Source organism: Ostrea edulis, chromosome 7 (genome assembly GCF_947568905.1).
Source record: "Ostrea edulis chromosome 7, xbOstEdul1.1, whole genome shotgun sequence".
Classification (NCBI taxonomy): Eukaryota; Metazoa; Mollusca; class Bivalvia; order Ostreida; family Ostreidae; genus Ostrea; species Ostrea edulis.
The window spans coordinates 21,413,295-21,485,383 of record NC_079170.1 but is presented as its reverse complement, the minus strand read 5'-3'; the positions used below and the strand labels follow the sequence as shown (position 1 = coordinate 21,485,383).

The 72,089-nt window shown below is 35.3% G+C and overlaps 1 protein-coding gene, 2 long non-coding RNA genes and 1 pseudogene across 3 annotated transcripts in view; 3 read left to right on the top strand and 1 right to left on the bottom strand.

Moving 5' to 3' along the window:
• The window catches only part of LOC125656918 (probable E3 ubiquitin-protein ligase makorin-1), a 5,390-nt gene extending 3,010 nt beyond the window's left edge, over positions 1–2,380 (top strand). The window contains exons 2-3 of the mRNA XM_056143672.1: positions 738–845; positions 1,642–2,380. Of these exons, the coding sequence (XP_055999647.1) occupies positions 738–845; positions 1,642–1,945 (412 nt within the window). The 3' untranslated portion in view covers positions 1,946–2,380. The remainder of the gene's footprint in view (positions 1–737; positions 846–1,641) is intronic.
• A 12,055-nt stretch (positions 2,381–14,435) lies between these two features.
• LOC125656910 (uncharacterized) lies at positions 14,436–53,543 on the bottom strand (annotated as a pseudogene).
• Positions 44,070–44,974, top strand: LOC130047919 (uncharacterized). Its single transcript, XR_008796737.1, has 2 exons — positions 44,070–44,269; positions 44,567–44,974. It is a non-coding gene; the product is annotated as an uncharacterized LOC130047919 (long non-coding RNA).
• An 18,454-nt stretch (positions 53,544–71,997) lies between the features above and the next one.
• LOC125656927 (uncharacterized) overlaps positions 71,998–72,089 on the top strand; it is a 1,997-nt gene continuing 1,905 nt past the window's right edge. The window contains exon 1 of the long non-coding RNA XR_007363128.2: positions 71,998–72,089. This exon is cut by the window's right edge and continues 403 nt beyond it. This is a non-coding gene — a long non-coding RNA (uncharacterized LOC125656927).

Below are 72,089 nucleotides of genomic sequence, written 5' to 3'. Positions count from 1 at the left end.
AATTCTTTATAAGTGTGTTGACTCTAACCAGGATTTACTGTAAGCGTGAATTCTTTATAAGTGTGTTGACTGTAACCGGGATTTACTGTAAGCATGAATTCTTTATAAGTGTGTTGACTGTAACCGGGATTTACTGTAAGCATGAATTCTTTATAAGTGTGTTGACTGTAACCAGGATTTACTGTAAGCGTGAATTCTTTATAAGTGTGTTGACTGTAACCGGGATTTACTGTAAGCATGAATTCTTTATAAGTGTGTTTACTGTAACCGTGATTTACTGTAAGCGTGAATTCTTTGTAAGTGTGTTTACTGTATTGATAAAATATTGATTTTCTCTAGTATATGTACAATGAAGTAATCAGAATATTTTAAATACCCTGAAATTTTTTTGAAAAAAACTCTTGTATCTTTATCGATTTTAATGTTTTTTTGCATGACATGTGACGATGCTGAAGAATTCCATATATTTCAATGTTCTTATGTTCATATAATTGCTTATAAAGTCAACTTCAACAGCACTTTTTTTTGCTTGTAAAATCCCTAATTTTGACAAGATTCCTGATATGTATTAAGTGAAATGATGAAGCCATTTAAATAATGCATACACTAGTATACCCAATTATATGTAATTGATTTAGTTAACTTATCAACCTTGAGTCTGGCAGAATTTTAATCAATTTAAGATTCATTTACATTGAAACATACACAATGCCTTTAATCATGATTTTTCTTTGTAGAGCATGTCCAGAGTGCCGAGTTAATTCCAACTTTGTAACGCCCAGCAAGTACTGGGTAGAATCAGATGAGAAGAACAAGCTAATCTCTGGCTATAAAGATGCATTACGGTACAGTCATTATATCCACCTATTAATGTTAACAGCATAGGTCCTCTAGTGAGGAGTGGATGCTGAACGCTTTTCACAGCAAGTTCAATACCAGCAAGACCGTTGCTGTGGTCTAAAGGTAGAGCATTCGCCTCACATGCGGAAGGTTGGGGTTCGAATCCCGGCCATGACAGGCCTAGCTAAGTCGTTAAAACAGGTAGTGACAATTCCACTACCAAATGCTCGGCATCAGTTTTGAAGGTCACGGGTCCTCAGAGATGACTTTAAAAACGGATGTCCCGTGTCACAGGTGTGGCACGTTAAAGAACCCTCACTGCTCAATGGCCGTAAGCATCGAGTATAGGCCTAAGTTTGCAGCCCTTCACCAGTCTTAGTGACATCTCCATGTGAGTGAAAAATTCTCGAGAGAGACGTTAAATAAGATACAATCAATTCCAGTATTTTTATCAAGGAATCATAAATCATTCAGAGTGTGTAATTTTGATATGATTTAAATTAAATGCAAGCCTTACCCCAGGTCTGATAATTTCTTTGGTATTCTTCTGATTATCCTGGAAATCAAGTTAATTTTGTGTGAACGAAAAATCTGCGAGATGTTGTAAATGCCATGTTCTTGTGAAGATTAGCCACTATGAATCTCTCATTTAGTCTGTGGCTCAGTCACAAAGGGTTTTTGTTGCAAACGTCTTTTAATAAAAGTAGCTTTACAGTAAGCCCACATAGATGGAGATGGACTTTATCAAATTTATTGAAATACATGTTGTTGAAAAATTAATTTTACCTTTTTTTCCCTTAGTAATAAAACTTGCAAATACTTCAAGAATGGTTCGGGAGACTGTCCCTTCAACGACAAGTGCTTCTATCTTCATGCTTTTCCTGACGGAACAATAGCAGAACCCAAGCCACGAGTCAGACGAAGACGGCAGAATGCGGATGGTGATATTGACGTGATGGGTCGGGTCAATCTCTGGGACTTCCTGGAGGAGTATGACAATCGCCTGGATCAGCTGTTCCTGTTAGAGCTGGAGGCGGAGCTGGATAATGTGTTGCTCGACATCTGGTTTACTGGGGAGGAGTCGACGGACGACGAGGAGTTTTGATAATCCTCCTTATGTATAGTTTGTCAGTTACAATGTGTTAAGATGATGTTCAGTTCTAGCTACATCAGTTTAGTTTGATTGTTGACTTCTTCATGTCACCAGAGTTATATGATAGAATTGAAATGTTTTGCCACGTGTCTTGTTTGTTTGTATCAGTTGATCAGATTATTGTAGAATCACAAAGCTTCATTCATGATTTATGAACTCAAGATACGCTTCTAACTCACATGATACGTTCCTAAGTCACATGATTAAATACATCATAGTCATATGACTTCTTCATTTCAAGGCATGCGACTAGGCGGTATCCAGTTCTTCGCTGAACAGATGCAAGTCACATGACTAGATGACATCAAGTTAAATCATGTGACTGCAATTTCAAATGATATGACATGTAGTTAAATGGCACATCTGTATTTGGGTTATGATATTTATTTCTATTATAGTATGTGTTGTGTTTTACATTTCTTAATCTGATTATTGATATACGTTTGATTAATTAAAAACATTTTCAGCTTTATTTATAATTTTATGTTCAAAATTGTCCTGTGTTGTGCCCAAATCAATTTACCAGTATTAATTGTGTGACTGGTCTACCGAGATGTTTATGTTGATTTTGTAAAATATTAGACCTGAGAGAGAGAGAGAGAGAGAGAGAGAGAGAGAGAGAGAGAAAGAGAGAGAGAGCAATAATTATGCATCTTCTTTATAGATACATGTACTATAGTAAAAAAAATGTTAATAATTTTAAAGTATTGTCTCCATTAAAGGGATTAGTTCACGCTTTTTAATAAAAATATCTTTAATCTTTGATGTTAAACATTAAAAATATAACTCATTTAATGTATGACAACCAAAGTTTGGACCTTCTGAATGCAAGGATAAGAGCAATATTATAGCATTAACTGTGTGTGTTTTGTAAACAAAGGCTCAAGTATTTTTATATTTACCGGTACAAACCAGCATATCGTTAATTTTGTAATTTAAAGCATCTTAGTTTTGCGCAGTCACAAATTTAACTTTTAAATGACACATTTTACCTAAAGAATACTTAAAATGTGATAGATATAGAACTTGGATCGATATCCATTTATTTTGAAAACTTCGTAAACAATCTTTGTTTACAAAACAAATAATAAACTCTCTACAATGAGCTTCTGTCCTAATGTATAACCTTAATTTTTTTGTGAAACCTTTTATAAAAACAAATTAGACAGTAGATTTTGATCATTAAAAGTGAAAAACAAAACTTAGGTAGAAATCATGAATCAGTCCCTTTAACATACAGAGATAAGTAAATAGTAACCAGATGTCTCAATGATTTCTAGACAAGTTTGACTAACATTTTAAAGTTTCTATGTTATTCTAATGCTTGACTAACATTTTAAAGTTTTTGCGTTATTCTAATGCTTGATGTGTCTATACATGTACATGAAGCAAAGGAAATTACTCAGAATAAAACAATTGTTCTTAGCTAGTTTCTCAAGCTTGTTAGTTTAAAATTACAGCATTGCAATAATGTAAAATCTGCAATGTTTGTAACTGTTTTTAGACAATTTAGCTTGGCCACACTCCAGCCATACAAAGAATTTCTTTCAAAAGTACTTGCATTATCTGATGTTCAGTTTGGTTTTATCACTGTTTGAATGTTGCCATGTGTTCAAAGTACATGTATAATAAACAAAAATATGACCAAAAGATGATTTTCATGATGCCATAGTCTTAACGTTATGAGGTTAGGGAGTTAAAATACCCCAGGAACACAGTTCACACCAAATTTAAACTACAAGCTTTCGTTTTTGGAGAATCATTTTATACTAGGTCATAAATCATCTGTAGACTTTGGGAGAAATGAACCAGGTTTTTGTATGTCTTCACCTAGTTTCTTGTTTGTGGCTCTGGGCTTGCGTGGTGGGAATTCAATAACTAGGGTATGAATTAGTGACCGTTCAATTTACGTGTAATTACATTTACAGTAGACATAAAAAATATAATTGCACACTTTTATTGTTCCATACAAGAATTACATTGCATGATTTCAATTGTATTAAGAATTACAATCACTTGTTCTGCCTATAAGATTAATAATGATTATTGTATGAAGACTTCTAAGAATTTCATTGTAAATTGTCAGTTGTACCACCTCAATTTGCACTGGCTCCTAATGGCAATACTGGTCCTCATTGTTTTGTAACCAGTACTTTTGTAAGTCTTATCCATTGATTTATTGTGAGTTTCAGTTCTATAGGTTTTGCTGACCTCTACATAGTGGAATGGTAAATGTACATTTACTTTGTATGAAACCTTGTTAGAACTACTGTGTTATCACCATTGTTATTAAATCGCCTTTACTTTTGAATGTGTATGTATGTAAGTAAGGAAAGATTTAGCATAGAGTCTGCAGAAATATATCACAATCGCCACATATTTATACATCACCCAAATCATAACAGCTATCAATATAGCTGAGGAAATTTAAGGACAGCCTTTATTATCCCTTTGTAGCAGAGATGTATTTGGATCAATAGAATTCTTCATAGACATAGAATTTTGTTCTTGAGGTGGAAGTTTGCTTTCCCACAGAAGCAAATGAAGGATTATTTGTAACATATTTTTTGCAGTTTCATGGACTGTTTTGGAAACTCAGAAAACATCAAAATTTACGAGAATCTTTGTTTTGAAATCAAATGTCAAGTAATAGTCAACCAGAGAGCATACTTGTTTGTAATCTAAATATCTTAATACTGTCCTTGAAAAAGCTTCAACAAATTAATTTTTGATGACAGCAATACAACATATTTGTTTCACTTTTTAACATACAGTCCAGAATAGTTTATGATATCATATAAAGAGTGATGTGACAGAAAAATCTGATATGGATGTCTATCTCTCATGGAGAAATAGTAACCTGCCGATATTGCATTTGTTTTTATGTTTGATGGTTTTATGTTCCTATAGGTTTTCAAATTCAAATGTACATGGTTCACTTGATAGGAAAGGAAATTTCAGATGTATATTACATGTTCCAACTCATTTGATTGGAAAGAAAATTTCAAATTCCAGATACCTTTCATGATGACATGGGTTCCAATTAGTTTTCAAATGCAAAAGGTTAAAGTCTGCTCACTAGATAAACATTTTTGAGAGGTTTTGAGTTGTATTTGGAATAACATTTCAATGACACATGAAGGAGTGATAATTATACTATCTTGACAAAGATCGGAGTTCTTATTGATCTAGAGAGAAAGTCATTGGAGAACATTTTTGGAGATAGACCATGTTAATGAGCGGATGTCCAGCGTTGCATGTTAATAAATATACAAACTGAACTTATTTATTTTGTTCTTGTAAATAACAAGCACCTGGGTCATGAAACATCTGAAGCTTTAGTTAAAATCTGAGGAGTCAATCATTCCAAAATAAAATTGTTTTTCAATATTGATTCATTAAATTTCTAGTGTCTGCAAATTAAAGTTTCAGTTCAAAAGTAATGAACATCTTACAGGTGATTGAGAGTTTTGCTACACGATTCCAGGACCTGGTCTGTTTGATTGAGAGTTTGATAGGTCTGAGTTTGTAACACGATCCCAGGACCTGATCTGTTTGATTGAGATTTCGATAAGTCTGAGTTTGTAACACGATTCCAGGACCTGGTCTGTTTGATTGAGATTTCGATAAGTCTGAATTTGTTACACGATCCCAGGGCCTGGTCTGTGTGATTGAGATTTTTATAAGTGTGAGTTTGTTACACGATCCCAGGACCTGATCTCTGTGATTGAGATTTCGATAAGTCTGAATTTGTTACACGATCCCAGGGCCTGGTCTGTGTGATTGAGATTTTTATAAGTGTGAGTTTGTTACACGATCCCAGGGCCTGGTCTGTGTGATTGAGACTTTGATAAGTGTGAGTTTGTTACATGATCCCAGGACCTGATCTGTGTGATTGAGATTTCGATAAGTCTGAATTTGTTACACGATCCCAGGGCCTGGTCTGTGTGATTGAGATTTTTATAAGTGTGAGTTTGTTACACGATCCCAGGGCCTGGTCTGTGTGATTGAGACTTTGATAAGTGTGAGTTTGTTACATGATCCCAGGGCCTGGTCTGTGTGATTGAGATTTCGATAAGTCTGAATTTGTTACACGATCCCAGGGCCTGGTCTGTGTGATTGAGATTTTTATAAGTGTGAGTTTGTTACACGATCCCAGGGCCTGGTCTGTGTGATTGAGATTTTGATAAGTCTGAGTTTGTTACACGATCCCAGGGCCTGGTCTGTGTGATTGAGAGTTTGATAAGTCTGAGTTTGTTACATGATCCCAGGACCTGGTCTGTGTGATTGAGATTTTGATAAGTCTGAGATTGTTACACGATCCCAGGGTCTGGTCTGTGTGATTACATCTCTCTCTTTCAGAAATATAGATCTACTGTAAAACAATATTTATTTTGTATGTGTGTTTGTCGGTGTGTGCTAAAAGCCAATGTCTTTCTTTGTTTTGTTCCCCCCAACATAATCAATGATGTCATGATGATAATAATGAATTGGATACTCCTTAGAAATGTAATATTATTAGAATCAACACCCATTTTAAATATGATTTGACTAAGTAAACACCTGTTGGAAACATAAGTCAAATATTTTTTGTGAATTCTTGTTTAGCACTGTTGTGAAAGTAGGAGATTGGGATATTGATTTGGGTCTGTCATTTTGTCTGTAACGTATTGGTGTCCAGATGATATATCAAAAGTACCTTTTGAGTTTTAGTAGTGAAAGTTCAAATGTAGAGATGGGCCTCCGTGGGCGAGTGGTTAGAGCATCATGCTCAAAATCACATGACCTCTCACCTCTGGTCGGCGCGGGTTTTAATCCCGCTCACGCCAGTAAGTGAGAAAGTTTCCCAGTTTACTTTCGGAAGGTCGGTGGTCTCTTCCCAGGTACATTGTATCTGGGTTCTCTCTTCCACCAATAAGAACTGGGCGCCACCAGATAACTGAAAAATTGTTGAGTGTGGCAGAAAACAGCAAAACAATCAATCAATCAAATGTAGAATTTTCATGACTTCAGAGTGATGCATAATATTGTTCTTGAGGTGAAGCATCTGTTAATATATAGCAAGAAATGGTTTCCAGATGTGTCCATTACAGATCAAAACAAAACAAATATAAGTATTGTGTTATTGTTGAACAAAATAATGGCAAATTTTGTACCTTTTAGCTCACTTCAGCTTTTCTGATCACTGTGTGTCCAATGTCCGTCCATCTGTATTTTCAACTTCCTCTCGAAAATCACAGCCAAAGTGAAACATTTTTCAGTTTTCGCTCACCTGAACTGAAAGCTATAAGGGTCACAAAAATAGGGTGGGGTCATTTAAAAATCTTCTCAAGAACCACTGTGCCAGAAGAACTGAAATTTACATGAAAGCTTCCTGATATAATGCAGATTCAAGTTTGTTCAAGTCATGGCCCTCAAGGGTAAGATGAGACCACAATTGGAGATCAAAATTTTACAAGCAAGTATATTTGGAAATCTTTAAAAATCTTCTCAAGAACCACTTGGCCAGAAAAGTCCAATTTTGCGCAAATTCTTCCTGACATTGTGCATATTTTTAAGATTGTTAAAATGGTGCCCCCCCAACCCAATATAGGGGGGGGGGGGGGTCAATGTTTTACATTCGTCAGGATGCAGGGAAAAATCTTCTCAAGAACCACTGGTCCAGAAAAGTTCAAATTTACATGAAAGCTTCATGACATAGAGTAGGTCCAAGTTTGTGCAATTCATGGTCCGCAGGGTAGGTTGGGGGCCACAGTAGGGAATCAGTGTTATATGGTGATATATAGGGGAAAAGTTTGAAAATATATCTTGAACTATTTAAGCTAGGGCTTCATATATTGTATATACATTCTTTATGGAAATACCTTTCATGTGATGCAATGTTGTGTGATCTTCTGACCTTGAGCTGGAAGTTTAACCTACTTTTATTAAAAACGTGACCAATACAATGTGGCCTGAACTAATTAAGGCAGATCTTTCAAATCTTGTATATATATTATGGCAAAACCTTTTATTTCATATCATGATCTTTGACCTTGGGACCTTGAATTTAGAGTATTTAATATATCCGGAACTGTTTTAGGTGGGAATTTTGTATGTAGATTCTTTATGGCAAGGCTTTGTAGACAATGGTTTTTTTGACTTTGGAGTTTGACTTACTTAAAAACAAAAACCCTGACCTAATCAATGTCTCCTGAGATATTGAAGGTAGGTATTTCATATATTTTGTATGTACTAGGTTTTTTATGGAAAGACTTAATAATTTTGTAAAGTTTGACCTTGTGACTTTGACCTCAGAGCTGGACCTACTTCTTAAATATCTCTTGAACTATTCAAGTTAGATCTTTCTTAAGGTAAGGTCTTCATATCATGCTGTGATCTATGACCTTGATCTTATCCAGAACAGCAAGGTCATTTAAGTCGTACTGGTGTTGATGCTTCTCTGTGTTACGTGAATTCATTTTTAGTTATGTGTTGACCTGGGGCTAGGCTGGGGCCACAATATGGGGTTAAACTTTTTCATAGGAATAAAGATTATAAATAAAAATCACAACAGCTGAATAATGACATGGCCATGAGAGTGATTTGGCCCATGGGCCTCTTGCTTCATTTTGAATACAGATATTGCTTTGAAATTTAGTTCCAGGTTTCCTCTTGGAGAAGTACAAGTTCAGTTTTCATTTCAGCTAAATTGGTCCGTCCTTGACCTACTTTAGGACTAAAAGTTAGTCAAACAGTTTTCCAGACTTTTTCATAACGGAGACAGATATTGCCCTGAAATTTAGTCACAAGCTTCCTCTCAGAAGAATACAAGTTCAATTTGCAATTCAGCTGAATTGCTCCTTCCTTCACCTACTCTCGGGGTAAAAATAGGTCAAACAATTTTCCAGACTTGTAAACATTGTGGGAGCATTTTTAATGCATGTCAAATTTACGCATGCACCGCGCACGATGTCAGTATCAGATATTTGAGAATATTGAATTTAAAAATAATTCATGCTTTGTACTCTTTGAAGTTATTTTTTGAATAATTAGACGTAACTTCAAATAACTGTTCATAAGTATAAGTAATTAAAGATTATTTTTGTTCTAAAATGACCAATGACAAGAACGAACAACCAGATTGCGTTAGTGTGACGGCATGTTGTGTGTCAGCATGACGGTGTGTTGTGTGTCAGCATGACCGAGTGTTGTGTGTTAGCGTGATGGCGTGTTGTGTGTTAGTGTGACGGTGTGTTGTGTGTTAGCGCGATGGCGTGTTGTGTGATAGCGTGACGGGGTGTTGTGTGTTAACGTGACGGCGTGTTGTGTGTTGGCGTGATGGCATGTTATGTGTTCGCGTGAAGGCGTGTTGTGTGTTAGCGTGAAGGCGTGTTGTGTGTTAGAGTGAAGGCGTGTTGTGTGTTAGCATGACAGCGTGTTGTGTTAGCGTGACAATGTTTTTTAATTTGATATTGGCATGTTTTAAGAAACGCAGTTGCACTTTTGCAGATGACCTTATCAGGACACCATTTTTTTGTAGACGTGTATAATTATTTATAAATGGACATTAAACTATAATTTTGTAAAATAAAAAATATTCTAGGTAACGGAGGATGTATACTTATAATTGCATTAAAATAAAAAACACACATATCCTCTCCTCAGCTGCTGTTGTAGTCCAACGTCCATATTGAATATACCACATGCACACTACACCACTTGATTACAAGGTGTAAATACACTACAATGGTGTAAACAAATCAAGCGTGACACGCCAACAGTGGTAGGTGGAATATGGGGCTCAAGGTCGTAGCAATTGGCGTTTCTTTATCGTACCAACGCTTATCGCAACACACGACCACTCCCACTTTTATATATAAGCTTACAAGACCCTGCTTAGAGAAGGAACAGCTAATACCTGTGATTGCTTCATCAGCTTATATACTTGTTATTCTATATCAAAATGTCTACATGTAGGTCTGCTGGAAAGATGGGTTTTTTTAAAGTTCATCGAGCCCATTTTCGTAGCTGAAAACATTCTTTGTTGTATCATGAAACTTTTGTGAGTAAATGCGTTACTTTTGCAACATAATGCGAAACATTTACAGTAAATTTACTTTATCAATAAATTTTGCTTATAAATGGGAAACGTTGCCATAAACCCCGATTTATCGATTAGATGCACTCAATATTGAACGAGAGGCCTATGGGCCATATCGCTCACCTGATTCACCTTTTCCCCCATATCTAAAGATTTTCCATATATATATTTGCATGAAAAAGTTAGGTATATATCTATTGTGGCCCCAGTTTACCCCCTGGGGTCATCATTTTTACAAACTTGAATCTGCACTATATATCAGGAAGCATTCACGTAAATTTCTTTACCCAAGTGGTTCTTGAGAAGACTTTCTATATATATTTGAATGTAAATCTTTGATCCCTTATTGTGGCCCCATCCTACCCCTGGGGGACATGATTTTATCAAACCTGAATCTGCACTATGTCAGGAAACTTTTATGTAAATCTAATCTTTTCTGGACCAAATTAAGATTCTTCAGAAGATTTTTAACAATTTTCACTATAATTTGTATGTAATACCTTGATCCATTATTGTGGCCCCATCCTACCCCTAGGGGTCATGATTTTAAAAGATTTCCCCCTAGATATTTGCATTCAAAACTATAATCCCCTATTCTGGCCCCATCTTTAATCCGGGGCCATGAATTTTACCAACTTCAATTTGCACTATGTCACGAAACGTTCATGTAAATTTCAGCTCCACTGGCCCTGTGGTTCTCGAGGAGATTTTTAAATGACCCCACCCTATTTTTGCGACCATCTCATCTTTGAAGAGGGTATTGCCCTTCAATAGAATAAACTTGAAAGCCCTTAACCTAAGGATGTTGTGCGCCAAATTTGGTTGAAATTAGCCCAGTGGTTCTGGTGAAGATTAAAATAAGAAAAAGTTTACGTAAACAGACAAATTTTGATCAGAAAAGCTCACTTGAGCCTTTGACTCAGGTGAGCTAAAAAGTAGCATGAAATTATTTGTTCATTACAATGGAGCTAGAGTAATGATACACTTGTCCAGCTGTACGTTGTAATTTTGCAGATTTCATATCTCTTGATATAACACTGCTTTATGTAAGCAGTATTGACCTTGGTAGAGGTCTTCCTGATGAAAGGTGAAAATAACAAACAGTGAGCAATCTCATAGCTCCTGATCTACATTAATATTTTATGCATTTAGGTTTTCTTACACATGTGTGGTTGTAAAGAGTTTTGAAAACTGTTGGCAATTTTCCCGTCCCGTAGGCTCCAAGAGTCCTGTAGTAACCCTTCTTCAACCCACAATAGGGTATCAAAGTTAAAAATGTCCAGGTGTTAACATATATCATCACTGATATTTAATAACTGACAATTTTGGCCCCACCCAGATATCAAAACCCCTTCCTTTGGGGTCATGAAATTTACAATTTTGGTAAAGGGCTACCTGCTCCTTCTAAATATCCATTTAGTTTCAATAGCATTAAAGATGTTTTTTTTTAAAATGTTTTACACATAAACACTTTATATTAAGATTGGCCCTGCCCTGGATCAGAACCTCTACCACAGGAAGCATGAAATTTACAATTTTGGTAGAGACCTTCCAGCTCTACATCACTATTATTTATGCAATATGCATGTAGTTTTTCATAAAAATATGCAGTTGTAGAGAAGAACATTTTTGAAAATTCATCAAAGTTTGCCCCACTCCCAATTAAGTTCCCAGGAATCCTGAAAGTTACAACTTGTCTCAAAGATATTTCATACCAAATGTGAAAAGAATTGGAATGGTAGAACTCTTTATCAAGAAGTTAAAATATTGTATTGTTCACACATTTAATAACTGACCATTTTGGCCCCACCCTAATATCAAAACCCCTACCCCTGGGAACATCAAATTAATAATTTTGGTAAAGGACTACCTGCTCTTTCTAAATATTCAGTTAGTTTCAATTTAGTATCAAAAGAATTAAAGATGTTAGGCCAATTCAACTTAATTGATAGATTATCATCCCCGCCCGCCCCAATTTTGTTAATTTTGCAATTTCCAGAAAATTTTCATGTCCAACTCAGGTATTAACACTTCTTGTTTACATTTTCGGTATAGCAACGTGAAAAGCCACCTGAAGAATATGGTTTCTTGCATTCTTATGGGCGTACATGTAAATCTTGAAGAAGATTGGTATCTTTTTGTGTTAGAAATTAACCTTAACCAGGAATTCGTCTGAAATAAGCATAGATTGATATCCATCTGGCATTAAATGAAGCACTTCTGTTGACAAAAACTCGTTTGTCAATAATATTTTTCTCAGAAAATAAAAAATAAAATCCTCCCACCCGCCACATACTTTTTGGTGACCCTGCATGATAATCTACTAATTAAGTTGAATTGGCTTTATTTAAGTGTTTTACACATAAACACTATATATACTAAGTTTGGCCCTACCTTGGGGTCAGAACCCCTACCCCGGGGATCATGAAATTTACTATTATGGTAGAGGCCTTCCTGCTCTACAGCATTATGCATTTAGTTTTTCTTACACATGGGCAGTTGTAGAGATTTTTGAGAATTGGTCAAATTTTGTCCCGCCGCCAAGTGTCCTGAAATTTACAATTTATGTCCCCCTTGTTCCAAATATACTTCATGTTAAATTTGAAAAGAATTGAAATAGTAGTTATGAGGAAGTTAAAAATGTTCAATTGTTAACGCACAACAAATGACGACCAATTGCAATAGGTAACCTGAGTTCACTCATGTGACCCCAAAATATTCAATTTTGGCAGTTTTTGCCCAGGGGTGCAGGAGTCCTAAAATCGATTATTTAATATGTCCCAAAGATGCTTCATACCAAATTTGAAAACAATTGGAATGATAGATATCAAGAAGAACTAGATTTTTAGTCTAGAAGTTAAAAATGTTCCATTGTTTGTAACTGATGACAACCAATTGCAATAGGTCATCTGAGTTAGACAGGTTTTATCCAGCTTTTAGATGTTACTACCCAATTCATATTCAGGAGAATTTTTGAAAATAGTCATTTCCAGGGTAGGAGGTGGGTGACATCCCCAAATTTTAGTATCTCAAAATAAGCACATATATGAATTGATCATCATCTAAAATCATTCACATGTATATTGTAATCTTGAATTATGGAAAATGACTCAAAATAAATATATGAAATATTGAAATTCTCATACAATTTTATGTAGTTTCTATACAACATGCACAACTTCAGGGAAATTTTTACCTGGGAAAGGGGAAATATTTATTTGTTGTCCAAGGGGGAAACCTGGTACCCTTTACTGCTAGTAGTAACAAGAGCAACGCCAACGTGGCATAATACGCCCGTAGATTTTGCTCAAGGAAAACATATTTTAGTGGGATTCATATTTTAGTGAAGTTAGCACTGTCCTCTGTGAGCTAATTCATTATGCTTGTAGAAATGGATATCAAGAGGGATAGCCTTAGAATGTGCTACTTCATAAATATGTTAACGGTTTGGTTTGTATCCTGCCCACAAGGTTTTCCTAATAAGTGATACGACCTTGACCTTTGACCTTGAAAAAGAATAGGCACCTTCCTCTCATCATGATGATCAAATATACCAAGTTATAATATCCTGGAGCTTACGGTTCAGTTTGTATCCTGCCCACAAGGTTTCCTAATAAGTGATACTACGACCTTGACCTTTGACCTTGAAACACAATAGGCACCTTTCTCTCATCATGGTGATCAAATATACCAAGTTATAATATCCTGAAGCTTACGGTTCGGTTTGTATCCTGCCCACAAGGTTTTCCTAAAAAGTGATACTACGACCTTGACCTTTGACCTTGAAAAACAATAGGCATCTTCCTCTCATCATGGTGATCAAATGTACCAAGTTGTAAAGTCCTAGGGCTTACGGTTCAGTCTGTATCCTGCCCACAAGGTCCGGACAGACGGACACACAGACAGACGGACGACGCCATACCATAATACGTCCCGTCTTCGACGGGCGTATAAAAAGAACTAGGTAACCTAAAACGTGAGGGGGAAATGTGCTATTTTTCAAAGTCAACAAGGGGATGATAAATTTTTATTGCCCATTTTCTTGAGAACCATAAAAAGAATGGGACATGTGGATTAATTTGCAATATGCAATAATGAATGACAATATTGCATATATAGAATCACTACAATCAGCTATTCAAATGATGACAAAAATTATTACATGGATTCTATAGATTTTTAAAAAAGATGTGTATTACTGCATTCCGGTTGCTGAAAAATATCAGAAATACATAACATTCAGTTGGAATTAAAAAATTTATATGTATCCAGCATGTCCAATGGGTTTTTGTATGATTCCCAAGAATATTTACTACAATTCTGAAAGCTATATTTTTCAACACTGAGATAGCAAGGATGTTACTGTAGATATTTGATTTTCTTCACATTTCCTCTATAAAACTCAGCAATAAACAAGTTGTCACTTTTGTCCACACATAAACCGTATGGATACTTCAGATCACAGTTATCTATATAGCGGAGGAACTGTCCATTCTGGTCCAGGATGTGGATACAGTGGTTATCACGGTCTGCTGTCAGGATCTGACTCTGACTGTCTGTTGTGATTCCCCAGGGTTTGAATGCTTTGTTTTTGGTAGCAGAAGAATGACCAGTATATCTATATCGGAGTTTTCCAGCCTGATTGACCACAACGACTGCACCAGCTTCCCAGTCAGCCACACAGATATCGAAGTTTCTGTTCTCACTGATGTATTTAGTATAATGTCTTGCTGAATATAGAGGCTTACCCTCACCATCATACTGTATTGTTTGTTTCTCTGTGGAACCTGAGTAACGGACAACTTTGGATTGTGTTCTATCAACACTGTACATGGTAACCAGGAGATCACCAGAGGAGGTGACACAGAGTTGAATAGGTCTCCAGCCCTGTAGTCTGATCACCTCCTCTGTCTGTCCACTCTTCACTTTATTCACAGTCTTTGTTGTCCCATCAGAGTACACTAGATCCCCATCACTTGTCACTGCTATATCACGTGGACAAACCCCTGATTTTGTTTTGATTGTATTAATAACTGTATTTTGAACATTAAAACATTTCATATCACTGACTTTTCCACTTGTCCAGAATTCTTCTTCACTCAGACAGGTAACACTGCGAAGTTTTTCATACCCAGTATTCATTGTAGTGACAAGCTCTGGTTCGTCCATCAGTTCTTTGGGTGAGGTTTTTGCTTTCTTCAGTGTGTAGCCATTTTCATCTGTCGTAAATGATAATGGTATGAAAGATCCCAGTGACTTGTAAAGCTGTTCACTGTCTATCGGACTAAATGTAGGCAGTGAGACTCGGACTTCGGGAGGAAGTTTTCTGAATTCTTTGTTTTTGGATCTGTATTCCATGGTCACAGACACTTCATTGGATTCCTCCATTTCCTTCAGAGTAATCAGAGATTGCTCAATAAGGGACTGTATCTGATTAATTTCATCCAAATGTTTCTTCAGAATTTCCAGGTGTTTGATTTTCATCTCTTCTATTTCATTTGTCATTTTGTTGATGACATTGTCAATTTCTTTGTGCCATTCCTCTCCATGTTTTGTAACTACTGTTGTGAATTTCACGTATTCTCCATCCAAGTTGGTTATTTGAGTTTCTAAATCAGTGGCCATTTCTTCATATGTTGGAGAAATAATGTTTGCTATCTCCTCTGAATCTTTTGTAATGTCTGCTTTTCGTTTGTTGTAGATTTCGGAAAGAATTGAAAATGTATGACCCTTGTGTTTATCTGAGGACAACTGGTTATCAATGCACAAGGAACAGACAGACATGTCACATTCCTTACAATGTAATTCACAGACTTTGTTTTGATGTGTACTACACTTTGGATAGATCAAGGTTGATTTTCGATTTTGGAATGGTACCACTATGTGTTTTTGATAGTCATCAGCAACGTGTTTTCCTATACAGGCAATACATAGATTGACGTGGCAGAAATCACAGTACCTCTGTACTATAGCTGTCTCACAAAGGTCACATCGGACGACATCTTGGGCACTGTGGCGGGGGTCCATGGCTACTTTAAATATTCTACAATTTAAAAAATATGAAATTTTTTAATTGTCTCACAAGTATTTCGATTAAATAAGTATACCTGTTAGAGTGTTATAGATAATCGTTAAAATAAAAAAAAAAATCCTTTGATCAGATATTTTCAATTCTTTGCAACAGTTGAAATTCACTTAAAAGGTTCCAAAATCTGATAGAACAGTCACAACTCACTGAATGAATTGTTATCTTACATGTCTGTGAAATATACATAGTAATAAAATTATATGTCCTCTAACATGTATCTGGATAACGAGATGTTTCAAAATTCTACAAATTTAAATCATGTTCTATGTTGCAGATCTCGAGTTCAATTCCGCCAGTGTTTTGTTCATGTGTGTTGAAATAATTTTTTGAAAATCATGTTTTTATCCAAATTTGTATATTTTCTGCCATTTTGGCATATATTTTCTTCATATATATCATCATATCTTTTATGATTAAATCAATTCGTACTGATTTGAGAAACTATTTCAGGGTGTACTGAGCCACCTGAAAAGGTTGCAAAATCAGATAGAACATATGTTAACATCCACAGCTCACTGAATGAATTGTTATCTTACATATCTGTGAAATATACATAATTATATGTACTATTACATGTATCTGGATAATTGAGAAGATGTTTCAAAATTCTGTAAATTTATATCATGTATTACAGCATCTTTGTTAATCCAAGTTAATATTCCTATATTTCAAGATATTTAAAGATTGTCACAGGTATTAGAATTAATCATCATGAATTGATCATGCATTGGATAACATCAACATTAATTATCATGCATTGAATATCATCAACATTAATTATCATGCATTGAATATCATCAACATTAATTATCATGCATTGCATATCATCAACATTAATTATCACACATTGAATATCATCAACATTAATTATCACACATTGAATATCATCAACATCAATTATCACGCATTGAATATCATCAACATTAATTATCACACATTGAATATCATCAACATTAATTATCACACATTGAATATCATTAACATTAATTATCACACATTGAATATCATCAACATTAATTATCACACATTGAATATCATCAACATTATCACACATTGAATATCATCAACATTAATTAATATTGCAATTTTACCATTGTGAAGTAATTAAATTTACCTAAAGGAAAAATATTGAGAGTCGGACATTGTTTAGTCATGTTATATATACAAGCTTTATATGGACATGATGAGCAAATGTATTTCTGCTCGGAGAGAAATAGAAAACTCAAAAGTACGGCCTTATATTATAATAATGACTACTGACAATTCTAAACAACTATTAGACACAACAAAGTAAATGTAAATATTGCTTGTTTAGATAATGATAGTATTGTTAGCTTATTATAATATTTTAAAATGACTGTTGACAATTCTTAATAACTATTAGACACAACAAACTAAATGTAAATATTGCTTGTTTTGATAATGATAGTAGTGTTAGCTTATTATCATGATTATAATAATGACTGTTGACAATTCTTAATAACCATTAGATACAACAAACTAAATGTAAATATTGCTTGTTTACATAATCATATGATAGTAGTATAAGCTAATTGAAGATTCACAATGTACTCTCCATCTCTGGGACACATGCATTTTATAAGATCCACTCCTACATTTCACTACCACACACACACAATGATATGGAGTGCAAGATTTCCCAAGAAATTGCAGATAAATAAGACCAGTTGTTTACATTTCAGTAAGAATTAATCCTATACACTTTAATACTAACTTTGGACAAGGCCTGTACGTGCATATACATGTACTTTGAAATTCATATGTATGTTTTCAAGTTAGGAAGGAAAAGTGAAGCATACACAAGTTGTGCATATCCATATGTTACGCACAAGAACATACACGCAGTCCTATAGAATATACCTATTCAGGGGCGGCGACAAGTATGTGTCATTTGGAGGCAAACTGGATCAAAAAAGGGGGTCTAACTAACATATTTTGACTTAAATTAAGATTTCCGTCTGAATCTTAATATCCTTTTCCTATTCTGTCAATGTCGTAAAGACACCACCAGATAATACTGGTGTGTCCAGGGGTCCGTGTTTACCCAACTATCTATTTTGTATTGCTTGTAGGAGTTATGAGATTGATCACTGTTTGTTATCTTCACCTTGCATAATACTTATAAGCCAGACCTAGTATCATGTAACAAACTCAGATTTCATCACTTTTGAACTGAAACTCTTAATTTGCAGACACTAGAAATTTTAAGAAGCAATTTTGAATTACATTTTCATTTATATGGAATTATTGACTTATCAATCATTTCATCGCAATATTCAGATTTTGAATGAAGCTTAAGATGTTTCATATCTTTTGCCTGAATATTAGAGGAGAATAAAGATTTGAAAAAAATATTCTCACACATATCCTGTTTAGTGTAATTAATGTTTCTGAATCGATGATTTCAATATATATAATGCATAAAAAATATTTCATAGAGTAGACAAAATGTAATATTTTGATACTACGTCATAATGTAACCATACGTATGGAACGTTTAAACCAAGAGGGGTTGAAAGAACGCAATTCTGGATTCTTGCCAAAACAACGGTTAGGAAATTAAGATAATAATGTTTATTAATACTTGTTAATCCCTCCATTTAAAAATAAATTGAAATGCAGGAAGATGTGTGACAAAGGTAAAAAAAAAATTTCATCAAGTTGATTTAAACATTGAATTTTAAGTAATTTTCAGTATTTTCCTTTGATTTATATCCTCATAAATTCTAATATTTTTCGATAATTCTTTAATGACTTACAACTTAGAATCATTATAGCTTCCAATCATCGATCGGACAATTAATTAGACAAGTCAATGAACAATTTGTAACAAACCCACTCTTACAGCAACGAAGCCCCTTTTATTATTTACACCTGCCGGGTACAGGTATACAGACATACATGTACATCCCATTTTACGTCATGTGTAAACAACAGCTTTCACACTTGTCGCTCCATTGACCACAGATCGTAATTATACTCGCTGCTCTAATGAGTACACATTACCGTCTTTTGCATTTTGTTTTTAATTTATTTTTTGTAAAATTGTTGGGGCGGCAGTCCTGTTCACAACCTGTGTCACCAGTATACCTGTAGACATTGCATGGACCTTTGAGTCATAGATTCTCTATCAAGTATTGATACAATCGGTGAAAAACCAAGTTTTCCTTCTTTACCTTACCAAATGTAAGATGTTATTACTTTGAATTTAAGCCAATTACCAAGTTTTCATACAAGTTAATGGGTTGCCCCAATCTAGGGCACAATTGTAGTTGACTGCAATTGATGGAAAAATAACAAATGTCAAAGCTACAGATGATAAAATTACAAAGGCTAACGTATGGTTACAGACTACTAATTGTACCCCTATTTCATTGACCATGCAAGTAGTGCCTTTTTATAAATAGAGTTTTTTTCTTAAAAATTCTTGGGGATGTATGTGGGGTGGATTTGTGTTATTATAGGGCATAGATGGAAAGAAGATTGTCTGAAAAAAATCAAAAACTTATAATAATGGGAAATTCTGCTCTTAAGTGTGTAGTAGGAAGGGTGTAAATAGGCCATTGTTTACCTGCTTCTCAAAGGGAATGGGAAATATGCAGGGTAGGGGTTACTTGCGGTGTCATAACAGGACTTGTGTGCGGTTGATTTTCCTGAGATTCACAAATATATTTGGACTTGAATTGCTCTAAGTCTGTATCAAATTTCAGGTAATTTGAGGCGGTGGAATTTTTTATATTAATTTTTATGTTATAAAGGAATGTATAGCAAAATAATTGGTAGTCTGTGTCCGTATGGAAATACGATTTTCATCCAGGAGGTGGCGGACAAGGGACGTAACTTTCACGAAGTGTTGATACGTGTATTGAAAAGAGAAAAATGATTTTTCATTGGCCTGTCATAATCTGACTATGATGTATACCACCTACCCACGTATTTCAGGGACAATTCTACCCCCTAGGCATAATAAAAAAACAATTGGCATCTGGCCTATACGCCTAGTCAGTAAATTATCAAATTTCTTGGAATTCCCACCCCTCAACTTTCGTTTTGAATTGACTTAGCTTTTTTTATTACTGCTAAGTAATCCGATGCATAGATAAGACCGACATGTTGATGAAGAGATGTTATTCCTATGATTTATCATAACGTTACCTGTAACATTACACTTCTCTGTATGTTGAATGGATTGTCGTCTCGATTTTTCTGCCGCCTAACTGCCCTCAGTCAACCTAGCGAACAATAGTAGCTATAGCGGCCAATTAATAAAGATTTTCGCTTATAAAATATATACGCATAACGAACCCGACAATACGAGTGTTCTCGAAGTAAGACGCCTAGCGCCCAAACTAGAACTTGTGTATGGCAAGCCCTTTTACTAATTATTCGTAAAATAAGATATCTCTTTAAATAAGAGAGATATCTCTTTACACTAGAGATATATCTCTATTGTTTGTAGAGATATCCCTGTAAGTTAGAGAGATATCTTTTTACGCTAGTGAGATATCTCTTGAATAACCAAAAGAGATATCTCTTTTAAAAATAAAAAAATATGTCACTTTAACTTAAATAAATATCTCTTTAAGTTAAACAGTGATCATAATGACTTATCCCTGTTGCACCGCTATTAATATGATGTAACTCTATCTTCTAACCATACCCTAACAACTTTCCTCTGCGCTACCATCCCTTTGGAGTCTAACTAGCAAACCTGACATCATCTACAAATAAATTAAGATCAGTTAATAAGCACGAGATAAGTTGTAAGTAACTAAGATTTCCCCCCACTTTTTATCTAATCGGGGGAGGGGGCGGCGGTAATTTCATACATCATGTCAATGTTCATAACTTCAAGCATGGGGGTGGGGGTACATTCATAGGTTGGATCAGTTGCATAAGAGGAATAAGCATCCCCTGTCGTGCGATCGGTCAAAACCACCGCGAGTCTTATATCTTGATCAATTAAACGCACAGGTGCTTGTATAAAGGACGTCACGTGCCATTCCCCCTCCTTGTATTTTTGAATGGTATTTGGGGTGTATTTTGATAGAATATTAAACCTCAGTGTTTTAATTTAAATGGAATAAACAAATCTCGCATAGAAACTCTTTTTTAAAATGTCATATTATCTATAAGTGTGTTTACGGTGTTTTACTGTATTGTAAGCGTGATTTTTTTTATGAGTGTATGTACTCTTACCATTATTTACTGTAAGAGTGAATTCTTTATAAGTGTGTTTACTGTAACCATGTATTACTGTAAGTGTGAATTCTTTATAAGTGTGTTTACTGTAACCATGTATTACTGTAAGTGTGAATTCTTTATAAGTGTGTTCACTGTAACTGTGTTTTACTGTAAGTGTGAATTCTTTATAAATGTGTTTACTGTAACCATGTTTTACTGTAAATGTGAATTCATTATAAGTGTGTTTACTGTAACCGTGTTTTACTGTAAGTGTGAATTCTTTATAAGTGTGTTGACTGTAACCGTGTTTTACTGTAAGCTTGAATTCTTTATAAGTGTGTTTACTGTACCTGTGTTTTACTGTAAATGTGAATTCATTATAAGTGTGTTTACTGTAACCATGTTTTACTGTAAATGTGAATTCTTTATAAGTGTATTTACTGTAACCATGTGTTACTGTAAGCGTGAATTCTTTATAGGAGTGTTGACTGTAACCGTGTTTTACTGTAAGCGTGAATTCTTTATAAATGTGTTAACTGTAACCAGGATTTACTGTAAGCTTGAATTCTTTATAAAATGTGTTTACTGTATTGATACAATGGTGACTTTATCTATATGTACAATAAAATAATCAGAATATTTTCGATACCCTGAAAATTTTTGAAAACACTCTTGTACAAATCTTTATTGGATTTACTGTTGTTGATTTTTTTTTTGCATGACATATGACCATGCAGAAGAATTGCATATATTTCAATGATCTTAATGCTCATATAATTGCTCATGAGGCCAACTTCAACAGCACATTTTTTTGCTTGTAAAATCTCTAATTTTGTCTAGATTCTTGATATGTATTAAGTGAAATCTGCGGTTGATGAGGAAGACATTTAAATAGTGCAAACAGTAGCATACCCAATTATATGTAATTGATTTAGTTAATTTATCAACCTTGGGTCTGCTAGATTTTTAATCAATTTAAGATTCATTTACAGTGAAACAATGCCTTTAATCATGATTTTTCTTTGATGACCATGTCCAGAGTGCAGAGTTAATTCCAACTTTGTAACGTCCAGCAAGTACTGGGTAGAATCGGACGAGGAGAAAAACAAGCCAATCTCTGGCTATAAAGATGCATTACGGTACAGTCATTATATCCACCTATTAATGTTAACAGCATAGGTCCTCTGGTGAGGAGTGGATGCTGAACACATTTCACAGCAAGTTCAATACCAGTAAGATCGTCGCGGTGGTCTAGAGGTAGAGCATTCGCCCCGCATGCGGAAGGTCAGGGTTTGAATCCCGGCCGAAACAGACCTAAGTCGTTAAAATAGGTAGTGACAATTCCACCACCAAACGGTCGGCATCAGGTGTGAATGTCACGGGTCCTCAGATATGACTTTAAAAACGGATGTCCCGTGTGACAGTAGGTCGTAAGCATCGAGCATAGGTCTAAATTTGAAGCCCTTCACCGGTCTTGGTGACATCTCCATGTGAGCGAAAAATTCTCGAGAGGGACATTAAACAAGATACAATCAAACAATACAATCAATTCCAGCATTTTTATCAAAGAATCATAAAGCATTCAGAGTGTGTAATTTTGATATTATGTTTAAATCAAATGCAAGTCCTTACCCCAAGTCTGATAATTTCTTTGGTATTCTTCTGATTATCCTGTAAATCAACTTATTTTTGTGTGAACGAAAAATCTGCGAGATTTTGTAAATGCCACGTTCTTGTGAAGATTAGCCACTATGGATCTCCCATTTAGTCTGTGGCTCAGTCGCAAAGGGTTCTTGTTGCAAACGCCTTTCAATAAAAGTTGCTTTACAGTAAGCCCACATAGATGGAGATGGACTTTATCAAATTTATTGAAATACAAGACATTAACGGCAAACTGACAACTCAACTGTATGACAAACGGGATGATTTCAGCTTCTCCATCGTCAACTACCCATATTTATGTAGCAATATTCCATTATCACCTGCATATGGTGTTTATATATCTCAACTGATTCGATATGCAAGAGCTTGTTCTGGGTATAGTCAGTTTTTAAATCGAGGTAAGCTACTGACAAACAAGTTGATGGTACAAGAATTTCAACAGATTCGATTGAAGTCAGCATTTCACAAATTCTATGGTCGTTATAACGATCTAGTTCGTCAATACAACCTTGCATTGGGTCAAATGCTGTCTGACGTGTTTCATACCGATTGTAAAGCCGTTCTTGGCACACTGATTTTGACTGCGGATAACTCCGTTTACCTGATCAGGATATGGGGCTCACGGCGGGTGTGACCGGTCAACAGGGAATGCTTACTCCTCCTAGGCACCTGATCCCACCTTTGGTGTGTCCAGGGGTCCGTGTTTGCCCAACTATCTATTTTGTATTGCTTGTAGGAGTTATGAGATTGATCACTGTTCGTTATCTTCACCTTGCATGTAATTGAAAAATTAATTTTACCCTTTTTCCCTTAGTAATAAAACTTGCAAATACTTAAAGAATGCTTCGGGAGACTGTCCCTTCAACGACAAATGCTTCTATCTTCATGCTTTCCCTGACGGAACAATAGCAGAACCCAAGCCACGAGTCAGACGAAGACGGCAGAATGCAGATGGTGATATTGACGTGATGGGTCGGGTCAATCTCTGGGATTTCCTGGAGGAGTATGACAATCGCCTGGATCAGCTGTTCCTGTTAGAGCTGGAGGCGGAGCTGGATAATGTGTTGCTGGACATCTGGTTTACTGGGGAGGAGTCGACGGACGACGAGAAGTTTTGATAATCCTCCTTATGTATAGTTTGTCAATTACAATGTGTTTAGATGATGTTCAGTTCTAGCTACATCAGTTTAGTTTGATTGTTGACTTCTTCACCAGAGTTGAATGATGGAATTGAAATGTTTTGCCACGTGTTTTGTTTGTATGTATCAGTTGATCAGATTATTGTAGAATCACAAAGCTTCATTCATGATTTATGAACTCAAGATATGCTTCTAAATCACATGATACGTTCCTAAGTCACATGATTAAATACATCATAGTCATATGACTTCTTCATTTCAAGGCATGCGACTAGGCGGTATCCAGTTCTTCGCTGAACAGATGAAAGTCATATGACTATATGGCATCAAGTTAAATCATGTGACTGCAATTTCAAATGATATGACATGTAGTTAATTGGCACATCTGTATTTAGGTTATGATATTTATTTCTATTATAATATATGTTGTGTTTTATATTTCTTAATCTGATTATTGATGTGCGTTTGAATAATTAAAAACATTTCCAGCTCTATTTATAATTTTATGTTCAAAATTGTCCTGTGTTGTGCCCAGATCAATCTACCAGTATTAATTGTGTGACTGGTCTACTGAGATGTTTATGTTGATTTTGTAAAATATGACACCTGAGAGAGAGAGAGAGAGAGAGAGAGAGAGAGAGAGAGAGAGAGAGAGAGAGAGAGATGATTATGCATGTTCTTTATAGATACATGTACTATAGTAAAAAGAAATGTTAATAATTTTAAAGTATTGTCTCCATTAAAGGTATTGGTTCACGTTTTTTAATAAAAATATCTTTAATCTTTGATGTTTAACATTAAAAATAACTCATTTAATGTATGACAACCAAAGTTTGGACCCTCTGAATGCAAGGATAAGAGCAATATTATAGCCTTAACTCGTGTGTTTTGTAAACAAAGACTCAAGTATTTTCATATTTACCGGTACAAACCAGCATGATGTTAATTTTGTAATTTAAAGCATCTTAATTTTGCGCAGTCACAAATTTAACGTTTAAATGACACATTTTACCTAAAGAATACCTAAAATGTGATAAATATAGAACTTGGATCAATATCAATTTATTTTGAAAACTTTGTAAACAATCTTTGTTTACAAAACAAATGATAAACTCTGTACAATGAGCTTCTGTCGAAATGTATAACCTTAAATTTTTTGTGAAACCTTTTATAAAAACAGATTAGACAGTATATTTTGATCATTAAAAGTGAAAAACAAAATTTAGGTAGAAATCGTGAATCAGTCCCTTTAACATACAGAGATAAGTAAATAGTAATCAGATGTCTCAATGATTTCTAGACAAGCTTGACTAACATTTTAAAGTTTCTGTGTTATTTTATTGCTTGACTAACATTTTAAAGTTTCTATGTTATTCTAATGCTTGACTAACATTTTAAAGTTTCTATGTTATTCTAATGCTTGACTAACATTTTAAAGTTTCTGTGTTATTCTAATGCTTGATTAACATTTTAAAGTTTCTGTGTTATTCTAATGCTTGACTAACATTTTAAAGTTTCTGTGTTATTCTAATGCTTGACTAACATTTTAAAGTTTCTATGTTACTCTAATGCTTGACTAACATTTTAAAGTTTCTATGTTATTCTAATGCTTGACTAACATTTTAAAGTTTCTGTGTTATTCTAATGCTTGACTAACATTTTAAAGTTTCTGTGTTATTCTAATGCTTGATTAACATTTTAAAGTTTCTGTGTTATTCTAATGCTTGACTAACATTTTAAAGTTTCTATGTTATTCTAATGCTTGACTAACATTTTAAAGTTTCTATGTTATTCTAATGCTTGACTAACATTTTAAAGTTTTTGTGTTATTCTAATGCTTGACTAACATTTTAAAGTTTCTATGTTATTCTAATTCTTGACTAACATTTTAAAGTTTCTATGTTATTCTAATGCTTGACTAACATTTTAAAGTCTCTCTGTTATTCTAATGCTTGACTAACATTTTAAAGTTTCTGTGTTATTCTAATGCTTGACTAACATTTTAACTGTTCTGTGTTATTCTAATGCTTGACTAACATTTTAAAGTTTCTATGTTATTCTAATCCTTCTAAGCTAAGGAAATTGCTCACAATAAAACAATGGTTCTTAGCTATTTTCTCAAGCTTGTTAGTTTAAAATTACATCATTGCAATAATGTAAAATCTGCAATGTTTGTAACGGTTTTTAGACAGTGTGTTGTGTTAGAGTGACGGTGTGTTGTGTGTTAGAGTGACGGTGTGTTGTGTGTTAGCGTGATGGTGTGTTGTGTGTTAGAGTGACGGTGTGTTGTGTGTTAGAGTGACGGTGTGTTAGAGTGACGGTGTGTTGTCTGTTAGAGTGACGGTGTGTTGTGTGTTAGAGTGATGTTGTGTTATGTGTTAGAGTGATGGTGTGTTGTGTGTTAGAGTGACGGTGTGTTGTCTGTTAGAGTGATGGCGTGTTGTGTGTTAGCGTGACGGTGTGTTGTGTGTTAGCGTGACGGTGTACTGTGTGTTAGAATGACGGTGTGTTGTGTGTTAGAGTGACGGTGTGCTGTGTGTTAGAGTGACGGTGTGTTGTGTGTTAAAATGACGGTGTGTTGTGTGTTAGAGTGATGGTGTGTTCTGTGTTAGAGTGACGGTGTGTTGTGTGTTAGTGTGATGATGTGTTGTGTGTTAGTGTGATGGTGTGTTGTGTGTTAGCGTGACGGTGTGTTGTGTGTTAGCGTTACGGTGTACTGTGTGTTAGAATGACGGTGTGTTGTGTGTTAGCGTGACGGTGTGTTGTGTGTTAAAATGACGGTGTGTTGTGTGTTAGAGTGATGGTGTGTTGTGTGTTAGAGTGACGGTGTGTTGTGTGTTAGAGTGATGGTGTGTTGTGTGTTAGTGTGACGGTGTGTTGTGTGTTAGAGTGATGGTGTGTTGTGTGTTAGAGTGACAGTGTGTTGTGTGTTAGTGTGACGGTGTGTTGTGTGTTAGAGTGACGGTGTGTTGTGTGTTAGTGTGACGGTGTGTTGTGTGTTAGAGTGATGGTGTGTTGTGTGTTAGTGTGATGGTGTGTTGTGTGTTAGCGTGACGGTGTGTTGTGTGTTAGCGTGACGGTGTACTGTGTGTTAGAATGACGGTGTGTTGTGTGTTAGCGTGACGGTGTGTTGTGTGTTAGATTGACGGCGTGTTGTGTGTTAGAGTTATGGCGTGTTGTGTGTTAGCGTGACGTGGTGTTGTGTGTTAAAATGACGGTGTGTTGTGTGTTAGAGTGATGGTGTGTTGTGTGTTAGAGTGATGGTGTGTTGTGTGTTAGAGTGATGGTGTGTTGTGTGTTAGAGTGATGGCGTGTTGTGTGTTAGCGTGACGGGGTGTTGTGTGTTAAAATGACGGTGTGTTGTGTGTTAGAGTGATGGTGTGTTGTGTGTTAGTGTGATGGTGTGTTGTGTGTTAGAATGACGGCGTGTTGTGTGTTAGAGTGACGGTGTGTTGTGTGTTAAAATGACGGTGTGTTGTGTATTAGAGTGATGGTGTATTATGTGTTAGAGTGAGGTGTGTTGTGTGTTAAAGTGATGGTGTGTTGTGTGTTGGAGTGATGGTGTGTTGTGTATTAGAGTGACGGTGTGCTGTTTGTTAGAGTGATGGTGTGTTGAGTGTTAGTGTGACGGTGTGTTGTGTGTTAGAGTGATGGTGTGTTGTGTGTTAAAGTGATGGTGTGTTGTGTGTTAGAGTGATGGTGTGTTGTGTGTTAAAATGACGGTGTGTTGTGTATTAGAGTGATGGTGTGTTATGTATTAGATTGAGGTGTGTTGTGTGTTACAGTGATGGTGTGTTGTGTGTTAGAGTGATGGCGTGTTGTGTGTTAGAGTTACGGCGTGTTGTGTGTTAGAGTTACGCTGTGTTGTGTATTAGCGTGACGGTGTGTTGTGTGTTACAGTGATGGTGTGTTGTGTGTTAGAGTGATGGTGTGTTGTGTGTTAGAGTGACGGTGTGTTGTGTGTTACAGTGATGGTGTGTTGTGTGTTAGAGTGATGGTGTGTTGTGTGTTAGAGTGACGGCGTGTTGTGTGTTAGAGTGACGGTGTGTTGTGTGTTAGAGTGATGGTGTGTTGTGTGTTAGAGTGACGGTGTGTTGTGTGTTAGAGTGATGGTGTGTTGTGTGTTAGAGTGACGGTGTGTTGTGTGTTACAGTGATGGTGTGTTGTGTGTTAGAGTGATGGTGTGTTGTGTGTTAGTGTGACGGTGTGTTGTGTGTTAGCGTGACGGTGTGCTGTGTTAGAGTGACGGTGTGTTGTGTGTTGGAGTGATGGTGTGTTGTGTGTTATAGTGACGGTGTGTTGTGTGTTAGATTGACGGCGTGTTGTGTGTTAGAGTGACGGCGTGTTGTGTGTTAGAGTGACGGTGTGTTGTGTGTTAGAGTGACGGTGTGGTGTGTGTTAGAGTGATGGTGTTTTGGGTGTTACCATGTTGTGTGGTAGAGTGACGACTTGTTTTTTCTGTTTGATATTAGCATGTTTTAAGAAACACACTGTTTCAGTTTTGCACATGGCCTTATCAGGACACTATTTTTTTTGTAGACGTTTATAATTATTTATAAATGGACAATAAACTAAAATTTTGTAAAATAAAAAATATTCTAGATAACGGAGGATATATATTTATAATTGCATCAATATCATAAACACAGATCCTCTCCTCAGCTGCTGTTGTAGTCCAATGTCAATATTGAATATACCACATGTACACAACACCACCTGATTACAAGGTGTAAATTGACAAGAACAGTGTAAACAAATCAAGCGTGAGACGCCAACAGCTGTAGGCGGAATATGACGCTCAAGGTCCTAGCAATTGGCTGGTTTTTTTTATCAATCATAAATGTTGCTTAATAAACAGGAAACGTCTGTAGGCGGAATAGGACGCTCAAGGTCGTAGCAGAAAGTAGCAAGATCGGATTTGTAAGTAGCAAGTCTAGCCTGAGGAGTAGCATTACCGCAACAAACGACCACTCCCACTTTTATATATCAGCTTATAAGACCCTGCTTAGAGAAGGAACAGCTAATACCTGTGATTGCTTCATCAGCTACTTGTTATTCTAGATCAAAATGTCTAAGTTTACTGGAAAGATGTTTTTTTAAAAGTCGATCCATTGAGCCCATTTTCGTAGCTGAAAAAATTCCTTGTATCACGAAATTTTAGCGAGTAAATGCGATATAACGCAAAAATTAAGCGTTCTTGCAGTAAACATTTACAGTAATTTTACTTCATCAAGCATAAATTTTGTTACAGGAAACGTTGGCATAAACCCCAATTTATCGATTAGATGCAATCAATATTGAACAAGAGGCCCATATCGCTCACCTGATTCACCTTGGCCCATATCCGAGTTTTCCATATATATTCGCATGTAAAAGTTAGGTACCTATTGTGGCCCCAGCCTACCCCCGAGGGCAATGATTTTTTACAAACTTGAATCTGCACTATGTCAGGAAGCAATCTTGTAAATTTCTTTGACCCAATGGTTCTTGAGAAGATTTTCTCTATATATTAGTATGTAAACCTTTGATCCTTTATTGTGACCCCATCCTACCCCTGGTGGCATGATTTTAACAAACTTGAATCTGCACTATGTCAGAAAATTTTCATGTAAATCTAATCTTGACTGGGCCAAGTATTCTTCAGGGGATTTTTAATAATTTTCAATATATATTTGTATGTAAAACTTTGTTCCATTACTGTGGCCCCATCCTACCCCCGGGGGTCATGATTTTAACTAACTTGAATCTGCACCATGTCAGGAAGCTTTCATGTAAATTTGTACTTTCCTAGTCCAGTGGTTCTTGAGATTTTCTCGATATATATTTGTATGTAAAAATTTGATCCCCTATTGTGGCCCCATTCTACCCCAGGGGGTCATGATTTTTAACAAACCTGAATCTGCACTATGTCAGGAAGCTTTCATGTAAATTGTACTTTCCTAGTCCAGTGGTTCTCCGTGGCCGAGTGGTTAGAGCATTGCGCTCAACATCACCCGGCCTCTCACCTCTGTCGGCACAGATTCGAATCCCGTTCGCGCCGGTAAGTGAGAAAGTTTCCCAGTTTACTTTCGGAAGGTCGGTGGTCTCATCCTAGTTACATTGTAACTGGGTTCTCTCTTCCACCAATAAAAACTGGGCGCCACCAGATAACTGAAAAATTGTTGACTGTGGTGAAAAACAGCTAAACAATCAATCAATCTGTGCGCCAAATTTGGTTGAAATTAGCGCAGTGGTTCTGGAGAAGATGAAAATAAGAAAAAGTTTACGTCAACAGACAAATTTTGATCAGAAAAGCTCGCTTGAGCCTTTGACTCAGGTGAACTAAAAAGTAACATGAAATATTTTGTTCATTACAATGGAGTTAGAATAATGTTAGACTTATCCAGCTGTACGTTGTAATTTTGCAGATTCCATATCTCTTGATATAACACAGCTTTATGTAAGCAGATCATCTTATTGACCTTGGTAGAGGTCTTCCTGATGAAAGGTGAAGATAACGAACAGTGATCAATCTCTTAACTCCTGATCTACATTAATATTATATGCATTTAGGTTTTCTTACACGTGTGATTGTAAAGATTTTTGAAAACTGTTGGCAGTTTTCCCGTCCCGTAGGCTCCAAGAGTCCTGTAGTAACCCTTCTCCAGCCCACAATAGGGTATCAAAGTTAAAAATGTCCAGGTGTTAACATATATCATCACCGATATTTAATAACTGACAATTTTGGCCCCACCCAGATACCAAAACCCCTTCCTTTAGGGTCATGAAATTTACAATTTTGGTAAAGGGCTACCTGCTCCTTCTAAATATCCATTTAGTTTCAATTCAGTATCAATAGCATTAAAGATGTTTCTTAAAAATGTTTTACACATAAACACTATATATTAAGATTGGCCTTGCCTTGGAGTCATAACCTCCATCATGGGAAACATGCATGCAATTTACAATATTGGTAGAGACGTTCCAGCTCTACATTAATTACTATGCATTTAGTTTTTCATAAAGATATGCAGTTGTAGAGAACATTTTTGAAAATTCATCAAAGTTTGACCGAACCCTAAGTCACCAGGAATCCTGAAAGTTACAAGTTAGATCCCTCTTGTTTCGAAGATACTTCATGCTAAATTTGAAAAGAATTGGAATGTAGAACTCTTTATCAAGAAGTTAAAATATTGTATTGTTCACACATTTAATAACTGACCATTTTGGCCCCACCCTTATATCAAAACCCCTACCCCTGGGATCATCAAATTTATAATTTTGGAAAAGGACTACCTGCTCTTTAAAAATATTCAGTAAGTTTCAATTTAGTATCAATAGAATTAAAGATGTTATTTAAGTGTTTTACACAAACACTATATATATGAAGTTTGGCCTTATCATGGGGTCAGAACCTCCACCCCGGGGATCATGAAATTTACTATTATGGTAGAGGCCTTCCTGCTCTACAGCATTATGCATTTAGTTTTTCTTAAACATGGTCAGTTGTAGAAAGATTTTTGAGAATTGGTAAATTTTTGTCCCGCTCCCAAGTGTCCTGAAATTTACAATTTATGTCCCCCTTGTTCCAAATATACTTCATGCTAAATTTTAACAGAATTGGAATAGCAGTTATGAAGAAGTTAAAAATGTTCAATTGTTAAAGCACAACGAATGACGACCATACAATTGCAATAGGTCACCCGAGTTCACTCATGTGACTCCCAGAAAATTCAATTTTGACAGTTTTTGCCCAGCCTAAGATCCCAGGGGTGCAGGAGTCCTAAAATCGATTATTTAATATGTCCCAAAGATGCTTCATACCAAATTTGAAAACAGTTGGAATGATAGATATCAAGAAGAACTAGATTTTTAGTCTAGAAGTTAAAAATGTACGTTCCATTGTTTGTAACTGATGACAACCAATTGCAATAGCTCATCCGAGTTAGCCAGGTTTTATCCAGCTTTTAGATGTTACTACCCAATTCATATTCAAGTCAATTTTTGAAAATAGTTATTTCCAGGGTAGGAGGTGGGTGACATCCCCAAATTTTAGTATCTCAAAATAAGCACACATATGAATTGATTATCATCTAAAATCATGTATATTGTAATCTTGAATTATGGAAAATTACTCAGAATAAATATATGAAATTCTCATACAATTTTATGTAGTTTCTATACAACATGCACAATTTCAGGGAAATTTTTACCTGGGGAAGGGGACATATTTATTTGTTGTCAAAGGGGGAAAGGTACCCTTTACCAGTAGTAGTAAAAAGAACTAGGTGACCTAAAAAGTGAGGGGGAAATGTGCTATTTTTCAAAGTCAACAAGAGGATGATAAATTTTTATTGCCAAATTTCTAGAGAACCAAAAACGAATGGGATATGTGAATTAATTTTCAATTTGCAATAATGAATAACAATATTGAATCGCTACAATCAGCTATTCAAATGATGACAAAAATTATTACATGTCTTCCATAGATATAAGGTGTATTCAATGTATGAGGAACATATTTCACATCTAGTAAATGGATGGTGGGATTTTTGTGATCATATGATTTTGAAGGGTTCATCAAATAAAATAATTTACCATAGTAATTTTCAAAATTTTGTTTACTGCTTGACTTATTTCACCTAGAATGTAAGTAAGAAAGTCTATTGGAAGAGGATGTTTTATTAAAATATTTATAAAAGGAATGAAAGAAAGCAGAAATGAGCAAGCTCACATACCACATGGCGAAAAATGATTACATACATGGCTTCAATAGATACAAGGTATTCACTGTAGATTTAAAAGATGTGTATTACTGCATCCTGGTTGCTGAAAAATATCAGAAATACATGACATTCAGTTGGAATTCAAACATTTATATGTATACAGCATATCCAATGGGTTTTTGTATGAGTCCCAAGAATATTTACTACCATTCTGAAACTGACATTTTCAACACTGAGATATGAAGGATGTTACTGTAGATATTTGATTTTCTTCACATGTCCACTATAAAACTCAGCAGCAAACAAGTTGTCACTTTTGTCCACACATAAACCGTATGGATTCTTCAGATCACAGTTATCTATATAGCGGAGGAACTGTCCATTCTGGTCCAGGATGTGGATACGGTGGTTATTACAGTCTGCTGTCAGGATCTGACTCCAACTGTCTGTTGTGATTCCCAGGGGTTTGAATGCTTTGTTTTTGGCAGAAGAATGACCAGTGTATCTAAATCGAAGTTTTCCAGCCTGGTTGACCACCACTACTTCACCAGCTTCCCAGTCACCACACAGATATCCAGGTTTATGTTCTCACTGATGTATTTAGTATAACGATTTCCTGAATATAGAGGCTTACCCTCATCATCATACTGAATTGTTTGTTTCTCTGTGGAACCAGAGTAACGGACAACTTTGGATTGTGTTCCATCATCACTGCGCATAGTAACCAGGAGATCACTAGAGGAGGTGACACAGATATTGAGAGGTGTCCAGCCCAGTGGTCTGATCACCTCTGTCTGTCCACTCTTCACTTTATTCACAGTCCTTTCTGTCACATCAGAGTACACTAGATCCCCATCACTTGTCACTGCTATATCACGTGGCCATTCCCCTGATTTTGTTTTGATTGTATTGGTAACTGTACCTTGAACATTAAAGCATTTCATATCACCGACTGCTGCACTTGTCCAGAATTCTTCTTCACTCAGACAGGTAACACTGCGGAGGTTTTTATACCCAGTATTTACTGTAGTGACAAGCTCTGGTTCATCCATCAGTTCTGTGGGTGAGGTTTCTGCTTTCTTCAGTGTGTAGCCATTTTCATCTGTGGTAAATGATAATGGTCTTAAAGATCCCAGTGACTTGTAAAGCTGTTCACTATCTATCGTGTTTGGACTAAATGTAGGCAGTGAGACTCGGACTTTGGGAGGAAGTTTTCTGAATTCTTCATTTTTGGATCTGTATTCCACGGTCACAGACACTTCATTGGATTCCTCCATTTCCTTCAGAGTAATCAGTGATTGCTCAATAAGGGACTGTATCTGTTTAATTTCATCCAAATGTTTCTTCAGAATTTCCAGGTGTTTGATTTTCATCTCTTCTATTTCATTTGTCATTTTGTTGATGACATTGTCAATTTCTTTGTGCCATTCCTCTCCATGTTTTGTAACTACTGTTGTGAATTTCACATATTCTCCATCCAACTTAGTTATTTGAGTTTCTAAATCAGTGGCCATTTTTTCATATGTTGGAGAAATAATGTTTTCTATCTCCTCTGAATCTTTTGTAATGTCTGATTTTCTTTTGTTGTAGATTTCAGAAAGAACTGAAAATGTATGACCCTTGTGTTTATCTGAGGACAACTGGTTATCAATACACAAGGAACAGACAGACATGTCACATTCCTTACAAAGTAATTCACAGACTTTGTTTTGATGTGTACTACACTTTGGATAGATCAAGGTAGAGTTTCGTTTTTGGAATGGGACCACTTTGTGTTTGTCATAGTCATCAGCAATGTGTTTTCCTAAACAGGCAAAGCACAGGTTGACGTGGCAGAAATCACAGTACATCTGTACTATAGCTGTCTCACAAAGGTCACATCGGACGACATCTTGGGCACTGTGGTGGGGGTCCATGGCTACTTTAAATATTCTACAATTTAAAGATTATGAAATTTATTAATTTTCTTACAAGCATTTCGATTAAATATTTAAAGTATACCTGTTAGAGTGTTATAGATAATCGTTACAATAAAAAAAATCCTTTGATCTGATATTTTCAATTCTTTGTAACAGTTAAAATTGACTTAAAAGGTTGCAAAATCTGATAAAACAGTCACAGCTCACTGAATGAAGTGTTATCTTACATGTCTGAAATATCCATAGTAATATGTACTACTACATGTATTTGGATAATGAGAAGATGTTTCAAAACTCTACAAATTTATATCATGTTCTATGTTACAAATCTCGAGTTCAAATCCGCCAGTTGTTTTGTTCATGTGTGTTGAAATAATATTTTGAAATCATGTTTTTATCCAAATTCGTATATATATTTTCTGCCATTTTGGCATATGTATTATTATTTTTAATTCATTTATAAAGCGCAAAATTACATATAGTTTCTTATGCGCTGTATTATGCAAAGTGAAGACAAGAGGTACTGTGAGCAATGCTCACTAAGAATACCCCCCGCTTACCCCAATCTCCCAAAGGGTGTTGGTAATAGGTATAAACTACCTCTTTTCTGAGTGTAAAAAACAAATGGCATGACAAACCGAACCATATTGCTACTTCGATGTCCAGTGCACGTGACTTTTGACCTTTTGACCCCAAAATCGATAGGGAACATCTTCATCCCATGGGTAGTCCATATGTATGATATGGTGACTGTAGGTGGAAAGGATAACGCTTTAGAGCCCGGAAACCATATTGCTACTTTGATGTCCAGTGCACGTGACCTTTGACCTTTTGACCCCAAAATCGATAGGGAACATCTTCATCCCATGGGTAGTCCATATGTATGATATGGTGACTGTAGGTGGAAAGTATAACGCTTTAGAGCCCGGAAACCATATTGCTACTTCGATGTCCAGTGCGCTTGACCTTTGACCTTTTGACCCCAAAATCGATAGGGAACATCTTCATCCCATGGGTAATCCATATGTATGATATGGTGACTGTAGGTGGAAAGGATAACGCTTTACAGCCCGGAAACCATTGCGTCTACAGACGGACGGACGGACAACCCGATTCCAGTATACCCCCCCCCCCCAACTTGTTGCGGGGGGTATAATAACGAACAGTGATCAATCTCATAACTCCCACAAGCAATACAAAATAGATAGTTGGACAAACACGGACCCCTGGACACCACCAGAGGTGGGATCAGGTGCCTAGGAGGAGTAAGCATCCCCTGTTGACCGGTCACACCCGCCGTGAGCCCCATATCCTGATCAGGTAAACGGAGTTATCCGCAGTCAACTCAGTGTACCAAGAACGGCTTAACAATCGGTATGAAACACGTCAGACAGCATTTGACCCAATGCGAGGTTGTATTGACGAACTAGATCGTTATAACGACCATAGAATTTGCGAAATGCTGACTTCAATCGAGACTGTTGAAATCCCTGTACCATCAACTTGTTTGTCAGTAGCTTACCTCGATTTAAAAACTGACTATACCCAGAACAAGCTCTTGCATATTGAATCAGTTGAGATATATAAACACCATATGCAGGTGATAATGGAATATTGCTACATAAATGTGGGAAGTTGACGATGGAGAAGCTGAAATAATCCCGTTTGTCATACAGTTGAGTTGTCATACTGATTTGAGAAACTATTTCAGGGTGTAGTGAGCCACCTGAAAAGGTTGTAAAATCTGATAGAACAGATGTTAACAGTCACAGCTCACTGAATGTAGTGCTATCTTACATGTCTGTGACATAGATAATTATAAAGAACAGATGTTAACAGTCACAGCTCACTGAATGTAGTGCTATCTTACATGTCTGTGACATATATAATTATATAGAACAGATGTTAACAGTCACAGCTCACTGAATGAAGTGCTATCTTACATGTCTGTGAAATATACATGTATAGTAATATGTACTCTTACACGTATCTGGATAATTGAGAAGATGTTTCAAAATTCTGCAAATTTACATCATGTATTACAGCATCTTTGTTAATCAAAGTTAATATTCCTATATTTCAAGATATTTAAAGATCGTCACAGGTATTAGAATTAATCATCATGAATTGATCATGCATTGGATAACATCAACATTAATTATCACACATTGGATATCATCAACATTAATTATCACACATTGAATATCATCAACATTAATTATCACACATTTAATATCATCAACATTAATTAATATTGCAATTTTACCACTGTGAAGTAATTAAATTTACCTAATTTAAGGAAAAATATTGAGAGTCGGACATTGTTTAGTCATGTTCTATAGATAAGCTTTATATGAGCATGATGAACAAATGTATTTCTGCTCTGAGCGAAATAGAAAACTCAAAAGTACGGCCTTATATTAGAATAATGACTGCTGACAATTCTTAACAACTATTAGACACAACAAAGTAAATGTAAATATTGCTTGTTTTGATAATGATAGTAGAGAATATGGAGCGCCATATTAACATAAACTCAAATAATTGAAGATATCTTCAATTCATTTGATTTGCGCAACAATTTAATTAAAGATCTCTTCAAATAATTAATGATATCTTCAATTATGAATTATTGAGCACATTAATTGAATTGATGATATTATTAATTCTTCAGCTGAATTGATGCACGCTTCAATTGAATTAATAATATCAACAATTGAATTGATGCGCGCTACAATTCAATTGAGGAGAGCAATAATTGAATTGATGTGCACATTAATTCATTTGATGAGAGCAACAATTGATTTAATGCGCGCATTAATTCAATTATTGCTCTCTTCAATTGAATTAATGATATCTTTAATTCATTTGAAGAGAGCAACTATATAATTAAAGATATCTTCAATTCAAAATATCCACAATTGAATTAATGATCTCTTTAATTGAATTGTTGCTCTCTTTAAAATAATTGATGCACACATTAATTCCTTATACAAAAGCATTGCAAATAATTAAAGATATCTTCAATTGAATTACAGAGATCATCAAATCATTTATACCGAGCTCTAAATTAATTATTGCGAGCAATATTTCTACAAAATTGATGCTCTCATCAATTGAATTGAAGAGAGCAATAATTGAATTAATGCGTGCATTAAATCAATTATTGCTCTCATTAATTCAATCAATGTGCGCATTAATTCAATTGATGAGAGCAATAATTGAATTGAAGCACGCATTAATTCAATTAAAGAGAGCAATAATTGAATTGATGATATCTTCAAATAATTGAGTTAATGTTAATTTGGCGCTCCATAAGAGTAAGCTTATTATAATAATGACTGTTGACAATTCTTAATAACTATTAGATACAACAAACTAAATGTAAATATTGCTTGTTTTGATAATAGTGTTAGCTTATTATAATAATGACATATTTTTAAGATTCGATAAGTAGGTTTCCCAAAATGAGCTTTAAAAAATTGACCAGATGTTAGTCAGTCTGTCAGACTCTTAACCATCACAGACTGATGGCCATATGTCAATTTCGAGCCATGTGTGAGCACCTGCCCAGAGCATGTTTTGTGCACCATCACCTGGCAGTCACAGGTGCTTGTGGACAGGATTTTCAGTACCCCCTCTCTCATTGTATTTTCCCTGGGTTTTCCAACAGGACGTCTGCGTTTTAAGTATGTATAATAAAAAAAAATTGTCTTTCTGTGAATGCATAGTTTGTTTACAAGAAGACATTTTTTTTTTATTATATTAGGCCAAAATAAAAAATTGTTTGTTTCCGGTCACCCGACCGACCCTAAATATATCCACCGACCCTATATTTTTCTTCTTCAATTTATCGATGTACGAACTATTACCCGAAATAATTTTGGTACGAGATAACAAAACCGATGACAACATTGGCGGTACATCTATTAGAAGCTGCTTCGGTATCGGCAATAAAGTTACCTAAATGTCAGCATCAGAACCCCAATTATAATATTATGACAACTGTCTTGCACAAATTGATAATATGTTTTACAGCGTGACCGTGTTTGAGGGCGAAGCAAAAAAGTTTTGGCATTAGTATCTATATCCAAAACAGGACAAAAATAACCCGAAGTTAGCACGAGGACAGAGCTGCATCAAAGCATCCTAATTTTGGACATCTGATCCGCCTATATATTGAACGCGGGAAATATAACGCAATCGATGTAAACAGTACATTGTGACGTCATATTCAGCGTCGTTATTTAGCAAATTTACAAACATAGCATTTGAACCACAACAAAAAACATATGATTTACAGGTTTTTACGGATTTTATGTAACATCTCAGAACGACGTGAACTAGGGTAGACGAGATTCAAAATGGAGGAATACATGTCCACGCGCTAATATTCGAATCGACGCCATTGGTACCAAACTTTTCAAGTTCCATAGGTATGGTTTAATTTTTCATTATTTTCCTATATTTTCCTTTTAAACATGTATATACGTGTTACCTATAGGGAGAGCTCCGCTCTCACGGCCCTTCGGGCCGTGAGAGGGCTTCGCCCTCTATTAAGCGACCTATTCAAGGCGCAGATTTTAAGGTGGACAGTCGTGCGGACGTGAAGTGAGGGCTAGCACCAAACGAGACCCCGTTCGTAGTCGAACGTTTTTATTCTTTGTCTCACACTTGGATCCAGTAGCAGTTCCTGCGACATATGAAGAGAATTTAATGATCCTTCACTCTTTTCAACTCAAAATGCCCGTGCACTGCGGGGAATTTTTAGGGTCTGTAGACAAGGATTTATCAGTACCTTCTCAGGGGCCGATATTCGGCCCCCATTCCTAATCGAAAGTAGGCTCAAATTTCCCCAATTTGCGGGTAAAACTTCCAAAAATTAAATTTTGAAAAAATTGTGTGGTTTTTTAATCGCAAATCGTGCATTCTGTTTCCTGGAACTTCTTTGCATTGTTCATGTCTCTACTGCCTCTGTAGAGAGAGGCTTTCCCTCAATGAATATTATTTGCACTCCATGCATTAATAGACTTGTAAACACATATCTTTGAACAGCATTATTAGAATTTGCTGATGCGGTCTGACCATGTTAACACTGTGCTGTGTTTCTGTGAAAATTAAAGGTTATGTTGGAATTTAATATATTTTCCCAATTTCAGCAAAATGTCGATTAAATTTTCCCAATAATGAAAAAATGGCGTTTCCCAAAATAGGCTGATAAATCCCTGGTAGAGTGCAGAAATTTGGCCCCATTCCTAATCATGGGCAATGCTGAAAAGTAGATGTTTTTTCCAAAATGATGCCAAAAAATTCCCAAATTGGATGGTTTGATGAGAATATACCATGAGGGGCCATCCAACCTCAGTGTCACTCTGTTGCAAAACATTTGTGACAGTTTTTTTCTTTGCTAAAGACCGGAAATGAAAGCTTTTTTAAGCCAGCCACATTGATAATAAAATATCAAATGGTTAACTTTTTGCTTGTTTTTCTTATAAATTCATTTGTATTAAACAAATTTCCCAATTTCAATCAAATATCGCTATTTTCCCCAAACTTGAAGGCCCTGGCCCCTGGATTCAAGGGGTAAAAAAATCCTTTCACTGGTAACTTGTACAGAGTGTTCAAAGCCATCAATCATTTATTTAAAAACGAAATTAACTGAACGCCTAAACTATGTTTATATATTACTTGCATGTAGTATGTCAAAGCATGTAAGTAATTATAAAGAACTATTCGGTGGAAGTATAGGACTTCCACGAGAATATGTACATGATGTACATGTACAAAGTCACTCAAACCAAGTGCAAGGATAGTCTTTAGCCTAATAAACATTGTATGAACTATATACTATACAATGCTTTTTGTCAAATGTATTGTGTATGTGGTTGAATATTGTGTTTTGGGTAGAAGTAGCTGACACTTGATTACAAACAAATGACAATGTTTATGAATAATAAACTATTTATCATAATCTGTACCACCTTTAAAAATGTGCATGGTTTCTGCTCCATATATGATGTCTGACAACTTTAATATGCTAAGACATTTATTGTAAATGTATATCAAAACTCAATCACATACTGTGCATATTGTCAATTAAACATTGTGCTCTGAACCAATTTTTTTATCCATTAAACAACTTTAACTATCAAATTTTCATTGAAGGCACATATTTGAAAAAAAAATATATTGAAAAAAAATAAATAAAAAGCCTACCTACCGACCTTTTTTTGAAATCGGAGGCGACCTGAAACAAACATATTTTTTTGCCTTATGTTTAAAACATCAATAGCCTGTGCAGTGTAGGTATTACGGGTGGATTTTTAATAAAATCTGTAATTAAAGTACTTCAAAGTGTTTTATATTGTCTATTGAAAATACACCCGAAATACCTAAAAAAATACAGAACTTTCGGGATGTGTCGGTCACATGATAATAACCAATTGTAGTGTAGGGTAAAGTTGACATCGATACAAATGGTGTTTTGCTAGCAGACAGTTCGAAAAGAGCTATGCGCAGTCCTACGATGCTGATCCAAATCATCATTGGTAAGTAAGAAAATTTTATTTAAAGTCGGCACTGTAAACAATAGACGCATGTGCCCCCCCCCCCCCCCCCCCAATGGTGCAAAATTAAAAAGCGTTATACACACACATCAATTAATTGAGAGTAGTATCATCAATTCAAAATATTGAGCGGACAATACTTTCCTATGTCAAGAGTGGATTGACCATATGACCTTAAAATCAATAGGGGTCATCAACTCCTGAAGATGTACCAGCTACCAAGTTCGATGTCTGTCAAGCAAAGGGTTTTCAAGATATTGAGCGGACAGTATATTCCTATGTCCAGTTTGACCCTTGACCATGTGACCTCAAAATCAATAGGTGTCACCTTCTGATGATATACCAATGTGTCAAGTTTAATGTCTGTCAAGCAAAGAGTTCTCAAGATATCGTGCAGGCAGTATATTCCAATGTCCAGTTTGACCCTTTACCTTTGACCATGTGATCTGAAAATCAATAGGGATCGTCTTCTCCTGAAGATATACCAGTGTAACAAGTTTGATGTCTGTCAAGCAAAGGGTTCTCAAGATATTGAACGGACAGTATATTCCAATATCCAGTTTGATCCTTGACCTTTAAACATGTGACCTCAAAATCAATATGGGTAATTTTCTCCTGAAGATTTACCAGTGTACCAAGTTCGATGTGTGTGAAGCAAAGGGTTCTCAAGATACTGAGCAGACAGTATATGCCCATGTTTAGTTTGACCCTTGACCTTTGACCATGTGACCTCAAAATCAATAGGAGTCATCTTCTCCTGAAGATATACCAGTGTACTAGGTTTGATGTCTGTCAAGCAAAGGGTTCTCAAGATATTGAGCAGACAGTATATTCCAATGTTCAGTTTGACCCTTGACCTTTGGACCTCAAAACCAATCAGTCATCTTCTCCTGAAGATGTACCAGTGTACCAAGTTTGATGTCTGTCAAGCAAAGGGTTCTCTAGACATTGAATGGTCAGTATATTCCTATGCCCAGTTTGACCCTTGACCATATGACCTCAAAATCAATAGGGGTCATCTACTCCTTAGGATGTACCAATGTGCCAAGTTTGATGTCTTTCAAGCAAAGGGTTCTCAAGATATTGAGCGGACATTATATTCCTATGTCCAGAGAAGATTGACCCTTGACCTTTTGACCTGAAAAACAATAGGGGTCCTCTTCTACTCATAACCGACCCACATATGAAATATCATTATCATCAAGTGAATGGTTCTCAAGATATTGAGCGGACAACATGTGGTCTACCGACCGACCGACCAACCGACAGGTGCAAACCAATATGCCCCTCTTCTTTGAAGGGGAGCATAACAAATAACATGAGCTCTACAGAAACCGACTATCACAGACAAAATACAATATCACAAGGTAGGCATCCAAAAACACAATATATATATACATATTTATGTTAAGGGTTCAATAATGTTGTATAAAGAATTTTCCCGAGTTCAGTTAGACTCCAAACGCAGTAAAGATGACAAAGCTGTTTATTTATCATGAATGTGATGAAAGTGGTAAACGTAACGTGACGTGGTAATCTACAAATATGATGAATTCAACTCACATACGTCCAACCGCGCACAAAGTTTTAACGTGGAAATAATTTTACTAAATAAAATTATTTTAGTTAAATTGATATATAAAATAGTTTTAATTTAAAATAAAGTATTACCATGCAAGACAGTTAACTCATTAACGTCCAACCGCGCACAAAGTTTTAACGTGGAAATAATTTTACTAAATAAAATTATTTTAGTTAAATTGATATATAAAATAGTTTTAATTTAAAATAAAGTATTACCATGCAAGACAGTTTAGAAAATCCTTAAAATTATTAAATATGTAATGGACCGGAATACCTGTGTGTCGAAATATAACGGTACCCGATGACGTATGGCACATAAACAACCGAACGAATGTTGTAGCTCAGAGATTTGTAGCTTACAGTTTATCCTTTGTAATGTTATGTGGACGCTTAATTTTTGTATGTTACCCATATTTTGTATGATAACTTTAGAAATATTAAAAAACACGGGATATATATCGTCACATCTACGTAGCCTATCGAGTTAGGCACCCCGGCCCTCGGCCCTCCAACTCCAAGTTTTTTTTTGTACAGGATAGCGATTTCATCATGTTCATCAGTGCCAAGAAAACTGAATGTAAGGAGATGAATCATGTGAAGCCAGATATTCATTAAATTCAACGATTTTCAGATAATTAAAATATCTAATTATATTAAGAGCCATTCTCTGTAAGCATCAAAACATGTGGAAAACGACCGACACAGATTTTGACGAAATTTTACACAAAGTATACATACTTCAGTACTTTAATTATGACACCTTTAAAATGGGCTTTGACTCGTGTTTCCATGGCAACAAGACATACAATTTTGTGCAAGACGTGCCCCTCGGTAAATATTGAATTTTCCTTTATAAAAAATGTGTATATTCATTTTTCATTTAATTTCCATTGCTATTTGATAAAGCTATGTTGTGTGTAATTTTTAAAAATAAAATTAATTTGCTGCAACGCCTTAACATGAAATATATGCCCTTAAATACCCAAAAATCCCACTGAAAATGAGAGAAAATTATTTCAATTTTTGTGCAGAAACACAACCACTGGTGGATTGTTCTTATATTGATAAATGTGTATCGTATCTATTAGAATAACATATGTCTTTAAATCAACTAGAATTTTACATTTGATACTTAAGTGTTTGTCGGAGACTGTTATGCTCTCGATGGATAGCTTTCAATGATGATGTATCAGTGGATTTACGCTGCGATCGTGATTACAACAGGGAGAACTTGTATGCAAAAACTTCTGAGAAGATTAGCCGAAAAAGAAACGCACAGGTGGCATTAATTGTGTCCAATGCTGTTGTCATAACAATTCAGATCCGTAAGTACTTTACTATCATTCATTTTGCCTCAGTTTGTAAAATAACTAGACAGTAAACAAATATATAAATCTATCCAATTCCATATGCAATTCACCGTTGAAAATAAACTTCAAGCAAAATCTTGTACATGAGAAATGCCTGTGCCGATAGGTGTTTGTGAATAAGATTTATGACATTAACTTTAACGTTTGTAAATATTCATAAATCTGTCAATTTAATTTCATTTTGAAGTTCTGATGTTATTTAAACTTATTAATCAGCAAGAAATATTTATTATTGTTAATATACATTTGTAGCTCTGACAGTCAGGGGTGCAGATTCAAGATTGGATGTTCGAAATGAAATTAAGACAGAAATATTTTCTGTGAGGAATGTATAAGACTCAGCATCATCATTATGACAACACAGTTGTGGGTCATTAAAATTTAAGTGGATCCAACATGGCTGGGACTTGTTTAAAGATTGTTCAACTGGAATGTGTCCACTGAGAAAATCACAGAGGCTGAAACTGTTGGAGAATATTTGATGACCTGTTTTTGAATTTCTCATCCCCTTTCATGGAAGGAACTGTACTCAACTGAACACTGCAACTGTACATGTCCATAGTTTACAGAAAAATACTGATATATATGCAAAAACAAATATAGTGTGTTAGTCATTGTTTACAAACTCATTTTTAGATAAAGCTTGAACATATAATTGAAGATTGTTTAATTTATTTTCTGCACTGACTGAGAGCTTCACAGACTGCAATTTAAAATGTACAATTTTAATCTAATAGAAAACAATCAGGATAAGTCTGACAGAAACAGGACAACTTTAAATTCATATTCTTAATATAACCAAGATGGACACAAAATTTGCATTTAAAAACAAAATAATACAACACCCCGAATTGGAAGTTGGGCAGTATTTTTTGTAATGTATGCATCTTATAAGTCATTCATCTACATGTATGACACATAAACCCATATAATTTTGATACAAAACCAAAACCTGTAAATTGTGTTGTTATAAACAATGGATGTTTTGGGAATTTTAATGGGCATTGATTTTGCATTGCAAATCTTTTTTAATGCCATCATCACAGAATCATTTATTCATGGAAATGAATGAAATTATTTGCAACAAAATAATTAGAAAAGTGTACTTATATATGGAGAAAGTACTGACACAAGCCAAAAGGCCATCCATATTCAGTTGTTTTCCCCCCTACTAAAGTTGGATTAATCGAGAAATAAAGAAATGAAATGAAAGGGTGGTGTACTGGTGTAAGTAGATTGTGACCTAAGTAACATCATCTTTCTGGTACCTTGCAGCTTTAGTTGACACACAAAACAATTTAGAAAGCGTTAGTGCATATGTATGTGGGTAGCTTATAAAAATCAGTGTCAAGAAAATGTTGGGGAAAAGAATGCATACCCAATCATTAATATACTACAGTTACATGTAGCTGTTACAGTTCCTATTTAATGTTTCCATGGAGACAAAACAGTCAGATTACCAACATTTACATAACAGGACTTTTGGACTAGCTATCTCTGGTCAAAACTGACTAAACTGAGTATAAGTAGGTAAAATACTTGTAGTTTAAAATGAAAAGAAATCTAAATCGCCAATATAATGTTTCCATGGAAGTAGGTTTCTATAGTAACTAAACTACAAAATTGAATTCCTTCTTATTTAGTATATTTTAACCAGCCTATGAATACAAAGATAAAGTTATGATATTATAGAATAAATCTACTGAAGTACATGTACATTAAATTGTTTTCAATGATTATGGTTGCTGGCCCTATCATTTCCATAGTAACACATTTTTCTTCATATTTTCCCCTTTGTAATAATTAAATTCAAATGATTAAACAGTCATATAATGCTTTTACAGGAAATACCTAGAGATAAATTTATATGTAATTTTATCTTGTGAAAAGTAAAAATTCTATTCAATACAAAGTAATTCGAACACATTAAAAAAAATTTAATTTTCATTTTAAATGTAATAATCTTCTGCCAATGCATTTTGACTTGAAGATTTTGTTAAATGTTTGCTACACAAACTAATCCAACTTATGACTAATCCATGGAAATCATGAAATGTGTACTTTATAACAATTATTAAGATTATGACAGAACACTTTCACTTAATAATAGGCACACACACGTTTCTGCTTCCTGACACAAATCAGTTTTATAGTCAGCACTTTTCTTCAAAACTTAAAGGAACCATATACATGTATCTTATAATGGTTGCTATGGTAACAAAAGAATTAATCATTTATATTGCTAATTTAAGCAGACCTTTACATCAATTTATATGTTCAAATATAATATGACAATGAGTTTACACTATCACATGGTAATAAGCAGACCTGTAATGCTTTCTGATACAAATTAGCATACTAGTTTACTTATTAAAACCTTGTTATAAAATACTGAAATATGGTTGCTATGGCAACTGAAATATTTCATAACATGAGAATTCATGATATTTATCATTGTTTATGCCAAATTTAATAGATTAAGGATATTATATTGATAAATTATTAAAATTTGACTCATATATACATATGAGATTTTTCATACTACCATGGCAACCAATTTTTCAAGCTATATAATTTTATTTAGCAAAATAAGACATTGGTCGTTTTTTTTTATATCTTAAACATAATGGGATGAATTAAATCATGTATAACTTTCATTGATGTGTGTTGTTGTGTTTTCTTGTAAATGATGTCATAAAATGGCTTAAAAATGATTTTTTTCAAAAATAGTCAAAATGCTAAAACATTGATTTTTCAACCTCAGGAACAATAGGTAATCCAATATTGATTTATTGATGTTTTATTAAGAATTTATTATGCTGAACCCAAGCTTTAAGCAAGCAATAGAGAAATTTGTACATCAGTAAAATTAATTTATTTATGTTTAATCAAAAACAGGCCAAAATTGAGCATTTTTAAGCATCTTGGGAGCAGTTTTCACAGTGTTCATGTTACCATGGCAACGGTACCTCAATTTCGAATTTTGGTACCAAATTCTATGAGAGGGTATCAAATAATCACTATATGCCAAATTTCAGCAAAATCGGTGAGGGTACCTTTCCACCCCTATAATAAAAATTTTGATGCTTACAGAGATAATCCAAAAGAAATCAATATATAGAAATTCATACATGTACAAATATGAATACGAAAAATAAATCTAGTAATATGGACCTTGTTTTGCTTGTAAATGAAATTCATTGACAAACAGAGTTACATTACTCGATCTAATTAGCAAAACACAAGGCAGTTAATAAAAAAAGGATTATAATAAATATTTCGTAAATGAAAAACAAGAGTAAAAAGAATGTTACCGAAAATAGTGTGTATTTAATTGTTTCAATTATATTTATCATTTAAAATTCAGTCTCATCAGCAAATATGCAAAATCATAACTCTTATAACAAAATTTAAAAAATGACAAATGGGAAAAAAAGAGAAGATATTAATACTGATTAAAATAGAAGTGAACATACAAATGGCACTCCTTCCTAAAGTAAAAGTTGATGCATGTATTTAAAAAAAATATTTTTTTTTACCCAATATGATTAAGCAAAATATTACTAGTAAGCATTATAAAAGGAAGAACCGAACACATTATTAAACCACACTTTAGTTTAAGTATTCATAATATGGAGAAAGTGTCTGATAATGGAAAAGGGTTTCCCTCGTGCATTTTATGTAAGAAAAGAACTAAACCTAATGACAGGAAGAAATGTGAAAGTGTTGAAATAAGCAAATTTTTATGGTGGATGCCAAACTACATATGTGTTAATTCACCATGAAGTTATCCTCTTGATTGATAAAATTCTTATTTCTATTTATGTGAAAATTAGGTTCTATTGGTAACCTCCGCAGTGACACTAACCAAATATATGGGAGGAGGGAGTTTGATTCTATTACGTAGCAGTATCAAAACAAGATTTTTTTTTAGATAAATGAATTAATTTCATAAATGTTATGGAGTTACATGTATAATGATGATAAGGCATTTTGAAATACACACAGGTTTTTATCATTGTAATAAATGTTCCGGTTAGGAAACTAAATAAATGAAACATATTTTACCTGATAATGAGATCACGTGAAAAAATGTTCTTAGCCTAATGTGAAATAAATTATCTCCATATGACTAAACTAAATGGTCTTGTGTTATTCTGTACATGTACGACTACTTCTGTAACAGTTTCCCTATTACCGCCCCCCCCCCCCCCCCCCCCACCATAAATGTAACTATGGCAAAACACAAAATTTTATGCAACAATTGCAATTAGTGTGCAAAAAATACAAGTGTGAAACATAGGATTAAAATGTTTACTCACTGTCCAAAGTTGTACATCAGTTTTCACGAAAACATTTAAAACTTGCTGGCCAGTCGGACCAGTGAACTGTCTGAATTTATTGGCACACAGTGAAATTTACTGGCCCCCAAACTTTCCATAGTACATGTTTATCACATACATTATGGAATGCATTGTAAAACTGTACAATCAATTTACTGAAACTATGTGTATTACTCATATTCATATCCACCCTAAGACATCATCCTTTCTGTCGATACCAGAAAAACAACACTGTACATGGTATTTTCTCTCTCTCTTCACCCGCAAACAACAAGACTACAAATTCACGTATTTTTCACAAACATGAAAACAGCCCGAGTGAACCTTAGGAAGTAGCCTTCTCTACAAACATCAAATGTAAACGATTGATTAATTCTATAAACTATAGAAATTGCATAAAATCAGAGATAACTGCAATTGACGAAGTTCATTTTAATTTGACAATGCAATAAAGCAGCAGTTACCAGTGCGCAGTACGATACAGAACGCGGCCATTTTTGTTGTTTCAATAAGTTGTTCGTTGAATATTCACGTGATCAACGTACAAGTTATCTTGACAATTACAAGTATAGACATAGTTATCGTTCTTTACTTTAAAGAAATAAACAAACCACGATGTCAAAACATTTACTTTATGCGCTATTTATTGATTTATCTTTATTTTGATGGTAATTTAAGTAAATAAGACGTTTTGAATATCTAAATCCAACATTATATTCAATGTGACTTACAAAAAGTCTACAAGACCATCGGACTTCCTGATTTTTTTAATTTCACTGACCCGACCCTAAAATTCACTGGCCTCGGTCTTCGAACCACTGAGTTTTCGTGAAGACTGGTACACGTAGCAGCATGTGTCTTAAATAACAACACCGCTGTCAGAAGCCTGGCTGGCATTCAAGGGCTCAACATTAACTTTTTTTCCTACTTGTCCATTTGGACAAGAGACAAAGATATTTACTTGTCCGAACTTCAACTTCACTTGTCCGGAATTTTTTTTAAAAAGGATATAATATCGTCATCTTGAAAACTGTATTTAATTTACTTAATATATAGTCTATTTTTATACCTGCTTGATCGATTGTTTTTTATCTTATTATCTTGATAAAAACAACAGACGCATAAAACAAAATTTTATCTAGACTTCCCATCTTGAATCAATGACTTCGTAAGATCCATGGATGCATTCTCTCACCAGAGGGCGCGCTACGTTGTGGAGCGTAGCGTAACGCTCTCTGGTAAGAGATTGCAATGGGTGATTGAAAGTAGTACGTAATAAGTGAACACCAATCCCGATTGAGTTTGACTCAGCTAGTTTACATAGCAATCGAAGTTCATTTTCCATGCATTATACATGTACTTCCGACTCTTAACTACCGATAAACTTTTCACAAAATTGTTTGGAGACTTCTTTACATAAACAAGAGGCCCAGGGGCCTTATAGGTCACCTGAGTATCATGTAACAACCTTCCAATGTTTGAATAAGGTTTGTGTTTAAATATAAGAATTTTACTTTTGGATGGAAGAAACATTGAATAGCTATGTGGTCAGCCCCGCCTTTGCACCAGAACCCCTGACCCAGGGACCATAGATTTTAGTTTTGAAAGAAGCATCCTTGATCATCATTATCATACTATTAGTTTGTCTACTTAATACCCAGCAGCAGAGGAGAAGATTTTCAAAGAAATAAAATGCATTTTCACTATATGATCAATAGGGCCCCACCCTAATACCAGAACCCCTGACCCAGGGGCCATGAATTTCACAATTTTGAAAGAGGCATCCTTGCTCATCATCACCATGCTATTGGTTTGTCTACTTAATACCCAAGGACAGAGAAGAAGATTTTCAAAGAAATAATGCATTTTCACTATATGACTTATAGAGCCCCACCCTAGCACCAGAACCCCTGATCCAGGGGCCATGAATTTCACAATTTTCAACAAGAGGTACTGTGAGCAATGCTCACTAAGAATACCCCCCGCTTACCCCAATCTCCCGAAGGGTGTAAACTACCTCTTTTCTGAGTGTTGCTACTTCGATGTCCAGTGCACATGACCTTTGACCTTTTGACCCCAAAATCCATAGGGAACATCTTCATCCCATGGGTAGTCCATATGTATGATATGGTGACTGTAGGTAGAAAGGATAACGCTTTAGAGCCCGGAAACCATATTGCTACTTCAATGTCCAGTGCGCGTGACCTTTGACCTTTTGACCCCAAAATCAATAGGGATCATCTTCATCCCATGAGTAGTCCATATGTTTGATATGGTGACTGTAGGTGGAAAGGATAACGCTTTAGAGCCCGGAAACCATATTGCTACTTCAATGTCCAGTGCGCTTGACCTTTGACCTTTTGACCCCAAAATCGATAGGGAGCATCTTCATCCCATGGGTAGTCCATATATATGATATGGTGACGGTAGGTGGAAAGGATAATGCTTTAGAGCCCGGAAACCATTGCGTCTACAGACGGACGGACAGACGGACAACCCAATTCCAGTATACCTCCCCCCCCCCCCACAACTTGTTGCAGGGGGTATAAAGAGGCATCCTTGCTCATCATTACCATGCTATTAGTTTGTCTACTTAATACCCAGAGACAGAGAAGAAGATTTTCAAAGAATTTCTACACTTTCACTATATGACCAATAGAGCCCCACCCTAACACAAGAACCCCTGCCCCAGGGGCCATGAATTTCACAATTTTGGTAGAGGGCTCAACGCTCATTATAATTATGCCCACAGTTTGGCTTCTTGATGTCCAGGAGTAAAGAAGAAGATTTTTTAAAATTACACTCATTTTGATGGTTTTTGCACCACCCCTCAGGCCCCAGGGGGGCAGGGACCACGAATTTCACAATTTTTGTTCCCCTCCACCCACAGATGCTATATGCCAAAATTGGTTCAGGGGTTTCGGAGAAGAAGCTGAAAATGTTCAAATGTTAACGCACGACGCACGTCGACGGACAAAAACAGATAGCAATAGGTCACCTGAATGAATTCAGGTGACCTAAAAAGCACTTGTCCAATCGGACAAGTGCCCATCAATATTCACTTGTCCGAAATGTTTTTCCACTGGTACCGGACAAGCGGACAAACGTAAATGTTAACCCCTGCATTCTTTTCAGCGTGTTTACATGTACATGTGGGATAATAATAACACCCCCCAAATGCAAACTCCCCATCGAGGCCTCATTACGTCACCTACGAATAGACCTCTCCTATGTGACGCAGCACAATATACAGATTTGTATATTGTGAGTCCGCGATTATCACGCAGGCAAATAACACTAAAGAAGTAGTTCGCAGTTAAAAGTTTGAAGATATTGATATTAAGAGCATTAATATAAAAGTATGGATTTTATTTTAAACATAAAATGATCAAAAGATCATTAAAAAGTAGGGAGACTGTTCAAATTATTGTGTAAAGTAATGAACTTGATGTTTACGTTTTTGTTTTGAAAGTTGTTTACGTCTGACGTTATGTTTTTTCGTCATTCTACAGTAACGTCACAGTATATGCGGCCTAAGAAATTGCTATCCCATAATGCCTAAGTGGAAGAGTTTGGTTTGTGAGCAAACGAACCTGGTGGAAGTTTGCCCCCAAATGATAAGACACACACCCAAAAAATCCGCAAATTCACTTTGATACCTAGAAAACTTTCACGTAAAAGTGCATGAAACATTGTAAAATTGTGACGTTACGTTGCAAATTTGTGACGTCAATAAAAATCTAGCCAAAAACAATGGGTACTTTGAACATCAATAACTAAATAAATTGAAATGATATCGGGAAAAGGATAACATATTTGAAAAATAGATATTCTTGGTTTCTGTCCCAGAGAATAATATCATGTTCTGACTAAGGGCCATTTTTGGCTATTCGTGGCTCTGGTTCTTTACAAACAAAGCGTTTGAACCACAACAAAAAACATGGCGTTAATCGTGGAGTGATTATATATGATTATTAAGAAAATAAGATTTACATGCTTTTACAGATTTTATGTGTAACATCTCAGAACGACGTGAACTAGGGTGGACGAGATTCAAAATGGAGGAATATATGTCCACGCGCAAATATTCGAATCGACGCCATTAGTACCAAACTTTTCAAGTTCCATAGGTATGGTTTAGTTTTTCATTATTTTCCTATATTTTCGTTTTAAACATGTAGATACGTGTTACCTATAGGGAGAGCTCCGCTATCACGGCCCTTCGCACCGTGAGAGGGCTTCGCCCTCTAATATGATTACGGTGTGACCGTTGGGGCGAGCGCAGCATATCTGAATACATTTTCAAAAAATTTACATTGAAAACAAGGAAAACTGATCTCGTTCACTGTCAATACGTAGGATTACTGTCTTGCTCTTCTCGCCAAGGTAGGAACCAGTTTAGCGGGAAATGCAACGAGCGTGTTGTGACGTAGCCTGGTAGTTGTGACGTGCTTGTTTACATTTCTTTAGACAATATTTTACAAAGAAAAAGAAAGGGGGAAGAATATGATTGTCATCCTTTCCTTTCAAATAAGAAAGGTTTGTAATACTTCAAAGATTTTTTATTATTATTATTTTACGAATCGAACCATCCGCCATTTCGTACGAGGGACTTCTGGGATTGGCGTCAAAAAAAATTCTTGTCAGAGGTTGAGATTTAGCTCGGATTTTTTCCCGCGCTCTAGTCATTAGAGTTCGCAGTACGAGCCAGCGCTCGCTATTACTGCTACAAATAGATAAGACCGACATTTTGATGAAGAGATGTTATTCCTATGATTTATCATAACGTTACCTGTAGCATTACACTTCTCTGTATGTTGAATGGATTGCCGTCTCGATTGGTATCTGTTTTCCTGCGCGCCTATGTCAATCTGGATGTAGACTTGCGGCCAATCGGAACTCCTCGAATGTCTAGATGTTGAGTGGGCGAGACATTCGAGGAGTTCCGATTGGACTTGCAGCCCGTTCAAAAATATTTATCGCTTACAAAATATACGTATAACGAACCCGACAATAACGAGTGTTCTCGAAGTAAGACACCTAGAGCACCCAAACTAAACTTGTGCCCTTCAGGTGACGAAAGACATTTTATGAATGACTTTTGTTTCTCCTTTAGACTGGTTACTAATGTGAATCATAGCTATTATCATGTTTTCATACAAGTTTATGAGTTGTCCCTTCCTGAGCATATACTTATTGTAATTGTTGATCGAATGACGTACTGAGATGCGCTAGGCATGGTTTGTAATGATGCGCAGCTGTATGGATATACAAGTTATAATAGCACTATAAATTGTGTTTAACGTCCCTCTCAAGAATATTTGACTCATATGGAGTCGTCACCATTGCCGGTGAAGGGCTGCAAAATTTAGGCCTATGCTCGGCGCTTATGGAATTTGAGCAGTAACACACCTGCTGTGACACGGGGCATCGTTTTTTGCAGTCTCATCCGAAGGACCGCCCCATTTCTATAGTCGTCTTTTTCGATAAGCAAGGGGTACTATGGATCTATTCTAGCCCGGGTCCCCACGGGATCAATAGTGCTAAATCGATATGAATTGCTATATAATATCATGTTTCAGTCTTCCATTTCATGGAAAAAGTTCATATGAAAATCCCCATCTTATTTACTAGTATAGCATGCATTTATAATCGCTTACACAAGTGTTCCAAACTTTCAATATTTTATTCTTTCCTTCACTTCGCAAATTGCAGCAAATTATTATATCTAAACAAAATTCATAAACTCTGAGGCAAGGGTGGGGTTCTAAGTTTTACACAGAAGTATACAAATATTCTTTAAACTGAAATTTCTCTCAAAGAATCAGAAAATTATGATGTGTAAACCTTTTTGTGTATTGCAAATTCAAGTTCATTTACAGCATGGCCTGCTAGTCATCAAGAAGAGTTTAAAGTTTTACTTGGATTTGAAAATTCTTTCTTTTCTTTTTGTTTGTTTGAATGATTGGATATCTGTGAACCCCCTTTATAAAATTTCCTGCACATGAATTTGGTGATGTAGACCTGTCGCCAGAGAATGCTTACTCCTCCTAGGCATCAACGTAAGAACGTGTTCTCTCTCTCTGGCCAAACTGCTAGGAGATTATGACTAATGTAAAACAAAAAGTGGATCACACCCGTTGCGTGTTACGTTATCTGTACGTTAAACAATGTACATGCTCGACAATGCGTAACTAAACACTGGTACAGAACCGATAAAAATGAACAGTTCCGGAATGTACAATTCTACTGCATGCTAATACATGTAGTAAATGTAATTATTCTGATATTAAACAAAATGACAAAACAAAAATTTAGGTAAAACCATCGCTGACATTTACACTCCCACCAAATCCCTTGTATTTCCAAAAGAAATATCACATTTAAAGTTTAAGGTTGAAATTCATAAGCTCACTGATTGACATGAACACGTTTTAAGTGAAACAACATTACTTTAGACATTACGTTTCTATGAGGAACACCAACTTAAGAATTGTTCTCTCTAATACTGATGGCTGTCTTGACCGTGTCACTTCTCATCAGGTCACAACTGACGCAAGGTGATATGTGCTAGGTATTCTCGTTTCCACCTTAACCAAAACTGTTCCAGAAGGTGCTGCACTCTTCTCCAGCGTTTGCGAATATAGAGGTCTTCCTTCACGAACTCCCCAGGAGGGGGAAGTGGTGAAATGACCTTCCCCGTTAAGATGTGGTTTGTAGTAAGTGGCTCTTTTAAAAGAATCTGCAGGGTTGTTAATCTCATTGACTGAGAGTGTACGGCAGTTTGCTATCGACATAATCTCATAGAACAAGGTCCTTACATCTTCATGGTGTGAGTGACAATACAGAGTCGAATATATTCCGCACAGTTCTAATCTGTCTTTCCCAAACTCCTCCAGTATGACTAGAACTATGAGCATTCAATACAAAGTCACACTGTCGTTCAGCTAGAAAGGTTATGACTATCCTTTGTCAAGTTCTCTTTCAAATTCGTCCAAGCACCAATGAAAATAGATCCCTGATCAGAGCGAATCTGTCTCACTGCTCCCCGAATGGCTATGAAGCAACGTAATTCATGTATATATGAATCTGTAGTCATATCGTCCAACATTTCTATGTGTATGGCTCTCGAACACATGCAGGTAAAGAGTAGCCCATACCTCTTTACTTCCCTGTGTCCATTTTAAACCAGGAATGGTCCAAAAACAGTCCATACCACAATAAGTGAATGGCGGTGTTGATTCAGCATCAAGAAATTCATTGTGTTGAATCAGTTTCACCATTGTAAATTCTGCCCTTTGTCGTTCTTCCACTCCTGCTGGATGGGTTCCCTTAATGCCATTAGATAGTCTCTGCAGTCTGGCAGTAACAGACACCATTCTAGTCCAAAAAAGATCCTAGATTTCAAAAGCAGGTCTAGAATGCTAGGAAGAGAAGTCACGTTGGTGCGCAAAGTTCTTGCAGATCTTACTTTGGGGTCCCCAAGTTGTAGCTCAGTATCTACACTTACAGTCTCAAGCTGATGTTGCCACAAAAAGGCAGATCCAGTTAATCATGAGGACCTCTGAATCTCGGTTGTACACATACCTCGAGATGTTGGATTGTTGCTGGTGTCAACATAGTACCATTGGCATGGGTCTGTTACATCTCATATCATCTGAAAACGGTTTGCTACGAATACATGAAAACGACGAGCACCATTGTTAATGTAACCAAGGACAACTCGTGAATCAGTCCAGACGTATTCCTTGTGAATTGGTAAGGTCAACTCCCTTCTGCGTAAAGTGTTTACTCTCACAGACAGGACTACTGCTGTCAATTCCAGTCGTGCAATGGTGATAACCTTTGAAAGGGCTACTCTGGCTTTACTGAACAGCAACGCACAATGAACATATTCTGCGTTTGAGGACCTTATGTAGGAGCACTGTCTATATCCATTAATGCTGGCATATGAGAAGTGATGCAGCTCAATGCATTTGGGAATGCCAAAGTCAGGAGGTATGATGCATCTGGGAATTGCTATATTGTCTAGATTCAAGAGGTCCTTCCTCCAAGCTTCCCATTGAGGTTCCTTGTCTGACGGTAGCATGTCATTCCATCCAACACCACTACGACATATTTCCTGAAGCAGCCGTTTGCCTGTTAAGGTAACAGGGGAAAGGAATCCTAGAGGATCAAATATGGATGCAACTATAGACAACATGTTGCGACGTGTAGGTGTGAAGTTCTGGTGGTTTATTTTGAAACAAAGCACATAGCATTTTGTAAGTTCCATATCACACCAAGTGCTTGTTCAATGGGAAGATGTTCACCAGAAAGGCTCAGGTCCTAAACATCTGTTGCTCTTTCCGACACAGGTACAGACGCAACTAGATTAAGGTCTTCCATATCAAAATACACAATAATCATGGGGTGAAATTGCACCTCAAATCCACAGGTATCATTACACTTGTTACGGTTAAACACAGAAACGATACTACCCATATGTTGACTGTGACTGAGCTACCGTAAATTCCCCTCATGATAATTTCCCGTGACGTCAGTTGAATATCACGTAACACTTTATTTTTGGAAATCAACAAGAGGTCCTACTTGTGAACAAAAGTTCAGGTTCATGCGGGTTTACAGCTGAATGTTTATTGATATACTCAGAAAAGAATAAAAATCCTTAACCTGAAAAGTGTTGGGATCAAATACATACTAAAACTAAGCATGCTTAGGATATGGGGCTCACGGCGGGTGTGACCGGTCAACAGGGGATGCTTACTCCTCCTAGGCACCTGATCCCACCTCTGGTGTGTCCAGGGGTCCGTGTTTGCCCAACTATCTATTTTGTATTGCTTGTAGGAGTTATGAGATTGATCACTGTTCGTTATCTTCACCTTGCATGTACATTTCTCATTGTTCAATCTTATCCAAATGTTCATTGTGTATACATATTTATCTCTATAAAAAAGAGCAAAACCTTGGCAATATTAATGCTCAGGAATACTGTGCAGGGCTAATATAGTAAATCATCTCTTCATTTAGATGAAACAGAATTCATATCATTCGTTCCACTTCGGTGATTTTAAACATTATGATTATCATTATCATCATTATTATTGTAATGACCCTGTTATTGACACTTCTTACTGTGTCAAATACCTGAGGATGTATAATGAATATGCTCTCAACTTTGAATCTATTGTTTCAACACCTTACAAGGAGGGCATAACTAGTGTAGACTGAACTTTTTTTTTTTTTTTTTTTTTTTTTTTTTTTTTTTTTTTTTTTTAGAAATGCTTCGTGTTTAAAGGAAAATATTCTGGGTCAGCATTGATACAATCTAATTAAAATTTGACGTTAGATCCGCTCGCATACTTACATACATGCGGATCTAACATCTGACTGAGTATTGATACAATGTTATGTTAGATTTTAGTTAGTCCTGATCCTTCTGGTAGAGTGAAATGGACACATTGTTCCACTGAGTTCCAATCCCCAGGGAAGTCTTACAAATGACAGGGTTTTACTCTTTTTAACTTCGTGAGATTTGAGGACAGAGTAAAATATGAAATCCACACTACCTCTTTTTAATAAAACGTAAACTGAATATACATGTGTACATGGAATTTTCGCTTGTTTCCTAAAAATAGCGTTCCGATATTTTCTCAACCCATCATATCTTAAACTACAATATCAACATATACCAATGTTTTCTCAGTAATAAACGTGATGATGAAATGTGTTTTGTATGTCATTCAAAGCACCGATCTATAAAAGATACCAAATAATACAAATAACTCCAAGTAGGCATTGCTTCTACATGTATACACAATAATACAAAAAGTATAGGCAGTGTCCATTTATTTCTGAAATAGTTGTTTTAAGTTCTTATCAAAACATGTGCCTTTTTAGGAGAGAGAGAAAATAGAAAAGTAGAATGGTCATTATTTCTTAAATGCTAGAGATCGTGAGTTCGAGTCCCACTGGTGTCATGGCCAGGGCACTTGTTTGCCATACGACTGGCACTCAGGTCTTTTAGATATAATAGTATTGATCTCTGATAAGAATGAGACATAGGGAGAAAAATGCATAGCAAAGCACATGGTAAATACAGTTACATGTCCAATGATTTTTCTTTGTAGATCTCTGGAATAAAATCATATTAAACAATATAGATGGGAAATGTTTAAAGGTTATTTTGAAATTCCTAAAACTAATACATAACTGAATGCGATTGAATAAAGTTGATGTCTAAGTTGATGTCTACAGATTTCAGCTAAATTGATACTTTACTTATTCTAGCCATCTCTGATTTTAAAAAAAAATGCTCAACACCGTTAACATGCCACTCACATGTTAATACCCTAACATTCTTGTTCTTTATTCACGTAGTGATTGGATTTCAAACGCTCAACACACAGGAACGAGTCATCACATGACATGTCCTCTATGACGTCACAAATACATGTCAAGCTTTTATTGATCCTGTTGACCATCTATCTGAATGACCATAATCGTCTACTAGATGATCTTCATCAACCCGAAATATTTCCATAGACGATCGGTGGCAAACCGTACTGTATTACTTTGTTGAGAGACGCATTACGACAGACAATGTCCATATTTCGTGGGTAATACTTAACTCAAATGCACCATGTTGTCATCAACAGAGTACACACTGGCTTTCCATATGATTTAGTGGTGAAAAACTTTGAAATAATGCTGTGGTTCATTTGACAACAACTCACAATGACATCTCAATGTCACATCAAATAAAAACGTTGACGTCACATTGACAGTTCTACCAATCACGTGGGAATATGGGTGTTGATGATGTTTGACATACATGTATATTGTCTTAGTAAAACACCGTCCACAGTGTGGGCGTTTCAATATCAACATAACTATCACGGCCTTGCTGATCTGGAGACGAACATTTTCTGAAACAGATTTTCAAATATTTTGTCCCCTATATTCATGAAAGGTGAAGATAACGAACAGTGATCAATCTCATAACTCCTATAAAGGTGAAGACAAAGAACAGTGATCAATCTCATGACTCCTATAACAGTGAAGATAACGAACAGTGATCAATCTAATAACTCCCACAAGCAATACAAAATAGAGAGTTGGGCAAACACGGATCCTTGGATATACCAGAGGTGGGATCAGGTGCCTAGAAGGAGTAAGCATCCCCTGTCGACCGGTCACACCCGCTGTGAGCCGTATATCTTGATCAGGTAAACGGAGTTATCCGCTCTCAAAATCAGTGTGCCAAGAACGGCCTAACAATCGGCATGAAACACAAGCCTTGTCCATATATTATGTAAAATCTTGTCCACGATTTAGCTCCAACTTAACCCCAAAGAGTCCATAAACAATAATTGAAACCACACAATTTGGGAACGTTTACGTTCATGATTCCATTCGGACCTTATCAGAACTTTCCACAAGATAAAAAGAAACTGTTAAATGTTCTAAATAGGTGTGTATCGGTTTATCGAACTGACACACCTTTTTGCACGGAATCAGTCATTTCACGGTGATTTACAGGGAATTAACAAATTATGTCTAATTACATTTATATTGCGAGAAATCAGTAGAGGTATAATAATCACGACTGACATCTTCCGCATCGAATAAGACAATGCAATTTATGCATCTATTCCAACGCGACCTTAGAAATACAAACTCTTTACATACATATAGATACGAAAGCAGATCCTTTGCAGTCACAATTAAAATCGTAAAACGGTGCATTAAGAAGTATAATTTCAAAGATCTTTCAAATGCAGTAGATTAACATCTGTAAAGCTCAATGCCTTACATGCAAGGTGAAGATAACGAACAGTGATCAATCTCATAACTCCTACAAGCAATACAAAATAGATAGTTGGGCAAACACGGACCCCTGGACACACCAGAGGTGGGATCAGGTGCCTAGGAGGAGTAAGCATCCCCTGTTGACCGGTCACACCCGCCGTGAGCCCCATATCCTGATCAGGTAAACGGAGTTATCCGCAGTCAAAATCAGTGTGCCAAGAACGGCTTAACAATCGGTATGAAACACGTCAGACAGCATTTGACCCAATGCGAGGTTGTATTGACGAACTAGATCGTTATAACGACCATAGAATTTGCGAAATGCTGACTTCAATCGAGACTGTTGAAATCCCTGTACCATCAACTTGTTTGTCAGTAGCTTACCTCGATTTAAAAACTGACTATACCCAGAACAAGCTCTTGCATATCGAATCAGTTGAGATATATAAACACCATATGCAGGTGATAATGGAATATTGCTACATAAATGTGGGAAGTTGACGATGGAAAAGCTAAAATCATCCCGTTTGTCATACAGTTGAGTTGTTAGTTTGCCGTTAATGTCTACTTTCAAAAAAATATCTAAGTATGAAGCAGAAGTGGACGACTCTGTGGTGTCCTTTATTTCGAGCTCACGGGGATATATCAAATCGACATATGAATGAAAGCTATCATTGTTAATAGACAAAACGTCATCGATATATCGAAAAGTCGAATTGAAGGTCACAGCGAGAGATTTTTTCTTCTCACGTAGAGGTTTTTGAATAAATTCTGCTTCATATGAATATAAAAACAGGTCAGCTAACAAAGGAGCACAATTCGTACCCATGGGAATTCCAACAGACTGTTGGAAGACCTGATCACCAAAGACCACGACGATATTGTCAATTAGGAACTCTAGCATATTTTTTATTTCAACTTCAGAGTACTTGTGCGTGGAATCAGAGTGCTGTTTAACAAAGTAAGTTTTTGAATGACTGATCACTAGATATGAATATTTCCGTTTTCCGTTTTTGTTGAAGAAGCAACTGTCTATGATGTCAAAAAGTCTAGTCTTTAATTTATCGTGAGGAATGGTCGTGTATAGTGTTGAAAAGTCATAGGTTTTAATGCTATTGATTTGGGAAAAATTCTGTGATTTCAAGTTTACTAAAAGTTCTTTAGAATTTTTTAGAATCCACATTTGATTAACACCACTTCTGGCATATGTAGTCGCACAGTAAGTTTGAAGTTTCTCCTTCACAGCTGTTAACATTTTCGTGAGGAGCAAAGATAGGGGCTTGGTAGAGCACTTACTGGATCCAGCAATGTATCTTTGTTTGTAATGGTTTTCATGTAGTTTAGGAATCCAGTATAGGTACGGTAACTCATATTCATTCGACCCATTGACTGGAATATTAAATGTGTCTAAAACTGAAGCATGGTTTTGAAGAATTTCGTCTTTTGAAAGGGCAGTTGGAGTATAAGTATGATTATCAAAAGTGGAATTAATGCCAAGTTCGTTTAAAATACAGTTGTAATAATAAGCCTTGCAAACAAAGACAATGTTGTTACTAGCTTTGTCAGCTGGAACCAAAACATATTCCTCATGTAACCTATCTAATTCTTTTATCACTTCTGGTTTACTAAACACAGAAGGATAGATGGTACGTACTTTTGTTTTCATGTGTCTAATGCGCGATTTTAATATCCCTCTTATGCTTTTAACCCATTCTGACAATGTATCAAGTTCTCCTTTTTCATATTTAGCCCATCGTCTGGCATAATCTTCGACAGAACTCATAATAGAGATGAAGTTCTGTCGCCAATTAAAAGACCGAGGTTCTCTGTATTTAGGACCTTTAAGAATAAGTGATTTGAGGTCCTCATTTTCAACTATATCAACATCACCAGTAATGACATGTCCAGCTGGACTGTAGTTGAAAGAAGATGAAGAACAAGAACATGTTGGTGGATTACGTATAAGATGGTCTATATCTAAGCACTGCAACGTGTGTTTATAATTAAAAAGTTTGGATGCAATAGTAGAAGTATAGCTGTAGGAAATACAGGGTGTAGACTTGAACTTGAAATAAGTTGGAATACATCACTGAACCCTTTTATGATGAAGAATGTTGCTTATGTTGACGGCATCTATTCCTTTGTTTGTAAATTTGAGCTTAAGGAACTGACGGCATGATTTGGAAGGAATATCATCCATGGTCCGTGCTGGTTTATAGAGCCTGTGGTAGGCAACATACATAATCATAGAGTTAAGTCTATATTCAGGTGTTGAAAAATCCAAGTATAGACTAGCCATAGCTTCTTCAAATAACGTATGTAAAACCCTCAATGGAATAGAGTAAAGTTTTGTACGAATATGATGTGGACCCAATTGTCTGTTGACGTGAGGCAAAAGTGAATCAAACGTGACATCATTTATACTTGGTCTTTTATATGAACGATGTCCGTGACTGCGTTTTCGTCTTTGGGTATTGGGAAAGAGTCCCATCACATTAACGTTATTTCCTTGTGGACTAGTCAAATTTCCCACATCATATACATTATCATTGGATCCATATGGAAATGCAGTGCCTAGGGTCCTGATCAAGTGATTTTCTCGTTGTCTACGAAAAGGGGTGCTTAATGTAGGATTGTTTGTGTGATGGTAATTTTTTTCTAAAATCCTTACCCTCATGGACAAGATGGAGTGGTCCGGTGCATTAAAATGCTTGTAAAGAAGTTGGTTACCACCATTATTAATTTGAAATCTGTGCCCCGATATTCTTGGTTTCTCCCACTCTGACTTACCTCCTCCATTACGATTCTGTCTTCATTGGCTTTCATATTTACTGGGTCCATGCATCTCGTCTTCTCCATATATTTGTCGATGATGGTGCACTGTAAAATCCAAATAATTAATTTTCTGTAATTCTTATATCTTGTTGAAATATTATTATATGTCTTGCTTCAGTAGCATCTAACGGTTTTAATGGGAATGAAAAGTTTTGATTATTTTAGACTTTTTTAAAAATCATTTTTCTCTCTCAAAATTTCAAAGCAATTTCTGTATCCTCGGCATTCATTCCATCTTTTTAAAAGAAGTGGATTCGCTTTTACCATTGCTAATTCAAAATGATATTTCACAAAATTATTCGATAAAAATTGCAGCTAAGCATTCAAACTTAATTTACATATTAAGCCCATGCGGTGCAGCTGTGGTACACAAAGTATCAAATAGAGATTATATATACAAAAAGTATATGAAAAACACTGACTCAACGATAATATTGGTATCCACTTGCAATCGTTATATTTAGTTTATTTTCAATATTGAGAAATGGGATATTTTTCGTCCCTTTTGTGAGAATCGTTAATCTATCTGTATATTTACTATTTTCCCACCTAATCCTTGATATCAGTGTTTCGCATCCTTTGATGTCATCATATATTTGGCAAATACATTATATAATCAACTTATAACTTCATTTTTTGGCATCATTATTAATGTTGAAAAATAATCGAAAAGACACGTACAGACGACTCTTGAAAAAATATAACAACGTTGTTAAGAAGCCTGACATACGCCTTTATCTAAATTAAGATATTCAATGCATAATGACCATATTTCATATCTAATAAATGGATGGTGGAATTTTTGTAATCATGGTATCATTTTGAAGGGTTCATCAAATAAAAATAATCCACCATAGGAATTTTCAAAATTTTGTTTACTGCTTGATTTATTTCACCTAAAATTTAACATTGAGGTATATGGGAAAATCATGTTTTATTACAATATTTTAAGAAGAAGTTATATTTTCACACAAATCTCTTGGTAGAAAGTTACATACACCTTCTCTTAATGAAAATATGAAATAAAATTAATCATTGACCACGCACATTTTTAGAAAATTAGATTTTTCTTATTTTTACAAAGGGCAGACAACTCTTCCAAAAAGTCTTAAGTGCAAAAAGGTCAACTTCTAATCATTTACCAGTCATGTGAATTTCATCCGCTTCACTTTCATCATTATTTAACAATAAACATTTATGTTGATCTAAATCCTTCAAAATTGTTCATTATCCTTTCATTATACATGTAATACCTTAAGGTAAGGTTTGCAACAACAGGGAAATAACTCTGGATATACCTCAGTGCACTTCGCGATTTATGACGTCATAATGAAAAAATGCGTCACGTCATAGTTGAATCGAGGGAAAATGTCATAATATTTACTTGTTATCTACTACCGCTGTCAAGTGGCGTATGTGTTACCCTCTATGACAAAATAATAATAATGTTTCTCAAATGATCATTTATAAATTATTTTCTTTGATATTATGAAAGTCTACAATTTTTTATATATGCAATGTATATATATCGTATGCGCTACGGTTAATTTTCATTAAGATTGTGTTGTGACCATGTAATCTCTGCGAATCTTGCTCAGTAGGGAAAGTAGGATTTATTTTCATGCTGTTATAATCGATCATTGTTTATGAATAGTTCCTCAAAGACAAGGTTCGACATTAACGAAGCTAGGAATTTTTATGACATTCACAAGCATTTTTTAGAATAAACCCGACAATGTTCTCTATGCACTTCATATTTCAATGCTATGACATCTACATGCGCTGATAGAGCGATTTATCGCATGAACTTTGAAATGTAGAAAACGCGACTGATCTGATCATGTAAAAATAAAAAAGGGGTCTTCTCTAGTACATCTTAAAATAGTCTTAATTTTGTCTGAGGAACATTTGCATAACGTCGACATAAAACAGATTTATTAGTGTCATTTTTACTAACTTTACGTTACACCCCCCCCCCCCCCCACCCTTAGATCCACCACTGACCGGGCTTTATACTTTATATTGTCCCGAAGGTTACAGTTGTAAACAAACATCAAGCAATGGAACAAGGAGAGGGAAATTATTTCGAAGATGTAGTATATAAGACAGGTTCGGGCTAATGTAACACGGAATTTATGACGAAGCAGGACCGTGGAAATCCCGCCGGGATATTGAAAATATTGTATTGTATTGAATTTAGAAAAAAAGCTCAACATCTTAATTTCTAATAAATGTGATACTACAATACTTGACAAATAAATATAAATATCATTTTTGGGCTGGAATTGTATCTTATTCATAAAAATACTCAATGCACTCTTCAAAAGTTGTAAAATTATAAAACAAAGTGACAAATCGCATAAATGAAATAATTCTTTTTAATCTGTTACCATGGAAACAAAGCCCGGTGGGTAGTAAGTCTATATGCTTTCTTAAATATTTATGGTCCAAATATTATTTTTAAAGTAAATTTTTTTCTAACGTAGATCTTGTAAAGCTGTTCAATATACATTTTTTGTTGCCATGGCAACCAATTTAAATTTTATTCAAGATATAAAAAGTGCTATTTTTTGGTGTTTTAGAATAAAAAATTTCTACAAATTAGTATAATCTTATAGATAATACTCTTTTTAAAAATTATACCAGCTTTTTACCCCATAAGTTTGCCTCGTGTAGTTTTTATACCACTAGTATTCCCTTTTGTACAAAGATCCCGAAAATGTAAAACATCACAAAAATAAGCCCATCTGGTCAAAAAACGAGACGGGCGATTTTTTTTTAAAAAGTCAAGTTTTAAACGATAAATTCTTACTGAACATACTGATATGCAACATGTCTTTGTTCGCTACACGTCAAAATGTCGCAAACCTTACCTTAACAACACTCCATGAAATGCAACACTTGTATAAATAAGAAAACCTGGACAAACTATCACTACGGAAGCAATTCTACAGCGGCGTCTTTATATTTTTGGACGTATTGACAAAATCAGGAAAAAAAATGATTTGTCTGTTGACACTGGTACGGCAGAATTTAGTTTTCTATTTACCTTTCAAATACATAGCACAGCTGTCATTAGTTTGTCTCTCTCTGTATTGACAGTTGCTATCTAACTGTGTGAGAGATTGATGATGTAGATATTGCCAATATCATAAAAGGGATGCCTTCTCTTTATCTTAGTTAATGCCCATACTTAAGCGTAAATCATTAAATATCATTATATCTTCAAGGCCTTGCAAATAAAGTGCGCTTTCAATAAGTATGAGTTCCAAGTCTTGATACCATTTACACCTATACCCCTATCATAAAACACCCTGCACTATCGGAGAATCGTACAATAATTGATAATAAATGCAGAATCATACAGGGTTCATCCATTATGTTAAAATGTTGCATTTTTATCTTTTGATTACAATCTACTGAAATTTGCACCTACCTATTGTATACTAGATATAAATTTTTGCTCAGGATGAATCATTTATTTTTTTATTTATTTTCATTACATTATTTATACCTGTGAAATTCTTCAATTCCACGCATGGTTTACGTACTCTCACTTTCTAAATGTCGAACGTTTGGAGAAAAGCACTCAATACCTATGTTTACGTCTTAGGATGGAAGTAGTCATAGCACGAGCGGAAATCGAACGTAAGAACTTCCGGTTACGGAGCGCTCTACCCACTGTGATACGTCGGCCGTGCTCATACTGTATAGACATCTGAATATTTACATTCACTGAAACTTTTCTCTTATATTTCTTTCGAAATTGACATTGCTTTCATCATGTAAAACTTATACGGTACCAATTTTGATGCACCAGATGCGCATTTCGACAAATAATGTCTCTTCAGTGATGCTCAACCGAAATGTTTGAAATCCGAAATAACTATGAAGTTTTAGATCTAAATATAGCCAAAAACAGCGTGCCAAACAAGTGGAGCCAAATTCGTCCAAGGAGAAGAGCTATGCATGAGGGAGATAATCCTTAATTTTGAAATGAATTTCTAAATTTTATAACAGCAATTAAATATACATCCGTATTTTCAAGCTAGTAACGAAGTACTTAGCTACTGGGCTGTGGAGACCCTCGGGGACTAACAGTCCACCAGCAGAGGCCTCGACCCAGGGGTCATAATGTAAGACTTATACGGTACCAATTTTGATGCACCAGATGCGCATTTCGACAAATAATGTCTCTTCAGTGATGCTCAACCGAAATGTTTGAAATCCGAAATAACTATGAAGTTTTAGATCTAAATATAGCCAAAAACAGCGTGCCAAAAAAGTGGAGCCAAATTCGTCCAAGGAGAAGAGCTATGCATGAGGGAGATAATCCTTAATTTTGAAATGAATTTCTAAATTTTATAACAGCAATTAAATATACATCCGTATTTTCAAGCTAGTAACGAAGTACTTAGCTACTGAGCTGTAGAGACCCTCGGGGACTAACAGTCCACCAGCAGACTGTAAATATATTTTTGTTGCAATCTAGTTCAATCCGGTTTTCTAGTACCACCTGTCTGCAAAATCATTACCAAATATGGAGTGCCATCACGGTCTAAGGGTCCATTGGCTGGAACAAATGGGTCAACCATATGATATTCAAATCTTAATTCTAGTCTATATTTTTTTAGATAATGCGTAAAAATATAAATATAAACAATAAATTCTTTGTTGTTTCATCGGGTGATGAAGGTAGCAATCATTGCTTACGCAGGTTATGCATTTTGTTCTACAATGCTAGCTACCTTCACCACTCGATGCTTCTCCAACTCCTTTAACCACGTGACCTAAAATTGATACATCAGCCTCCTTAGGAAACCTATACAGAAAAGTATTTTCTAATATCATGTCTGTCTATGAACCAACTGACACATAGACCAATATGTGCAAAGCAATACGCCCATCTTCTTTCAGAGAGAGTTAAGGTGGCTCACTAAAACTTGAAAGAGTTTTTCAAATAAGCACGAAAATGATTTCATCACGAAGTATATGATATATCATAAGTATATATGTCAAAAAGTCAGACAATATGCAATTTCAGATAAAAATAACATGATTTTAAAAAAATTATTTCATTAAATATGAAAAACAGCCTATGGCGGATTTGAACTCAGGATCTATGGTTCACCAGCCCAATGCTTTATTCAATGAGCCATGATGATATACAGCCAAATCAATCGATAAAAACATTTCACAAAACATTCAAATTGCTAACTTGTGACATGAGCCTTGATGTAGTGAGATACCTTAAATATCTTGTAGATGAAACAATCTACAAAGATTTTTTTAATAATGTACATAATATTTAAAAATCCATAACAATCAAAGATGTCTAAATGTTTTAGGGATCTTGTAGAATTACTGAAGTTGAAATAGATACAGTATAGTAATATATAAATTTGACCTCATCCCTGAACATGGACAGAATGATTATTTCATGAGGTTGACTTTTGTGCGAGATTTAACATGTGTAACGTAATAAAAACATCATTTGCATGAAATGAATTTGACTTTACATGTAAATGCGACCTTAAACATGACTTTTATTCTCTAGGGTTCTATCTATTTGTAAAAAAGAAGTGACTTTGAATATGGCCTTTACTTTCAATAATTTTTATTTATCTTGATTAAGCTTCAGTCCTTCACTACAAGTTTTATGTTTTGAAGGTAAAAAATAAAACTATGATGTCAAATAAAAAAGCCCAAATTCCCATCCACTAAGGTTTAACAACCTTCACCCTATCACTATTTGTTCTATAATGCTATATGGAACATTTTGAGAGAAAAATTCAGTTTTTTTTTTACAAAATCCTTGCATTATATGTATGATGACAATGGGGCATAAAATGCAAATTGCTGTGTTTCCTCTAACTGTTTTTAAATTATACCTCCTACCCTAGCATTTTAAAAAATATATAAATTGTTAAAGAGATTTTTCAATAAACATTATTTTGAAGATCACACTTGTACTCATTTCAAAATAATTAATATCAAGGACATTTAAAAGTACCATTAACAGTGAAAACTGAGCCCCTCGAATCAAAAATGTTAATGTACCTGTAACTTTAAAAATATATTTTTGATTAGATTGTCTCTTTGTGTTCTTTTGAAAATAAAAGTTTGAGAAAAAAATATAATGTATATCCTACCAGCTTACCCCAGTTTTGATTTGGATGTTAGCAGAAACACAAAATTTTTATTTTTCGTCTGATTCATAAAATTAAATACATGCAATATGTGTATATTAGACAAATATAATGTAACCCCATCATGTATTATATCATAATCTATAACAATTGTAGAATTAAGAAATATTGATGTACACAGAATTATACATGTACATGGTTGACAAGGTCTCTTCTAATTCTGAACATTGCTATCAGATCCATAACTATTTGTACTTCAGATAATGTTCATCTTTGTGCAGATTTTCCATTGCTTCCAAAGTGACACCTTGGACACTCATTCACGGTTTTTTTTTTGTTTGTTTTGTTTGGTTCAATCTCTTTTCTCTGTTTCAGCACCAGATACAACACTATAAGTAAGAATCATACATTTAATGAAAACTTTCTTTGAAAAGATCAAATTTGGGGAGCTATTATATATACATATATATAATATATCCTATACAAAACACTTTATAAGACTTTCATTGTCAGAATAAGGACAAAAAGACAGTCGGACATGCTAAAAACAAAATCTTGGATAATTAGGATTCATAATTAGAATTCACATGTAATTCATTTTGACAACATTCTGAATGTAAAAATATATTTAGATTATCAAACACAAGAAGTATTTGAAAACAGGTTCATTAATAAGCAACAGACAAAGGCAAAATAAGTTTTCAGACCATACATGTACATGTATATGCTAGTTCGGGTTTATTTGATCAGTTGGGCGTCAGATTAAAAATCAGATTACTTGTTTTACCGTATGCAGATGACACAATATTATTGTCAGAAACGCCCACATAACTTCAGTATCAATTAGATCTATTTCATAAGCATTGTAAAACATGGCACTTAAAGGCTAACAGTAATAAGTCCAAACTTCTATTTTTTTACTAAACGTACTACCACTACTAAGACTGTTTTTAGATATAGCATGGAATTCTTCTTAAGGAATGGGTATTTTCAAATATGAGCGTTGCTGTTTGTAAAAGTGGTTCATAAAAACTAGATATCAAAGAATTATTTGACAAAGCCAATAGAGCTATGTATGATGTCATAGGAAAATGCAGAAAACATAACCAATACATTGATTATAAACTTGATATGTTTGATAAAGTTGTGAAACCCATTATTCTATATAGATGTGGAGTATGGGGTTTTAATCCGTCACCTTTGTAAGTGAGACTTCATTTAAACGTTTGCAAACATACATTGAATCTTAAACCTTCTACACCTGTATGTAACTACATGGTATATGGCAAACTAGGAAGATATTATATTGTAATAGATGTAAAAGTACGCATGAATTCTTTTGGGGGGGAAATTACAAAATTCAGACGGGAAAGAGATTTTTTCAAAATTTTATTATATACTGATAAATTACAACAGTTCTTGGTTTAATTATATGAAACAGATTTGAAATGATTGTAGATTATTTTATGTGAAAACAAAATGCATGAACCCTGGGGCAAAGCCAAGTTTTACAGAGAAGTATACAAAAACAAAAACCTTTAAACTAAAACTTCTCTCAAAGAACCAGAAAATGATATTTAAAGCTTTTTGTGTATTCTAAATTCAAATTCATTGATTGATTGATTGTATCTTGCTTAACGTCCCTCTCGAGAATTTTTCACTCATATGGAGACGTCACCAATATCGGTGAGGGTTTTCAAATTCAGGCCTATGCTCGGCGCTTATGGCCATTGAGCAGTGAGGGTTCTTAAGCGTGCCACACCTACTATGACACGGGACACCCGTTTTTAAGGTCATCTCCGAGAACCTGTGACATTCACACATTTGGTGATGGAACTGTCACTACCTGTTTTAACGACTTTAAAAAAGGTCTGTCGCGGCCGGGATTCGAACCTCGACTTCCCGCATGCGGGTACTTAATGTGACTTGGCTTAAAAAAAAATTCTCTGATCAATTCAAACAAAGGTGAACTAGTGATTGGTATGATTCCCCAATAGATATTAGGATTTTAAACATACAGTCTGTACTGCAAAGTATTCAATAAGATTACCTATAAAACATTCAGACATTTTTGTAACTTTAAAAGTGATGATGCAGGATTAGTAATAGAGACGGGGAGATGGAGAGACATAGCTAGGGAATGTAGAAGTTGTAAACTATGTAATAGAAATGAAAATGGAGATAAATTTTGGTTTTTGTACTGATAGATGAAAGGCGAAGATAACGAAGTGGCCAATCTTCAAGCAATACAATGTGGATAGTTGTCTGTAAAACAACCTAGACAAATCAAGGTTTCAAAGTAATATTAAACAAATCCTAGCGTTCAAAATTTTTATCAACCATTTAACGTCACTAACAGAAACATATTAATCAGATTATGCAAATTAATGTAATAAAAATAATGGAGAAAGTGAGTTCTCCGGTTAGACATTCCTTTACTTCTTTTTGGTAACTTTTTCACGCATTCTTGCTTTAACTTTGTAATAGCTGTATCTATGTTCTTTTGAACGCTTTACGTTGTATTGCAAGAAAACAAAACATTGATTTCTGCTTACTGATCCCTACCCAGGATGCCACAGCCCCCATGTCTATCAGCGCATGCCCACCGCACATAACCTGAGAATTCCCGCCAATCAG